General features: G+C 35.2%; 4 protein-coding genes across 4 annotated transcripts in view; 3 read left to right on the top strand and 1 right to left on the bottom strand.

Annotated features, from left to right (window-relative positions):
• The window catches only part of LOC109244145 (cellulose synthase-like protein G3), a 5,926-nt gene extending 4,441 nt beyond the window's left edge, over positions 1-1,485 (bottom strand). The window contains exon 1 of the mRNA XM_019411182.1: positions 815-1,485. Coding sequence (XP_019266727.1) covers positions 815-1,423 — 609 coding nt within the window. The 5' untranslated portion in view covers positions 1,424-1,485. The remainder of the gene's footprint in view (positions 1-814) is intronic.
• Positions 1,486-14,363: 12,878 nt separating this feature from the next.
• Positions 14,364-15,635, top strand: LOC109244139 (branched-chain-amino-acid aminotransferase 3, chloroplastic-like). The gene is made up of 2 exons (XM_019411176.1): positions 14,364-14,421; positions 15,355-15,635. The coding sequence occupies exons 1-2, from the start codon at positions 14,364-14,366 to the stop codon at positions 15,633-15,635; spliced, it is 339 nt and encodes a 112-aa protein (XP_019266721.1).
• A 742-nt stretch (positions 15,636-16,377) lies between these two features.
• On the top strand, positions 16,378-27,209 carry LOC109244143 (probable flavin-containing monooxygenase 1). Its single transcript, XM_019411181.1, has 7 exons — positions 16,378-16,468; positions 20,081-20,141; positions 22,219-22,682; positions 24,257-24,494; positions 25,018-25,196; positions 25,834-26,195; positions 26,701-27,209. Exons 3-7 carry the CDS (start codon positions 22,242-22,244, stop codon positions 27,050-27,052), a joined length of 1,572 nt encoding a protein of 523 aa, XP_019266726.1. The 5' UTR covers positions 16,378-16,468; positions 20,081-20,141; positions 22,219-22,241; the 3' UTR covers positions 27,053-27,209.
• A 6,812-nt stretch (positions 27,210-34,021) lies between these two features.
• On the top strand, positions 34,022-52,377 carry LOC109244142 (uncharacterized methyltransferase At2g41040, chloroplastic). Its single transcript, XM_019411180.1, has 8 exons — positions 34,022-34,348; positions 35,150-35,250; positions 35,334-35,474; positions 38,488-38,569; positions 48,784-48,977; positions 49,125-49,236; positions 50,742-50,846; positions 51,987-52,377. Exons 1-8 carry the CDS (start codon positions 34,172-34,174, stop codon positions 52,113-52,115), a joined length of 1,041 nt encoding a protein of 346 aa, XP_019266725.1. The 5' UTR covers positions 34,022-34,171; the 3' UTR covers positions 52,116-52,377.
• The last annotated feature ends 18,477 nt before the right edge of the window (positions 52,378-70,854 follow it).

The raw sequence follows: 70,854 nt of genomic DNA, 5'->3' as shown, positions 1-70,854 counted from the left end.
ATATATATATATATATATATATATATATATATATATATATATATATATATATATATATATATATATATATATATATATATATATTCCGTTTAATGTACATGTGCATGCTTAGGTTAATGAGGACTATATTTTGAGTTTAACGGTGTTAAAGAAGAATCATGATTAGACATCGATATGCTAAGAGTTTTATATTTGTTTCAATATTTTAGATATTTTATCTCAAAGACTGATCGAAATAAATAAAAGACAAACAAAACGATAAACATATAAATGAGCATTTTGCAGGCAAACAAGCATATTTTGTTAAAATCAAACTTAATCTAATACCCTATAAAAGAATAGTGCATATACATGTCTCAAAACTCTAATCAGCTGGAAAAGACAGTATTTTTGGTATGGTTTAACTTATCTGTGATCACGAAATATTTATGCTAGCGTTTGGCCACAGTAATATTTTGGGCCAAAACCAGTTCTTGGGAATTTGTTAAAATATAGGTAAAATTTATGAACGAACATGTATTTACTCAAAAAAGAAAACCAAAATAAATTTTGACAAAATTTATAGCCAAACGGGTCCTACATATCATGTTAAGATAATTCGTAAAGGTAATATATTGATTGTAGGATTAATTTATACTAGGAGTGTAAATTATTCTGAATAGCAAATTATATGTTTTACTTTTAAGACATGTAATTCCACTTATTATCCACAGTTCAAACATAAAAACATACTGAAACAGCTGAAAATAAAACTTAAAATGGACTTTTTTTTTAAATTAAAAAAAAAAGAGAGAGAGAAAAACGAAATACATACCTTAATTTTCTGTGTCTCAGAATTTTCAGAATAATTAGCACTAAAATATGCATCTGGACACCTTTCAATTATTTTATTTTCCCTACAAAATGGCAACCAAAATACAGCAAATTTTGCAGCTTCCATAAAAGCAAACAACGTAAGCTCAGAACCTCCATCATCAGAAACATAAACTGAAACTTTCTCAACCGGATAATCATACGCCATAACTGATAACGCCGTATTCACGACGTTTAACGGCGGCTCCTTATAAGGATCCGCCGTACAAATAAATATATCAAGTGCCGGAAATTTTCCGGCACTAAATTTTTTGAGTTTTTCGGGATATTCAGTACGTGTTAGTGGACACATACGAAAAGATTGAATTGTTAACCACATAAAAGCTAGTATTATATCGGAAATTAATATTAAAAATAATATGAAGAAAGAGATAAAGGAAGTGGAGTTTAAGAGTTTGAGTGAGTGGTTATAGAAAAGAGCTAGGATGGCAAAAAGGTAAATAAGTGCAAATGCACGGTTGAGGATAAGCTGTAGAGGTTTCACTTTGAAGGAGTGAAGACCGCCGTTGACGGTGGTGGTTGTGGCGGCGTCGGTGGCTGTGGTTTCCATTTTTGGGAGGCGCTGATGCCTAAAGTTTGTTACTAGGGTCGATGGACTGATAGTGGTGAGCAGTCCTGCTATTTATAGCAAATTATGTACGTGTTTAGAAAATACTTTAGTTTTAATTGGTAAAAATAAAGGAAAAACGATACTGTATAGCTGCTGTAAAAATAATAGTCGAAAAACGTATAAAATTTTTATATATATGCATTCTGTATATTATATACAAAAATTATATAAATTTTATATACTTTTTCGGCTAGAAGATGTAAATAATTTCTGGCACGGGTTAAAAGTGATAATACCCCAAAAATAAAAAGGTATTTGAAAGGAAAAAAAGGAAAGAGAAAGTTCAAAGTAATTGAAGTTGTGCTTGCATATAAATTTTTTAAAACCTCCCTTTGCTTGCATATAACTGTTTGAAATTTGATCAACATGTTGAAATGTATTTTTTTTTTATCATATTGACGTGAGAAGAATTGCACCTTATAGTATTTTTCATATAATTTTTAAATATCTAAATTTTAATTTTAATGAGTTGAATTAATCTAATTTAGCTTCAAATATTAATTAAACTGACTCTCCATAGATAAAATATATTTATTAAATGAAATAGGAGCAATAAGTTTTCGAATAACGAGATATCTTATTTGGTTTTTGAATAGATTATAAAGGAAAGAAAGTAAAATAGAACAAATGATATGTTGGACCATATCTCGATAAGAAAAATCATGTTTTGTCACGTATATTACGTAGAAGGAATCCAATAATTCAAGCCGTTAATATATTCACTACTAGAAACTCGGCAAAAACTGACCAAGAAAAACCAATCAACTTTGGTCGGTAAAGAAACCGGCCAAAATATTTTAATTTTTAATCTTTTTTATGAAACCGACCAATTTTGGTTGGTTTTCTTTGGCGCAAAAATGCGAGAAACTATTTTTGAGTCTCGCAAAATTTATTTTTCAAGAAACCGACCAACTTTGGTCGGTTTTTGCAATTAAAATAAAAATAATTAATATTAAAAAAATCGACCAACTTTGGTTGGTAAATTCGGCCGATCATTTTAAAAAGGCAGAATAGTCTAAGAGGCACTCGTACTTACACCGTTTTGACATCCCGGTCCCCATACTTCATAAGTTTTCATCTAGACACCTCAATTTAGTCAAAACTTATATTTTAAGCACCTCCGACCATGAGTGTTGCTCACTCGCTTAACGTGGATGACACATCAGATCCACATCATTTGCCATATCATTTTTTATATGCTATCTATTAAAAAATCTTTATTATTTTCTCTTTCCCCATCATTAACTTTATATGCCATCAAGCTTAGACCCAACAGCTCCCATGGGTGTCCACTCTATAAGCAATAAGTCCCATCACAAAATGCACAAAATGGTGACAATCTTTAACAAAACGGGACAGCCATTCAAGGCTATCCAAGTCATTCACCCATAGAAAAAACCCTCCTTTGTTCTTCAATTTCAAGAACTTACGTTTTGTGAACAACGTTATCTTCTCCCTGTTGTTATTTTTCTTTTTTGCTTTTCTTTGCTTTTTTTCCGACGAAATCATTAGAGAAGCCAACTCCAGTAATTAAACTGCCCCCACTTAAAAAGGAAGAAGAATCATCACTTCAACAATCACCATCGGCGCCACTCGAAGCTTTCTTCGGATTCCTTCTCATCGTTGCGGCACAATTCGCTTTAACGTTAATCTCAATATCTGGTTTGTGAGTTCCTAACTGTAGCACGACGGTTTACATTTGTGATTCTGGCGCATCACTGTTTAGTGGTGGGAAGGTGATAAAAATGAATGATGAGGGAATAAAAATGAGATGGCTAGAAAGGGAGTCACAATGGGAAAGGAAAGGGATGAAGAAGATTGGAAAAGGGGAAGGCTACTGAAGGGGAGGGCAAAGAATATTGGCGGGAAAAGGGGTTGAGGGAGGAACAAAAGCCGAATTGGGCGTTGGGGAGGGGGATAGTTTAATCCTTTTCTTTCTTTTTTATGTTATATTTTTCTTTTGATTTTATTATTATTTATACAAAAATAATCGTTCTTCACTCGCTTTTAGAAGCGTGTATTCACACACTTTATTATACTCATTAAAATAAATGCCACATAAGCTTGGTCAACGGTCAGAAGTGCTTAAAATATAAGTTTTGACTAAGTTGAGGTGTCTAGATGAAAACTTATGAAGTATAGGGACCGGGATGTCAAAACGGTATAAGTATAAGTGCCTCTTAGGCTATTCTGCCTTTTAAAAAACCGACCAACTTTGGTCGGTAATTTTATTTTTTAATAAAACCGACCAACTTTGGTCGATTATTTTCATACGAAAATACAATTAAAGAGTACAAATAAAAAAAAGAAGACGATCTTAAAACAAAATGCACCAATGGTCTAGTGGTAGAATAATATTCTGCCACAGTATACATCCCGGTTCAATTCCCAGACGGTGAATCTTTTGATTACATAATTAAAATACCGACCAACTTTGATCGGTTTTTTCCGCAATTTTTTTTTTTAATTTAATTTACCGACCAACGTTGGTCGGTAATTTCCGACCAACTTTGGTCGGTATATTAAAACGACCATCAAAATACTGTCCAAGCGTATTTGATCGTATTTGCTCGGTAATTGGCCATAACTGACCAAAGTTGATCGGTTTTTTTGATTGATATTTACCTGATTTCTAGTAGCGATTGAATGTCTTTTCTATTTTTGGGGAAAACACATTACATGGACCATGATGATTGTCGAATTCATTTATGCAAATTAGACTTAATTCCTAGCTAGAACACTAAGTCTATGGATCTAGTCTAAGGGTGTTAAACGGGTAGGCCGGGCCGGACTGGGTTGGGATTTTTTATACCCGTACGGGTTATGGTCTGGGCCGGTTACGGGTTGGGGCTTACCGGATTTAACGGGTTCGGGTTCATCCAGGTAAAAATTGAACCGTAAGGGTTACGGGTTGAGGGAGCAGGGTCGGGCCGGGCCGAGTTTAGTATTTTTTTTTTTTTTTTTTGTATTTTGTATAACTATTGTAAGTTATATTAATACTTTGTATTAATATAAAGAATACGAGGAAGATGGAAAAAAAATTGCACTTATAAATTGCAAGTGCTACATATATTTATTTCAAAATTACAAAATTAAAATTTGCATTTAAAAAGTAAATTAACAAAAAAATAGTAAAACTAAATTTTCATGCATAATAATTAATAATACTTCAAATTAATCTAAATAAACTAAAACATTAAGCATAAATATGTCTAATAATTTTAAAATAACACAAATTGTCTTAAAATCTTAAATACGAATTCCGGAGGACACTCAAGACAATACTTTATATGCCTCCTTAAACTGCCTGTGCCAGATGTTGAACGAAGATTTAAGACTTGACCACAGTTCTTGCACTTTACTTCTGACCTTCTTCATTTTCTTCTACCACCTCAAAGTGTTGCCAAACATATGAGCGCACTCTAGAAGTACGAGGCATGATTTAACTTGAATTGTGATTTGAGAATTGAGATTGAGAAATGAGACCACAGTTGTTGCACTTTACTTCTGACCTTCTTCATTTTCTTCTACCACCTCAAAGTGTTGCCAAACATATGAGCGCACTCTAGAAGTACGAGGCATGATTTAACTTGAATTGTGATTTGAGAATTGAGATTGAGAAATGAGAATTGAGAGATGGGTGAAGAAATGAGGAAGAGGGGGGGGGGGGTATTTATAGTTTTTCAAAGGGGGTTTAATTTTTAAAAAAAAATAAAATTGGGCTAATTGTGCCATTCAGCCGTTGGGCAACGGCCATTTTCTGAAATGGACCGTTGCCAACGGTCAGATCTGGGCCCAGTTAAAAAAATAAAAAATAAAAATTTACCATTAAACCGGTCTGGGCCGGGCCGGTTAACCTGTTTAACGGCACTGTTCATCTAACGGGTTGTACCGGTCCGGTAACCGGTATTTAAAATGCGAACGGTGCAACGCGTGTGTCCCCCCTAACCCAGCCCAATCCAGCCCCCTTTAACCGGTCCAGGCCGGTTCTGGTTTTAACCGGTCTGGGCCGGTCCGTAACCGGGCTGACCCGACCCGTTTAACACCTATAATCTAGTCTTTTTTTTTAAAAAAAAGCTTGTGTTGGTGATGTTCGGAGCAACATGCAAGTAGTCGACTACTTTATCGGAAAACCTATTATTTGGAATCGTTTCTTATGACTTTTATTTATGATATTAAGTTATTTTGGCTAGATTTGAGCTGTCCGGAGGTTGATTCACGTGGGAAGGGATTATTAGTGGATTGATTTAGCTTCTTTGAGAGGTATTTTGCCTAACTTTGTGGAGGGAAAACTACCCTGTAGGATTTGGTCTAATTGCATTATTTGAATTATGTGAAAGACGTGTGCACGAGGTGTCGCGTGTGTGCCCGGGCTTATATGTAAAAAAAATTATCGGTTCCATTGGGTATTTTTAGTTTAAACGGTTGCATGGGAGGCTATTTGAGTAATTCTTCCATATTTATATTGATTCAATTAGCACTCAATTTCAAGGGGTAGAAACTTTAGATTAAAAATAATTGAGCACTCGACTTAAAAAGTTCTGAATTCGCCAGTGGTTCATCCCACCAGCATAAGTTGTCATTGTAATCCTGCCCATTGACATTGCAGTTTATTGATCTAGTCAATTAATTAATTAAACATTATCTCAGAGTTTACAACTTAAACCCAACACGAAATGTCCTAACAAAGAATATATATTTGTCAAAATTTGATATGATTAATAGCCATAAAATATAAGTGATTGTGATCAACAAAGAAACTACAACTAGATGCTGTTCAAAGTCGAATACTAGATGCTTTCAGGTCATTATTCATGTCTAAAATATTATTACTAAAAATATATCATTAATCTTCATTAAACGGAAAAGAACATCTCACCTTGTTTTGAGGGGCTTTATCGGCTAATTGTAATTAACGCAAAAGATATAAAGGTCACGTGCATGTCAAAGAATTTTGTGATTATTCTCCCAACCACGTGGATTGACTAGAATTGGTCATCAACTTCTTATTATTACGAGCCGAGCGTCTATTTAAAACAATATTTCTACCTTCACTAGGTAGGAGTAAGGCTTGCGTACACGCTACCCCTCCCTAGACCCCAGGGGCGTACGTAAAATTTGTTGTAAGCGGTATCGACATCTACATAAGGGTGTAATGTTAAATATCACATTTCTAAACGAGTAATAATTTTAATGCATTAGTTCTGTGGAGTGTTAAGTTAGAAGAGGTCTTAAGTTCAATTATACTTGACCACAATTTTTAACAGATGCTCTTCAAATATTTGCAAAAAATATGTTCTAGTTCAAATTCGAACCTCTGAGCTCTTAAAGCAAAACCAAGAAGCTAACCAGCATGCCAGACGAGAATACATGTCAAATGGTGTCATTTTATATTTATTACTCGTTTTGACACAATATAAATACATATGCTTAGTAAAATTATCCGACGAAGCGGAGTCGCGTGACACCGCTTCGTCCAAGGTTTGTCCGCCCCTGCGAGATCCCATATGTGGGAATATACTGGATATGTTATTGACTTGTTGTTGTTTGAACTTAAAATTTAAACTTAATAAATTTGGCCTTTGATTCTTAACACTAAATTTATTATATCATGAATTTAGATTTGTTGAAATTTTTGTGGATTTTCACATAAAATTTAAAGTCATTATCTAAAATACTAGATTCAAGTGAACCCGAGTCCCGATACGAAAGTCTCGATCCACAATAATGTCTATTTAAAAAAGCATTATGTTTACTTCGTTATAAGCAAATGAACTTTATTAGTTCGTTTTGCAATATTTAAAATAACAGGCGCTTATCTTTGCATATACCGACTCTTAGCAGTTATATTATTATGAAATTATATATTGTCTTCTTTTTATATATTAGTTTCCTTTTGCAACATTTAAAATAACAGGCGCTTATGTTGTATATACCGACTCTTAGTAGATCTGCATACACACTATCCTCCCCAAACTCTACTAGTAAAATTTTACTGGATCGTTATTATTGTCGTCGTCTTTCTTGTATCATTAATCTGGTCAATGAGTAACATCGTACCGCTTGAGATGTTATAGAAAATTACTAGGTTGATGCCTATAAAGAATTAATAATAGTATTGTGATTTTGTAGACCAATATGTTAAGGTTATTACATGAATGGATAACTAAAATCAAGCAAGTTGTTAGTATCTAGAGGAGATTTTCTTAAAAAAAGAATTTATGATTGTTCCAAGAAGTCAAAGTTGGTGTGCCTTGTGCTACTTAATCACAACAAATTATCTTAAGTTTATGTCACCTCGCGGATGGAGAGGGATTTGAATCCCCGGCATCTCTATAAATACTTCGATTTTCAATGGTACATCAGATATTGATCAGTCAGACCTCTCTATAACAATATTCTTAAAAATAATTATTCATTATAAAAATTATATTTTTCTTGGAATCGATTGTCATATTATGTAATTATAATATATATATAACAACACTTCACTATAACAGCCAAAAGATATCAGAAAGGCTGTTATAAAGAGTTCATCTATTATGTGGACAAGTCCTCACCTTTATGTAGTCACATTCCACATATAAAAAACTAGGAGTACTTGGACCTAAAACGCATCAGTCTTCTTGTATTTAACAGGAAATGTAACTTAATTAGACGGCGTTTTGGACATAATTTATATCATATAATAATAAATGACAATATTATTTTTCTTTGTTTCGGTTTCCCATCTGGTGTCCAGGGCTTCGACTAATTCAGATATACGTCGTATATAAAGCCATGGCTTATTGTAGGGGAAAACAGTATTCCCTACCAAAATTTTCTTATTCTCATAGCCCAAACTTGAGAACTCTGACTAAGGTAAATCGATCTTATTCATCCCATTGTAACACTTGTAGCGCAAATGACAATGTTTAAGTCCAGTCCAGTAGTGTAAATTGAGTAGGAATAAAGACCAAGTGGTTGTTCTATTAAAACTAAATGCTATAGTGGTCCTAAAAAGATTGGCTTGATAACTGACACATTCGTCTCTTCTACAAAACATGGATTTATTATCAAGATTGACAGATATTTTGGCACCTACGTGGAGTCGAAATTTATGGAAGAACGGGAATAATAACGTTAACTTTTATATTTCTTGACAAGAAATAATCTTAGCCTGTTTATTTTGTTGAGTATTAAACAGAAAATGTCATGAGTTCAATTTTATTTCATCACAATTTTTAACAGCTAAGGCTCTCTCAAATATTTGTAAAAATAATGTGCTAGTTGAGGTTCGGACCTTCAACCTCTCGGAGGAAAATCAAGAACATAACCAACGTACCAAAAGACAATTTATGTAAGTGATGTCATTTTTCCTACTTATCCGTTTCCTCACAGTATTAAAACATCTAATTTTAGTAAAAAAATTCGACGAAGCAGTGTCGCTGTATGTGCCAAAATCCATTCTAAGAAGTCCAGTATAAAAAGACTATCATGAATACCATAACTTACCATGGGTGCCTCGGCCGAGTACGACTAGGGCGAACCTTTGGGGAGTTCGTTAAGGACGAGATCGAGGACAAGCATAACAGGCCATGCTTGAGAGTCGATTAGGCCGAGGTCATGCTTCTGAAGCAACGTTAACGAGCCGAGCAGCCAAGGTCGGAGTCGAGCCCGAATTGGCCAGAAACGACTAGTTAGTAACAGGATATTTTTGAGGAATATTCTGTAGAATATTCCCTGTACTTGTACTTTTAGTAGACAATGTCCTAAGGCAGGATATCTAGGTGAATATGCAGAAGACAAACAACCTCTTTTAGACTCAGAAGTTATAACCCTAGCAGTTGTCTATGGATTTTTTAAAGCCTGTTAGGATCAGAAAACATTAAGCAATAGAAACAGTTTTAGAGATGCAGTTTTGAAGACGCCCTAAGGGCTTGCCTATACGCGGAGTACTGATTAGCACATTTGTATAGAAACAAAGCAGGTTTTGAAACAGACTTCTTTAATACTGATCACGCCCAACTATGCCTTATAAAAAGGACTCTGCGGACGTTGCAAATATAACCCGAGTATTACGCCCAGGGTCGAATTCACAGAGAGTTAACCTATCAACCGCTATCTTCAGACCCACTAAGTCTTCAGAACCAGCTTCCCAAATATTCAAATGCTCAGTTGAGTGTTCTTTAATAACTAGCTTGCAAGTAACTAAATGGTTGTAACTAAATTAAAAGGGTTGTAAACAATTATGAGAAAAAGCTAAGGCAATGATTTTCCCTATTGATGGAATTCCTTCTGTTTATGCTCATACAAATTTACCCACACCTCTCTATCAATCATGAACGCTAATCTTACCGCAAATCTCTCCCGAGTAATTACAGTAATCTACTATTGCACTCTCCCGAGATACACTAGCTTGCTTTATTTAGCACAATTCAATTTAGATTGCACCCAAGGCTTCGTTATTCCTAATCCCGCCTTTAAACTCGCAATTATAGATTCCTCTAATAATCTAGGAGTGGTGTTGTTCAACAACCCTAAATATGCACTCTTTTCCAAGTTATGCACACTAAATAGGCACAGCTAATTGAGGATCCTGTCAATTAACTACAACGAACACGAAGTTGAACAAATAAAGATTAAACTAGCAATTTGTATTCACATAAACAAGAAGTTCATCACCCAATAGGTTCCATCAAAGCCTTAGACAAGGAATTTAGCTACTCATGGCTATGGGAAAGTAAACTAAGCTTGGATTCATCATAAAATCAAAAGGAAAGAAGAAAGATGTTTAGAGTATATTCTCACAATGGTTTTTGCTTGCTAAGAAACCTTAAAAATCAATACATGCCTCTCTTGGGCGAAGTCTAATGTTTTAAATAGGGTTTAGGTCTAAAAATCCCGTAATTGACACTTTGGTCCTTGAAGTTTACTGGCCTGCCGCCGTTCTGTCGCGGTCGCGGTAGAACCGCGACCAAACACCCTCGCGGAATCTCCAATCTTCAGCAGCTGCTTCCCACCGCGGTTCTGCCGCGGTCGCGGTGGAACCGCGGTAGGCCCAGTTCTCTGAATCTTCTGCCTGTTTTTTTTTTGCACGCGTCACTTGGGAAATTTCACAGTTGGCCTCTTTTTCATCACTTTTGACTCCAAAACTGCTCCTTAGCCTTCTTTATACATATATCACCTACAAATCATGAAAATCACTAATAAGAGCATTTTGTCATCACTTTTAGCATTAAAAACTACACAAGAAGGTGATTATTTAAGGCGTGATTATAGTCAAATTCACCTATTATCAACATTGCATATTAATCTGCCACTATTATGAAACATTCGGGAGTACTAATTTTGTTCAAATTTAACATGCAGTTTTCAATTATATGAAAAACCCCAATTCGTTAAAAGAAACTCCAGCAGAACATGTTTTTAACTATACGAATTTGACCTTTAAAAAAGACAGAATAGTCTAAACGACACTTATATTCGTGTCACTTTGTCATATCGGTCCCCAAACTTATTTTTTTGCTAATTGAACACTTACACTCGTTCAAAACTAATTTTCTAAACCCCTCTGATCATTGATCGAGCTTATGTGGAGTGACATAGCTGAGGTGGACAAATTATGTGTAACACGCGCATGTAAAGAGAGTGATACTAGTGATTTTTATTAAAAATGAATTAAACTAAAAAAAAGTAAAGTTAATAAGTTAATCGAAATTACCACCCTCCCCCTCCCAATTTCCTTCTCTTTCTCAGCTTCTCCCACCTTTTTTATCGCCCCCAATCCCTCTTTCCCCATCCTTCTTTTCCCCTCCACACTACTGTAAACAATGGATGAGCCTTCAAAAAACCATAATCAGCAGAAATATACTATTTTTTCTATTTCTTTAACAAAAGAATCTTTTACGTTTCTTATTTCTTTTTCTGTTTAATCAAAACCTAACTGATTAGGGTTCTGGCGAGTTTCGTTCCTCCTACGACGCTGCTCTAGTCTCCTAGCCGTGGTAGTAGCGTCACTGTTTCCGACGACTCTTTAGGTTGACGAACGGATCTATTTTGGTTATTGCTGTTGTGTTTCGCTATTTGGATCTTTATTCGGATTTTGGAGAGGAGATTCAAAGGCTTGTTTGTTGAGAATTTTCGAAATTTCATTGTTGGTCTTGCGAAGAACGAATCTAATGGTTTGAAACCTCAAGTTGTTGCTTACCTAGTACTAAAACTCAGCTGGGTATTCAAATTTAGACTTGAAAATGCGATAAACATTTGTGTTGGAGGATCAAAACCGTAGGGACAAGTAGAGACGCCATTAAAGCTCACTTGAAGCTTCTAGGTATATTCAGGTTTAGAATTATTTTTTTGTGAAATCGGATGGGTGTGGTTCCTAATAAACAAAAGAAGAAAGAACCTACTGCATCTCTTTTCTATGGGTTCGGTATTTGTGTAGGGTGGCTAGTCCTATTTTTCAATAGTTTATTTTCCTATATGGAACTAGTAATGACGTGGTGTTTTACGTGTAGGAGATTGTATTACACGCACTAGTAATCTACTGTCATAAGTATTTATTATACACGATTTAAACAATTATAAGTGTTCAATCGACAAAATAATAAGTTTGGGAACCGGCATAACAAAGTGGCACAAGTATAGATATCATTTAAGCTATTCTACCTTTAAAAAATATCTCAACGGGATTTATTCTTTGAATGATGTGACAATACATAATTTCTTTACGTACGTGAATATGCAGTGGGGTCCTTGTCCTTTATTTTATTTTAATTTAAAAGTTGTAGTACTAATTTCAACTGAATTCAAAGAATGTCCTCTGCACATAAGTAAAGAATCACATGGGTTCTCTTTTAGTACCAAAACAAAGTACTTTTGTTGCAATTTTCTTTGTAAGTATCTTAAAAGAAACTATACAAAACTACGTGGGATTGTCAGACATTATTGGTTTTACGGAAAAATATAATTAAAAGCAAACATCAGTATAGTACCGGCCCGTTTGGCCATATATTTTTTTATTTTTTATTTCTTTATCGGAATTAATATTTGACCATAAAAATTTTAAGTTTAACTCGAAATTAAATTTCGAAATTTTGAAAAACATCAAAATACTATTTTTCTAAATTTTCATTTCAAATCACCCATAAAAATTCAAAACCAGCTTCAAATTTAATAAAGTCCAAATACAACTCTGATTATCAAATACTATTTTTACATAAAAAATAAATTCACTTTTTTTTTCAAATTTTCACAATTCTAATGTCCAAATGCCCACTACATATACTCAAGAACCAGCGGGAGAATCAAACACAGAGAGGCTAAACTTAGTCTAATTTCTTTCTTTCTATTTTTTTTAATACTTTTTATTATTACTAGTTTTAGGATACTCGCGTTGCGCGTCCATTTTAGTTCCAATGAATAAATTATTTTAAAATTTTCATAAGGTAAAATCTTAATTGATATTAGAGTATTAAATATTAGGACTTCCTGCGTAGTTCAAATAATAAAAAAATTATAACTAAAATTTTAGTTAATTGCAAAATCTTAAAATTTTAAGAAATAATTTAATATGGTTTTGTCCAATATAAGAACTATTAAAAGCTGCTAAAAATTTGAGAAAAAGGTCCATCAAGAGCACGAAAAAATAGTAGAAGAAATAACTTGGCAAAAGGTTAAAGCATACAGTCTAATACAAAAAGGATACTATTCAACCAAGCTTTACAATCAAGAACATCAAAATAAGATGTATTGGTTAAATACGTGCATGTAAAATTCAACTACTAATATAAATACATGAATGCAAAATTCAACTGCTAATTAAAAAAATTGCTCCAAGAAAGAGAACTCGAAACCCTTAATTTTGTAGTTATTGCTCAAAGAATGCAAATTTATGATGATGAAAAGGTGACATTGTAACTTCTTTTATAGAATTATATGCGTATATAAAATTGTGTAAAACTTTTATTAGAAAAAAGACTCTAATAAGTTCTCAAAGAGCTCGTCTTCGTCTAATATAGTTATAAAAATTGTCAAAAATCTGTATCAAAACTTTCCTAGTGTGTGCATGAATTAGTCAAAATTTAAGAACTTTCCAAGTGTGAAATTTTAATACTCCTAAATTTAAATATAATTAAAAGTATCAAAATTTTCCTAGTATGTGAATTAGTTAAAATTTTATTAACTAAAGAAAAACTAAAACCTTCCTATTGTGTGTAACTTAGACAAATTTTATTAACTAAAAAAGATCTTCCCAAATTTAGAAAGAAAAATTTAATAATACTCCTAAATATGGAGTTGGACGAAAACTTCCTATTTTGTAGAGAACGAAAATGTTTCCTAGTATGTGTGTCAATATTATTATAAGTATTAAAAGAGTAATTAAATAATAATTCCTAAATAGTAGGGAATTAATTAAATGACTATTTTTAAATATTAGAAAAATAATCAAATGATTATTTCTCTAATGTGAATTCTATTTTAAAAAGGGTAAAAAAAGGCGAACGATATTTCGCTAAGGGCCTTCGTATTTTTAATATAGTATAGATAGATCCCATTTTCAAAACAAAAGAATATGATTAGGCAGCAATAGTCAAGCACTTGATACCATTATAAAATGATTACTCCCTCTTTCTTTTTAACTGCATGGCAGTTTCTATTTTAAATTAATAACTTCTCTGAGGAAGTTAACTCCATCATTATCTTTAGTGGATCGGGGCAGTTCGCATGGAGCGATACAATATCTCCGTATTACTAAAAATATGCATTTTTTCGACAGACTTCTGTTAGAAATATGCTCATCGAAACTATTTTCGATGGAAACTGTGTATGGTAGAAATCGGGGCTACCCGATTTCGTGGACTCGAGGGTTACTTCAGGAGAAAAATCGAAATAGACCATGAGTGAGCACGATGGGAGGCTTCGAAGATCGAAATACTCGATGACACCTAGGCCAAGTATGACCGACCTCGAGATAATACCGTTATGAACCCATAATAGAGAGAGCAAGATTCCCACAGTGACCCTGGGATCACGACGTAAAATCGGGAACGAATCCGTACTAGGCGGTTAGACAGCTATCCCAATAAGATTCCTACTGTAAATAGAAATGTACCTTATATTAGGGTTCCCCATTATGTAAAGGGGACCCCAATCATTTGTAAAGATAATCTAATCATTGGCAAAGAATACACTATCTTACTTTTCTGACTCATTGCTCATCAGACTTGTCTTTTCTCTCTACTGTTCTTACTTTATTGCTCTTAGTTCTTCTCGAGGTCACTAAGCTCAAGGTCAAAACTGCTTGAGTAACACTGGTTTGATTCACTTGTTTCTTTCATTTATACCGCACATTTCTTGATTATTAATTGGTATTGAACTAAATCACATATCTTTAAAACCACAAATCAAATTGGCGAAATACATAAACAGCCCCTTCAAGTTGTCCTCAACGACCAGCTGAACACCTCAAGTGAGCCTATTTTCAATTAGACCCTTTATTTATTCACAATAGAAGATCAACTAAACACCCGACCATGTTAGCTCCCATTGCGTGAAATCCACTCTCTAGGACGCGAGTTGCCAACCTAAAATTAGGTTTTTTCTTTCTTTTTTTTACTAAAATAATGTGGACCCCACTTAATTTTCATACCCCCTTCTCCTCCAATTATCTCCTCCACCATTCAATACCCTCCTCTAACCCTAAATCACCTTTGCCTCCATTATAAAAGAACAAAATTACCAAATATATCATCACATCAAATTCAACAAATTTAAAGTTAGTGAAGAAATAATTGTCAAATGAACGATTGATCGAGCAAGAAAATCAGCAAAATATGTGAAGGGTAATCTGATAGTAACTCCTGCAATTAAAGGGACAATTCTGCCAGGTATTACACGAAAGAGCATAATCGATGTAGCTCTTAGTCAAGGATTCCAGGTTGAGGAACGACTGGTGTCCGTGGATGAATTGCTTGATGCTGATGAAGCTTTTTGTACGGGAACAGCAGTGGTTGTATCTCCTGTGGGTAGCATTACTCATCAAGGGAAAAGGGTAACATATGGAAATAACAGGGTTGATCTTGTGTCGCAGCAATTATACTCTACACTTACTAGTCTACAAATGGGACTCGCAGAGGATAAGATGGGTTGGATTGTCAAGCTTAAGTGAGCTTCCAATCAAGAGTAGTATTTTCTGTTGCTGCAAAAAAATTTAACTTGGAAGTTTTCAAACACTTGTGATCCAGAGTGTACCTTGATTATTCAAAAAAAAAAATGGGAGCATTGCTTCAATATGTCTGTCGGCAAGATCCAGCTGTTTTTCTAGCTCTAAACTTAGTGGCTCAAATAGCAATACCCCTTTGAATTTCCCGGAAATTTTGATAAATGGGTCATTTGAATTTCCACAACTTTTATAAATGAGGAAGATGAGTTTGAGGAAGATGAAGTTGGAGGTGGAGGGGGGGAGGGGGAGGGTGGGGAGGGAGGAAAAGAAGACGCTGGGAAGGGTTTTTTTATTTTAAATTTATTTTGTTTTTTTTTTTGGTTAATTTGTGTTAAGTTTTAATTACAAATTACACGTGTCGTTCATTGATTGGCTCATCTAGCAAATGTAACTCACGCATCTGGTATGCTGTACCGGGGTGTCTATTTGATTTACTTAACAGACACTTGAAGTGTCTACTTGATAAATAGGTATGTTGAGGTGTTCAAATGACCGTTGTGGATAACTTGAAGGGGTCATTTATGTATTTCACCAATCAAATTTAATTGTTACTTATATTTTCGAGATAAACAGAAACGTCGTCCAACAGATAAAACATGTTTATTTAGTATGTAGTATCTTATCATGTTGAAGATATTTGAAAAAAAATATCACCGATCATTACTCATGTTTACACTGGAAAATTTTCTTGCGTCTGAAATTGATAGGTGAAAATTATCCAACCATATTTTCAGCATTTGTTATTTGGATGAGCAACACTACCATGAAGTAAATTTGCGGTAAGCCCAATTTATATATTAGCTTTACCAATAATCATGTTTAAATGAAGCTATTTCTCTTGATAGTATTCTCACTTCAACTTTATTGCAACAAATTAAGTCTATAATCTATATGTTAAGTGGTTCTTGTAATACCACCAAAACATATACGAGAAATGCTAAAAATATATCCTACTAGTGAATTTATGATTGAAAAGACCATATAATTAGCTTATCATTACTAATTTAGATCTGTTATCGTATCATAATTTAAAAGGATTTTATCCTGAATTTAACCTATTGTATAAGGTTACTTGCATAATTTCCCGGTTAGTAATTTTTCTGATTATGAATAGTTACTTTTCTTTTTGGTTTCCCATCCGATATTCGGTATCCGCATTGGAGCCCGACTATATCCGGATTCACGTCGCATAATTAAGCTCATTTAAGGGGGAAGCACTCCCTATTAATGTTTTTTCAGGTATGAGGTCGAACCCGAGACTTCTGGTTAATGATAGAACTCTGGATCCTATCCATCCCACCACAACCCATGTTGGTACTTCTAATTATTTTTAAGGTGAACTGCACATAGTGTAAAAAAACAATAAATAGAAGTCAATTAAGCTCGTTTAACAATATATATAATTAAGCACCTAGACATATTGGATTTCTTCTTTAATTTTGTGATCTTCGGCTAACATGTATCGAACGATGCTGAAGGTATTGACTACTTCTAGTTCTTATAAAATATAACTACTAGCTTTAATATGCTGATAAACTAAGAAAATGTCTTCTTCCTCTGTTCACCTCTTAGGAGAAGTACCCTAGGGCCGGCATCATGTGGTTTACATTTGACATAATTCACTTGTTATCATAAGGACTTGCGGTGGGATCGATAGGATCTCTCCATCTTTAATCAGAGGTCTAAAATAGAGAAAATTCTGGTAAGAAATGCTTTCTCCTTTAATGGGCCTTAAATGAGAATTCAGATTAATCGGAGGTCCAAAACATGTACCGGGCACTCGAGCACTAGTTTATTTCCTTTCATATGATTGATTATAGAGAAATAGCATGGGCTAGCCAGTTTTCGGATTGGTAATTGAAAAATAGCCAGCGTTTGCAAAGTCATTGAAAAATAGCCACTATTTTGCTGCAATACGAAAAATTCTTGCATAATATACTAGAGATTGGTGCACTTGTGTATGAACTTTCAGCATATTATGCTGGAACTCCAGCACACGGAAAGTTCCAGTATAATATATTAGAGATTGGAGCACCTGTTTATGAACTTCTAGCATATTATGCTGGAACTCCAGTATTTTATGCTGGGTCTGAAGATTTTTCGCGTATAAAAATGGTAGGTGGAGCGATCAATTCTGCAGATACTTCCAATGCATTAACTAATTATAAAAAACAATAGTAAGATTCCATATTTTAATGGAACTTGTCGTTAGCGTTATGGAGAACGTTTCAAGACAAATAAATAATGGAACAGGGACGAAGGAAAAACATTTTATTTTTTTATCGAGAAAACACGTTTTTTTTTCCATCGAGAAAAACACGTTGATGTTATAAAATAAAGACCGTAACGTAAAGATAAGTATAGAGAGAAATTGATATATTATTCGAATTCAAACTGATGTACATAATGAACTGAAATCTCTTCTATTTATAGAAGAAAGGAAGCTGCTGTGTAAGCTGCTACTGCAAGCTACTGTGTAAGCTGCTACTGCAAGCTACTGTGTAAGCTGCTACTATACCAGATATGGATAATCTTCTACTGAGAGTAATGTTTATCCATAACGGAGTACTGAAAGGATAAACTCACTGTACCAGATATAGATAATCTTCTACTAGGGGTAATATTTATCCATAACGGAGTACTGAAAGAATAAGCTCATTGTACTCGGTATGGATAATCTTCTACCGGGGGTAATGTTTATCCATAACCGGGTACCGAAGTGATAAGCTTCTTCATGTCACGACTCGGATTTCCCACCCTCGGGGGTCGTGATGGCGCCTACTAGTAGGAGCTAGGCAAGCCAATTATCAATTACCTCTTTTAGCAAACATCGTCAATATTAGAAACAATGAAGCATTTAATAATGAAGCGGAAGTCTCAAATATATTTAACTGAAAGAAATGCGGAAGTTTAACAAAATCCTCTACCCAAGACTGGTGTCACAATACTCACGAACGTCTAGAGAATACTAAATACAAGGTTCGAATGAAACATAAAACTGTCTGCTTCGGTACAAATGATAACAAACTGAATAAAATAGAAAGGGACTCCGGGCATGCGGACGTCAGCAAGGCTACCTCGAATGTCCCTGGACTGAAGTCAGCTCCCGAATCCTCTACTGCTGTCCAAAGGCTGCTGCTCCGGCGCTGTGATCTGTGCAAAAAGATGCACAGAGTGTAGCATCAGCACAACCGACCCCATGTGCTGGTAAGTGGCTAGCCTAACCTCGGCGAAGTAGTGACGAGGCTAGACCAGACTACCAGTTAAACCTGTGCAGTTACGATATATATATATATATATATATATATATATATATATATATATATATATATATATATATATATATATATATATATATATATATATATATTGCAGAAAAATAAACAGGAAATAAGCAGTTTATAAGGGAGGGGGAGCATGCTGTGGGGAGGCAACAGTTATAAACAAGGAGTCTAAATTCTAAGGTTATAACAGCCAACAGAAACTTAAATCCGGAATAAACACACTTAAGTTATAACTTGTTGCGGCGCGCAACCCGATCCTCAATCATCACTGTTGTGGCGTGCAACCCGATCCATAATCATCACTGTTGCAGCGTGCAACCCGATCCATAATCATCACTGTTGCGGCGTGCAACCCGATCCATAATCATCACTGTTGCGGCGTGCAACCCGATCCATATCATTTAGTATTGTTACGGGGAGCCTTAGCCCAACTGGTAAAGTTGCTTCCATGTGACCAGGAGGTTACGGGTTCAAGCCGTGGAAACAGCCTCTTGCAGAAATGTAAGGTAAGGCTGCGTGTAGTAGACTTTTTGTAGTCCGGCCCTTCCTCGAACACCCCGCATAGCGGGAGCTTAGTACATCGGGCTGCCCAACACTTTAAAGTATTGGCTACATGGGAATTAATAAGAGTTATCCTCAAAATTAAGCTAGTTCAACCATATTGGTAGTGTAAAACGTTAAGTTTCATTAGTTTTTAAGTGACCTGATTGCGTAAATATTTTTGTTCTTTATTGAATAATATCTAAAACTCTTAATGTATTATTAGCGGATTCTTTAATTAATTACTTACCGCAAATTGATGATTAATGGTGGATTCTTTAATTAATTACTTACCCCAATCAAGTTTGGATTATATTCTTATGATAAGTAAGTTTTGATTACATTTAATGAGCATCAACTTTTAAAGATTAACTTTAATCTAAACAACTATTTCAATTTTGTATTCAAGTGGGGCTTATTTGTCCCACATTGATTTGTAACTCATAATATTAAAATTTTGTAAACTTATATAAAGGCCTTGAAGTCTTAATGCAATTTATCATATAGGATTTGAGTGAACATTTGATATAACGCTTTCTCTTTTAATTTGCTTTTGTTTTTTCCCAGAGAGGGAGTTCATAACCTCATATGTTTTGACGTCAGCTTGTTATTAGAGCCTCTTGTTCAGGTAATCTTATACTCTATCTGTCTCAATTTATGTGATACATTTTACTATTTATGTGATACATTTTACTTATCGAAATTCAAACTTTTTAGTGGGTTCGGATATAAGAATTTTGAAATTCCGAAAAAAAAGTATGAAAAAATCAAGTGAAATGGTATGTAGTTGAAAATTAGAGTTGTGTTTGGACATAAATACAATTTGGAGTTATTTTTTAATTGATTTGAAGTGAAATTTTTCAAAAAAATAGCTTTTTGAAGTTTTTCAAATTTCCAAAAATTTCGAGATTCAACTTCAAGTGAAATTTAAAATTTTCATGGCCAAACACTGATTCCAGAAAAAAAAAGTAAAAAAAATTCGAAAAAACGTAAAAAGAAATCTATGGCCAAACGGATCTTTAATTTAATCGTGAATTTGAAGATAGAGTCTTTAGATTTTTTGAGATAAAATTTACAAATGTAGAAACTACATAAAAAAATATTAAGAATTGTTTGATTCTCAAAATCCAAATACCTTCACGTAAATTGGAATATAAAGAGTATCATTATTTGCGTTTATTTCCATATCTGCCCTTTAATTTTTTTAAAGTTTTATTCATCCTTCGGTTTTTTATTTATATCATTTTTTATTCCTTTTATCTTTGCACCTAAGTGATTAACCTAGAAACAAATAATTTAATATTAATTATGTAGATGAAATTATAACTGTAGGTGTTTGGACAATATTTTGATGGAGTTAATAAAATAAAAAAAATATTTGAAGTTGAATATCAGAAAGATATTTCTTATGTTTGACACATTTGAACATTAATTTGACTTTGGAAAGAAAGTTTGAAGTTTTGTAAGTAAAAAATTTGAATTTCACTTGTAAATACTATTCAAATTAGTTTGTCAACTTCAATTTTCTCTTTTACGTTGGAGTTGAAATAATAAAATAAATTTTATAACAAACATTGTTTTATATTTTAAGTTGAACTTAAAGTAATGAAATAATTTTAATGACCAAATTGAGCGCTATTATATATAAAAATTTTAAAGAGCACAAGAAATATTCCTATCGCGTGCAGTTCTTTGGGAGAAGCCTCGAAAGGCATACGAGTGTGCCTTTTGTAGACGAATACCGACTCAGTCCGCTCCTACTGTCCAAATACAATAATGAAAGGCTCGTCCATATTGGCCATACATATATAAACAATGGCGTATTGTCGCTGTACATGTCAGAGTCACGGACTCAAAACATATAATTTTTTCAGATATCAAGAAATTATTAACTTCTTTTTCTTCAAAGTTAATTGGAGTAAAGAGTCTAAAAGTATTTGTTATATGTCCAATGACAAATTAACGTTAATATTGTCATTTTTATTGTTAATTAATGCTAAAAATATAAATTCTTTAATACGTGTGAAAATAATTAAAAAATCAATAAAAGTAGATGGGAGGGAGTAATAATTAATTATAAAAAAGCAGCTTCATATGAATTATGATATTACTCCTATTAACATATATATCTTATTGGATTCTTCTTCTGAGATTTGACATACATTAACTAATTTTGTCTTGTACTCAACTAGCCTTTTTAAACGTTATTAGAGATAGAGCTGGACCTCTATGAATTTAAACTAGTACAAATTCATTTAATACAGTTTTCCTTAATTGCATCAAGAGTACAAGAAAATTAAATTAAATATTCTGCGCGTAAAAAGTTACCTAACTTTTCAAAGTCCTTATAAGTTGTAATGCTTTTATTATGATAGATTGTTTACATTAATTTTTTGGAATACAGTCCTTTTTCAAACCAGGGGCGAATACACCTGGCGAGAAATAGTGTTACGTAATACCGATTCGTCGAACTTTTTATTAAATATGTGTATATAGATAGTATATGAAATAAAAATATTATATATAAATATAAAAAATGATACCGCTTGTTATTATAGTGATGTATTTATTCGTTCATTTCTTCAAATGCTGACACCGCTTACAAAAAATCATGCATACGCCACTGCCCCGGACCTTGTGTTAACGCATGGTATCTTGTGCTGCTCTTTTATATATTGTCCTAACACTCTCAGTTTCTTCAATAGAAATTGTATCCTTATTTCATATCATGGAGAATAAGAGAGTAGCTATTATTGGAGCTGGAATCAGTGGACTTCTTGCATGCAAATACACATTAGAAAAAGGCTTTATTCCTATAGTTTTTGAAGCTTCAAATGAAATTGGAGGAGTTTGGACTCAAACAATTGAATCAACTAGGCTACAAAGTCCAAAGAGAACATTTGAATTCACTGATTTTCCTTGGCCTTCTTCAGTTAGAGGAAGATATCCTCATAATACTGATGTTTTGAAGTATATTGAGGCTTATGCTCAACATTTTGAGTTGCTTCCTTATATTCAGTTGAATACAAAAGTCATTGGGATAGATTATGTTGGAGTTTCTGATGAAGAAATGGATTCTTGGAATTTTTGGAGTGGAAATGGGAAACCCTTTGGCTCTAAGGGGAAATGGCATATTTTGGTGCAACATGCTGAGGACTTCACCACTCAGGTATGTATGTTTAAACTGAAAGAAAAAACAAAAACTTTTCTTCTTTCTCGATGTCTTACATTAGTTTAGGATTGATTAATTTGTTGCTGTATAATCACATCTACTACATTACCACCAAAGATTGCGGTGGGATGTATATGATCTCTCCATACTCCAAATCAAGCGTCTTGGGTTTGAATCCTGAGAATGAAAAAAATCCTGATGCAGAACGAATCTGGATTAGTCGGGATCAAATTCGGATACTGAACACTAGAATAACCACACAAAAAAAATCGGCTACATACGGTCCATATTAATGAAATCCGCTAATTACCAACAAGGGTTATGGTGGAATGTGGTAAGTATCTTTCATCCTTGACCAGAAGTTTCAGGTTCGAGCCTTGGGTATGACGTCGCCTTTGTTAGGGAGCGCTTTACCCCCCAAAATATAGGACTTTTTGGCATGAATCCTAATTTAGTCGGGCGTCAATGTAGGTACCAGATACCAGGTTGGAAACAAAAAGACTCCGCTAATTGGGATAGTAAAGATAGATTTGGGACCAGAACAAAAATAGATAGATTTAGGAGATATATTGATAAATAAGTTCTTGATTTTTTAAAGGTCAAATATTCTGAAGTAAATTCATTCGTTAAAACAATTGATATTTGAAACTGAATGGAATATTTGTAAGTTAGAGTTTAAAAAATACTTAAGAGATGTCGCACGTGCCAAACATATAACTTGATTCATACGTACCCTGTAACTCCATTTGACTTAAGTTGCTCCTATTGCTATTCATTTTTAGAGATCCAAAGAGATCTACATTAGCCAAGATTAATTAATTACTCGTTTAAGTGTTTTGAAATTTAAAATTTATAGATAACGTATTTCTGATTTAGTTACAAAATCTGTGAAAATAAATCTTTTAAAACTTACTCGTTCAACCTTCTTCCACCAATAATAAATAGTACTCCATTCATTCCGGTTTAAATAAACAATTTTGCTCTTTGAGAGAAATGCAACTTATATATTATGTTCGTATAGTTGTTGAATATATAACTTTTAATTTTAAATATTGAGTAATCTAATTTAGCTTCAAAGATAAGTTAAATTAATTCTAGAAAATGGAAAAGGTTTATACAAACAGAAATGGAGGAAGTAGTAATCTATGGAATTAATTATCTTATATATCTTGACATTATAAAGATCTTTACACTTCTACTCACTCTATTTTATTTTTTGTAAAGTGTCTGAATGAGCACGGAGTTTAAAATATTAATTTGGTGACGACGGAAGAGAGTATTAAAGAAAGCAAATATCGCATCAAAGTTAAAATGTGAATAGTCTAAGGTATTGTATAGAGAATAGAATGGTTTTCGAATGTACCAAAATAGTAAGAGCGTCATATACATTGGAACTGATTGACTAGTGTATTTTAACTGGTTATATCATATTACTAATTTATTAATTTGTTTTTAAGTTACCAAATTAGGTTTTCTATAGATCATTCCGCATGTCATCTTAACTTGATAGTGTAAATTTTTTTATATTATTATCGTATGAAAATTTAACTCATTTATGTTCTTAATTCCAGGATTATGAAGTAGAATTTTTGATTCTATGTGTTGGGAGATATAGTGGTCTACCAAATATACCAGAGTTCCCTATAGGTGAAGGGCCTGATGTTTTTTCTGGGACAGTAATACATTCTATGGAGTATTCAGCTATGGACAATGAAAGTGCTAGAGAGTTAATTAAAGGGAAAAGAATTGCAGTTATTGGCTCTCAGAAATCAGCTATAGATATTGCTGCTGAATGTGCTGCTGCTAATGGTAAGAAACTGCTTTGATCATAATCCTTTATTTTCATATATATATTTTCTTGGTTTCCTACCTGATATTTTGCACCAGCATATGGGGCCCGACTAATCCGAATCTGCACTGTGTAAGGCCCATTAAAGGGGGAAGCGCTTCCTACACAAACTTCTCGGGGGAAGTACACAAATAGCCATTCTTAGGGTTGCTATTCAGGGATTAGCCGGTTCTTTTGTCCTGAGAATTTTAAACTAAAAATCTTAATTTCAAGATGATTCAGGACATTTGCATCCCGGGAAATAGAACTAAAAAACTGAAATTCAGAACATATGGCTAATTTCTGAATAGTAGCACTTTAAAGTGGCTACCCGATGTCATTTCTACACACCAAAAAAAGAAATCATTTTAGGGCTCGGATCCCTGACTTCTGATTAAGAGTAGAAGGATCCTATTCATCCCTGGTGTTCTGCACCAAATATCAAATAATCTTATTATTGGCCATCATAAACTGAACCAAAATTTGATCATATTTGTAAATTAGGTCCTGGAAATCCTTGTACATTGGTTCAAAGGACAATAGCATGGGCTCTTCCGAATGGTTGCTTTTGGTGGGGAATTAATCTTGGATTTCTATATGGTAGTCGCTTTTCAGAACTCTTGGTTCACAAGCCTGGTCAGAACATCATTTACAGTGCCTTGGCCACCGTGCTTTCCCCTCTGGTAAATTTTCTTGAAATCCATTCCCTTAAGAAAATAAAGTAGGGAAAATGTCTAAATTTCCCCGTGTACGATTCAAAATTGCTCAATTTTATCATCCGGTTTATTTATTCATTCATACCCTTAACGTTAGCAAATCATCTTATATTTGAATTCGCTGTTAGTGGAGCTCCAACATGATATGAGTGGGAGGAAAAAAGTTCAAATTTATCCCTCAACTTTTGATTATAATTTAAAATTAGAGAAATGTATAACTTTTAGCTGCTGCAAAAATAATAGCCGATAATTTATATATATATGTGTGTGTTTGTGTGTTTGTGTGTGTGCATTATATAAATATAATATACATATTTTATACACTTTTTGATTGGCAAATACAATTAGTTTCGACCAACCAGCCAATTTTGTATTTTGTCCTTAAAATAACCCGAGTGATGGTGCTTCATAAGGGGTAAAAATGAGATTTTTTCCTATTGATTAGGGTAATATTAGATAAATATTTCAAGGATGATTAAGTTGCCCAATTTCAGATAATATATGAACAAATTTGACCCTTTTTTCATATATAATTTTTTTTCCTTTATATATATAATCTTATTTGTTAATGCTTTTATTTTTACTGAACAATACAATTTTTCAGAGATGGGGTTTTTCAAAATTTGTGGAGAGCTATCTTAGGTGGAATCTTCCATTGAAGAAGTACAACATGGTACCAAAACAAAGCTTTCTTCAGGATATGTCTTCTTGCAAAGCATTCTTATTACCTGATAATTTCTATGGAAAAGTGGAAGAAGGAAGCATTATTCTTAAGCAAACACAGTGTTTCTCTTTTTGCAAACAAGGATTGATTATTGATGGAGAAGTTGATGAGCCTATAAAAGCTGACCTTGTTATATTTGCTACTGGATATAAAGGTCAAGAGAAGCTGAAGAATATGTTTGCCTCAAAAAGTTTTCAAAACTATATCATGGGCTCACCTAAATCAATTGTTCCTCTTTACAGGTACACACTATTACTTATTTACTACTATCAAACCAACAACAATAATATACCTAATATAATCCTACTAGCGGGGTTTGAAGAAGGTAGTGTGTACGCAGACCTTACCTATATCTTGAACAGATAATGAGGCTGTTTTCAATAGACTCTTGGCCGGAGAAAAGATGCAAAAATATACCCAAAAACATAACGAAGGCTAATATTAAAATACTTTTAATAATAGAAGGGCAAATTTAGACATTTTCTCTAGAATAAGTTACACGTTTATGATATAAAAAAAAGTAGCCCGATGCACAAAGCATTTTGCATTCATGCAAGGTTCAAGGAAGGGCCGCACACCAGGACGTGATGTAGACAGCTTAACCTAATGCAAGCATTAGTGGCTGCTTCCACGGCTCGAATCTGTGACCTATATGTCACATGGAAACAACTTTACCGTTGCTCCAAGGCTCCCTTTCATGTTTCTGATATGATTTGCTATTTTTTTTTCTTTGTAATATTTGGACAGGCACATAATTCATCCAAGAATACCACAACTAGCAATAATAGGATACTCAGGGAGCATTACAAATCTTCACACATCTGAGATGAGGTGTCAATGGCTAGCACATTTTCTTGACCAAAGTTTCAAGTTGCCAAGCATAAAAGAGATGGAAAAAGAGATTGAAATGTGGGAAATTTACATGAAAAAATATGCAGGGAAAGAGTATAAAAGAGCTTGCATTGCAGCTTTACATATTTGGTACAATGATCAATTGTGCAAAGACATTCGGTGCAACAATAGAAGAAAGAAGAGTTTCTATGATGAGTGGTTTCAGCCATATGTGCAGTCTGATTATGTTGGATTAAGTCCTAATTAATCAGTCTTATTTGGAGAATTGGAGATTCTTTTATATGTATAATTGCCCAATATGTTTGGACGGTGTTATTTTCTTTCTTTTTTACCCAGTATTGGTCTTTCAGATTGGATTGTTTTCTTGTCATATTATGAAATAGAAAAGTTTACAGCTTATCTTATTTTAATGAGTTTGACAAGTCAAGGTTTGATTGTCAGGACCAACTTAACACGTTGCGATGATTTTACAGCTTGTTTGGCTAAGTTTCTAATAGCCTGTTTGGCCAAGCTTCTTTTTGGCCAAAAGTGTTTTTTTGTTGTCAAAAGCACTTTTGGCCAAAAATTGAGGTGTTTGGCCAAGCTTTTAGAAGAAAAAAAAAGTACTTTTGAGGAGAAGCAGAAGCAGTTTTGGAGAAGCAGAAAAAAGTAGCTTCTCTCCAAAAGCACTTTTTTGAGAAGCACTTTTGAGAAAAATACACTTAGAAGCAGTTTTTTAAAGCTTGGCCAAACACTAATTGCTGCTCAGAAGTGCTTTTCAAACTAATTAGCCAAACGCAAACTGCTTCTCACCAAAAGTACTTTTGAGAAAAGCGCTTTTAAAAAAAAAGCACTTCTCAAAATAAGCTGATTTTTGCAGCTTGGCCAAACGGGGCTATNTCTGGGTAGAGTTGTATTTTGGATTATCGTACTAGTATTTAGTTAAACTATTAGATTTCGTCTTCCGCAATTTCTATTTATTATGATTATTCCGCTGTTGATCACATGTTAATTCGTAAATGCATAAAGGTTAAGGAAAAAGGGTAATAAAATCTGTAATACTCAGCTTGCCTAGCTTTCATGAGTAGGCGCCATCCCGACTCCCGAGGATGGGAAGTCCGGGTCGTGATAATAGGTCCTGAACTTAGACTTACAAGTTCAAAAGTTAAGGAAAAGTAGCCCTTAACTTAGACTTACAAGCACTGAACTTAAGGACAGGTGGTCATGAACTTCGAGTTCCAATATCAAAAGTTAAGGACATGTAGTCGTGAAGTCCTGAACTTAAAGTTGCAAGTTCAAAAGTTAAGGACATGTAATCCTGAAGTCCTGAACTTAGAGTTGCAAGTTCAAAAATTAAGGACACTTGGTCCTGAACTTTTATGAGAAGAAGGGTGTTTTCGTCCGGGCAGGTAAAGTTTATTAAAGCAATGGCTAAAGACTAAAGACATTTTAAACAGTGACTTAAAAGTAAATACATGTGTTATTAGTGGCTAAACCGTGAACTTCCCCCTTTAAGTTTTCTGTATTGTCCAAACACTAATTGCTGCTCAGAAGTGTTTTTTAATAATTAGTCAAATACAAAATTGACTTCTCACTAAAAAGTACTTTTTAGAAAAAGCGCCTTTAAAAAAAAGCACTTCTCAAAATAAGCTGATTTTTGCAGCTTGGCCAAACGGGCTATAAAATCAACTTATTTTAAAACGTGATTTTTTTAAAGGTGTTTTGTTAAAAAAATTACTTTTGGTAAGAAATAGTTTGTGTTTGTCTAATTAATTTAAAAAAAGATTTTTGAGCAGCAATTAGTGTTTGACCGAGCTTGTAAAAGTACTTCTATAGTATTTTCTAAAAAATACTTTTCAAAAAAGTGCTTTTGGGAAGAAGCTAGTTTTTTCTGCTTCTCAAAGACTGCTACTGCTTCTGCTTTAGTCAAAAACACGTTTTTTCTTCTAAAAGCTTGGCCAAATACCTCAACTTTAAAAAAGATACTTTTGGAAAAAGGCATTTTTGGCCAAAAAAAAAAGCTCCGCCGAACAGGCTATTAGTGGTCTTACTCCGCCAAGCTAACCAACTTCCTTAACAACAAGCCTTAACTTCCCTAGGGGCCGTTTCACTATTGGGATTAATTCTGGTATAAAATTTAAGATTATATTTATTCTGTGTTTGGTTATTGGTATAGTTAAAACTGGTATACATTTAATACTAAAATCTTAATATATATTATCTATCTCATAATGATAATCTTGGAATTATAATCCTAAGATATCCTTGTTCTGAACGACCCCTACATCATCAAGCAACTCACAACTAACTTAAAGAAAAACATAGAGGCATAACATTCATTCTAAAGTTTTCTCACATCAACAATAATACATAATAATAGTCCTTAGGATCAGCTCTTAGTCTCGTAGTTAGCCCCGTAATAGTCCTCTTTTATTTGAGTTTGGGACTGACAATATGAGTACGCTCATATACACAGAGTAATGATAACATGAGTTGACCAAATGGAGAAGGTGATATTCATATAACATCTTAATTGTTTTGGGACCAAAGTGATCACGCCCAACTTTGCCTTATAAAAAGAACTAAGCGGTCGTTGCAAATATAATCCGGTTTACAAGTCCAGAGTCGAGTCCCACAGAGAACTAAGGCTTAGCTATAGTTGTTCAATATCGCTAAGAAACACAAGTCCAAACAATTTCCTAATTATAAAGATTATAATATTTATTTTTATCTAATTAACTAAATACTAGAAAGCAGTAAAACTATCAATTAACAAGGATAAGGATTGAGACAAAATTAAGAAGCTCTAGAGTTATGATTTCCCCTATTGTCGGAATCCTTTCCGCTACGTTTTCTATAAATTTGCCTAAGTTTTCTCTACCGACATGAGTGCTCTGAGTGTTGTAATTCTCTCCCGAGTAACTACCACAATTTACTAGACATATTCTCCCGAATTACGCTAGCTGGCATTAAGTACGGCTCACTCGGATCGCACCAAGGTTTTGTTATCCCTAATCCCACCTTTAGACCCTCCGTATTGATCCCTCATATACGTTAGGAGTGATGTTGTTCAACAACTACCTAAATATGCACTCTCTCCCGAGTAATACACACTAAATAGCACAGTCGATTGAGAGCTTTTCAACCAACCACAATATAAACGTAGTTGAACAAATAGAGAAAAAGCTACAACAAATCTATATTAACGTAACAGGAAAATCATCCACCAATAGGTTCCATCAAAATTCTAGATAACAAATTAGCTATTCATAATAGTATGCATAACTACAATACTAGAATTCATAACCAATAATGGAAATAGGAAGAAGGAAGTGAAAAACTCGTAGAAGAATTCTCCGCCTTGCTCCTAGTGTGTTCTTGCCTCCGTAGGTCTCAATTCCCTGTCCAATCTCCACGGCGGCTCCGTGCTCTGCCTAGGTCTAAATTCTGTCAAAAGTGACGTTTAGGTCTATTTATTTGTGTAGAAAAAGACCTAAACATGTAGGCCAAGTCCTAGTCAAACCAGGAGACGAAATAAGTCTTCAAAATTCGGAATGTGCACGCCCCAGGCCTGGCGTCGCCAGGCTAACGCCTGGTTAAGCTGGCCTTTGGCTGGCCTCGCTACGCTAACACTTGGTTAAGCTGGCCTTTGGCTGGCCTTGCCAGACTAAAGCCTGGTTAAGCTGGCATTTGCCTAGCCTCGCCAGGTCCCTCCTTTTCACTGTTCTCGAGTACACTTTCAACGTTTAAGTATTCCTTTTGCTCTACTTTCACCTCCAATACACCTACACATAAAATAGACTCCATTACGCGCAAATAAAATATAATTTATCGTTAAAGCATATAAAATGCAAGGCACATAATGTACGAAACTATGGAATCATAGTCACACATCACAAAGCTTAGTCATTGTTATAGTGTTGGTAAAATTTTACTCACTTCAATCTATAATAAGTGACTTTTTATGCATTTGGCATACCCCATTAGAAAATTTTAACTCCGAGAGAAAAAAGATACTTCATTAAATTGCTCTTAATTAACATTTATATATTGTTAACTTGGAGAGGCACAGATGCACCGGTGAGGAGGAGTGAGAGGCTGGCATTGGAGGGCCAATGGAGAGGTTGAAGTAGGCCGAAAAGGTATTGGGGAGAGGTTATTAGGCGAGATATGACGTTGTTCCAGCTTACTAAGGACATGATCATGGATAGGAAGGGGTGGAGGTTGAGTATAAAGGTCAAGAGTTACGTAGTCGAGCATTGTCCGTATTAGGTTTGATACATCACTTCGTGTCTTTTGTGTATCCATAGACTTCTGTTATTCCTTGTTACTGCCTTTATTTCGGTTTTCTGTTTGCGTTCTTTAGTGTTAGTTTTGTTAGTATTTTCGCTTTGGTATCCCATCTGGTTTGCTTGTTATTTTCTTCCATTTGTCTTTTCTGAGCCGATGGTCTATCGGAAACAACCTCCATGCTTTCTTAAACATAGGAGTAAGGACTGCGTACACTCTACTCTCCTACACCTTACTTGTGGGACTATACTGAGTATGTTGTTATTGTCCTCTATTATTAACTTGATATATTGGAATGTGTAAATAAGAATAAATTTTGAAAAAATAACGTTAATTCCTTCTCGATTATTTATTATGAACCGGATGGAGTACCAAATAAAAGAGGGCATGGGACATGTGGACAGCAGTCACAGCACCCAACATTCTGAATTATATATAATCTATATCTATATATTATTAAAAGGAGAGGATAAAGCCCTCTCCTTAAGCCAAGTGGCAGCATAAAAAAAAGCCACATGGCATAATTAGTTACTATTTAGTTTTTTAGTTAATAATTAGTTATTAGTTATTATATTTGAATTTAATTATCTATAAAAAATGAAAAAAATAAAAAATAAAAAACTACCATATATATATATATATATATATATATATATATATATATTATTAAAAGGAGAGGATAAAGCCCTCTCCTTAAGCCAAGTGGTAGCATCAAAAAAAGCCACATGGCATAATTAGTTACTATTTAGTTTTTTAGTTAATATTAGTTATTAGTTATTATATTTGAATTTATTATCTATAAAAAAGGAAAATAATAAAAAAATAAAAACTACCATATATATATATAATATATATTAATTGGTTACTTTATTTTAATTAAATAAATATAGATATCTTATAATTAATTATAATAAAAATGAAAATCGGAAAATATAAATATATAAAAAATAACTACCCATTCAAATTGGGTGGGAGTAGTTTCAAGTTGGAGTTTTAAAATTATTTTAAAATAAAAAAAATTAACTATAATAAAAAAACGAAAAAAGAAGAAGAAAAACTACTCATTCAAATCAGGGAGTAGTTTCAAGTTGGAGTTTTAAAATAAAAAATTACAATTTCAAATTGGGGAGCAGTTTCAAGTTGGAGTTTTATAATTATTTTAAAATAAAAAAACAAAAATAAAGCAATAAAAAACTTTTGATTCAAATTGTGGAGTAGTTTCTTTCTAATATTCTATATTCTATATATCTTCTATATATTATTAAAAAGAGAGGATAAAGCCCTCTCCTTAAGCCAAGTGGTAGCCTAGAAAAAAACCTTATGGAATAATTAGTTAACAACAAAGAAATTATCTATTGAAAATTAACAAAGAAATTAACTACCTAAATTAACTACTAAAACATGGGTGAGGGTTGGTTTAGGTTAGTTAATTTCTTTATTTCGTTTTTAAAATCATTTTCTTTTTTATTTTTTGAAATAAAAAGTATATCTATTCATTAAAATTCAAATAATATTATTGAGAAAAATATAATAAAATTTAAAATGAAAAATATATATTTTCAAGAGTAATAAAATATATATCTTCTATTATATTACAAATAGCAGACAAAAATATTAAACAAGTAATATGCTAATAATCTATATATATATTATTAAAAGCCAAAGAAATAGGCACCACATTAATCCAAGTGGTAGCCTAGAAAAAGCCACATGGCATAATTACTTAATAATAAAAAAATTATTTATTAAAAATTAACAAAGAAATTAACTACTCAAACATCGGTGAGGTTGGGTATATCGTGTTGACAAATAAGATGACAATTGAAATTTATTAAAGTAATACGGTCTAATAGGATCAAACAAGCCCGATTATAATTTAATTAATATTTTTTAGTTAATAATTAGTCATTAGTTATTATATTTGAATTTAAATATCTATAAAAAACGAAATAATAAAAAATAAAAAACTACCATATATATATATATATATTAATTGGTTACTTTATTTTAATTAATAAATATAGATATCTTATAATTAATTATAATAAAAAATCGAAAATATAAATATATTAAAAATAACTACCCATTAATATTGGGTGGGAGTAGTTTCAACTTGCAGTTTTAAAATTATTTTAAAATATAAAAAATTAACTATAATAAAAAAAAAAAGAAGAAGAAAAACTACTCATTTAAATCAAGGAGTAGTTTCAAGTTGGAGTTTTAAAAGGAGAGGATAAAGCCCTCTCCTTAAGCCAAGTGGTAGCCTAGAAAAAATCTTATGGAATAATTAGTTAACAACAAAGAAATTATCTATTGAAAATTAACAAAGAAATTAAGTACCTAAATTAACTACTAAAACATGGGTGATGGTTGGTTTAAGTTAGTTAATTTCTTTATTTCATTTTTAAAATCATTTTCTTTTTTATTTTTTGAAATAAAAGTATATCTATTCATTAAAATTCAAATAATATTATTGAGAAAAATATAAATAAAATTTAAAATAAAAAATATATTTTCAAGAGTAATAAAATATATATCTTCTATTATATTACAAAAGAATAGCAGATAAAAATATTAAACAAGTAATATGATAATAATCTATTTATATATTATTAAAAGCCAAAAAAATAGGCACCACACTAATCCAAGTTGTAGCCTAGAAAAAGCCACATGGCATAATTAGTTAATAACAAAAAAATTATTTATTGAAAATTAACAAAGAAATTAACTACTCAAACATCGGTGAGGGTTGGGTATATCGTATTGACAAATAAGATGACAATTGAAATTTATTAAAGTAATATGGTCCAATAGGATCAAACAAGCCAGATTATAATTTAATTAATATTTTTTTAATATTGAACCATTACTAGTGGTTTATAAGAACAAAACCAATAAATCAAAGTGATGTGGCCAATATTCATCCTCAAACAAAATACCTACTTCATAAAATATGAATCAAAATCATCAAAAATTTCCTCCCCATCTTCTCTCCCTTGTGAAAACACCCATTTACATAGGCTTATTTGTATATCTCTATACTCAAAGAAAGTCAAATCGTAAGAAAACACAAGGAAACTCTCACTGAATTTCATTAATGGCCACTGCTGCTGCTGCTGCTGTTTCCCCTTCACTTTCTTTAAATCATCATAGTTCTTTGATTCCCAAATATCATGGGGTTTCTTTGAATTCAGGAATTAGTATTCCTACAAGGTCTTCCTCTCGTGGGTTCACTTCAAGAATCAGAGCTAGCTCTGCTGTTGCTGTTGAACCGGTAATTATTGGAATTGCAAAAGTCTCTAAATTTTTTTACTGACATAAATGGTCACTCAACATTTACTATTTTCATATGCTAAAATTACTTAACTGTTCAATTTTGATTAAGTTGTAGGATCATAGACTAATGATGTACCATATGATTGTTGCTGCTCTATGTATGCTAATTGTGACCATATTTTGAATTAGGGAGCTAAGTTTTTATGATGAGCGTGTTGAATGCAATTGGATGCTGAGTTTTTTTTTTTTTTTTTGGGTGGTGGTTTCCCATTTGACCCCGACTAATTGGGATTTGCCCAGTGTAAGACCCAGTAGAGGGGGAAGCGCTCCCTTCCAGAATGCGGAGTTATGTTAAATTGACACGTCCATACACAATTAAATTTGAATATTTGTCTTGTTATCTGTCTCTTATGCGAATCTAGGCGCACCATTAAAGAAAGGAGAAAAAAAGTATTAAGTGAGAATTGATCCCTGTTCCTCCAGCTAAATAACTTAGCTTTGAACCAGGTAACCTTTTTGGAGCATGGGTGCCAATAGATAATAGTACATCAATTCTAGAGAAATAGACCATGGGTTCACGTGCCCAAATTTTAGGCCTAAATCCGCCCCTGATCTTGCTGAACTATTATCACATCAAGATAACTGGACAGAACTATATTTCTTAGCTCTTCCTCACTGGTTGATACGTAAACATTATGATTAGATGGTCATGAGTTTTTTTTTGACCGGATAATTTCCTTTTTCATTCTTTTAAAGTTTTAAACTTAATGTGGTTAATCTTTTCTCCTGTCTTGTTCAGGAATTGAGAACTCCAGCTCAAGATGCTACAGAAGCTGAATTGTTTGCTTGCCCAATTTGTTATGAACCGCTTATGAGAAAAGGTCCTCCAGGTTTTAACTTGTAAGTTCAGATGGAAAATGCATAATAACAGTGCTTCGATTTGTGGCCTAGTTGTTGTTTGACTTTGGATTTAAAACTTGCAGACCTGCAATCTACCGATCGGGCTTCAAATGCAGAAAGTGTAACAAGTCATATTCAAGCAAAAATATCTACCTTGATCTCACTGTTACTTCTGGAATGAAAGAATATAATGAATCTAAACCAGCTCGGACTGAGCTATTCAGGTATCTTATCAAGTTTCATGTTATTGCTTGATTAAATCATTTCCAGCTCTAGTACTGATTGTTAATTTCTGATTTGCTTTTGGGTTTGAAACTATTTGCCTAAAGATGTTGACTGTGGTTTGAATTCGTTAGCTTTTCATCCCTCTTCTCTTGCATTGTCCTGTTTAGGGGCGTGCATTCGATTTATCGGTTCGATTTTGACCCTTATCGATAATTACTTATCGATTATCGATTTGTACATATGCTTATTGTTATCGTTTCAATAAGGTTTCGATTTCGATTTATTGATTTTTGGGGCTTATCGATTCGGTTATCGATTAAGAAAATTTGCGGGATTCTACGGAAAGTATATCGCTATAAACACGCCTAACTAAACACTCCAACCGTATAAAAAAAAAAAAACAAAACAAAATACATCATCACGGCTAATTCTGTTTTCCATTAATTTGAACTTCATTCCCTTGAGCTTTAAATATGATCATTCTTTAAATGTGGTAGAGGAAATAATAGGGTTAGGGACTTAGGGTACAGGAAAGGGTATTATAGAATAAGGGTAAAAAAAAAAAATTATCTTTAGTATATCCTATCGGTTTATTGATAAACCGATAACCGAAGAGGACAAAATCGAAATCGAAATCGATAACTCGATAAGGAAAATTTCGAAATCGAAATCGATAAATCGATAAACCGATATCGATAAACCGATAACAAATAATCGATTCGATTTATCGATAAACCGATTCGAATGCACACCCCTAGTCCTGTTCTTGCGGACATGACACAAGATATGCAAAAGTATTTGTGTTTGAACTGTAGCTTATTTCTTTACAAAGTTAGCAATCCAAGGCATGGACCTTAGACATTTACATTTAATGGCTTGGAGTCAAAATCCTGCGATCTTTAAACTAATTACAGAAGTGGGAAAAAAACAACATTGATGTCCATTTAACTGTATGGATGGGGTTGTGAGTATTTATCAGTGGTATGTATTAGGCACCTGTACTTCCTATTTTAGCAAGTTTAAATAGTTTCAAAAGCTTCTTATCTAGTATTGAGATGTGTGTCCACCCCATTTGGAATGTGCGTGTTGACGAAAATGAAGAGTCCAGAAACATAGTAGTTTGCTGCGCAAGACTTAGCCCTCTCCCTCACACACTTAAGTAAAATCCACAAAAATCGAAAAGTTGCAGCAAGATTCACTTTGAAAGAAAATGTTCCATACTAACGAATCCGGGTCCATAACCATGGGTTCCAATGCAGATATTTTTATTTTTTCGAAATTCTTCTCTCATTATTTCTACTTAAATTGGAAGTGTTATGTAATAACAAGTAAGAGACTGCGGAATCAGTTTTTGAGAAAGTTACAGAATTCAGCTTTTGATAAACTTGCAGATGTTCAACTGTTATCTCATCCTTAAATCTGTATTCTTGTCTTGTTACTATAAAAAATCGTTAATTGAAACCTATAAACTGTGCCCCAATCCTAAGCTAGTTACGGTTGACTATATGAATCTTCTGAATCTATTTTGCTCTATTTGAGCTCATTTTGTTCTTAATACAAAATCTCTTTTAACACAATTAGGAGGTTCTTTAAAATTAGAGTATATCTCACTCCCTACACTGAATTCACGTCTTTAATAGGACAAACCTTGGACTTACAAGTGTTACAACAACTAAGCCTTAATTCCATCTAATTAGCATCACCATTGCTTCAATTACATCTTTTCTTGGCTAAGTCTGCATTGATCCCGAGAGACTTTGTCTTTTGGTACAATTTTCCTTTTGTGTGACTTTTGGTCTACCTCGTCCCCTTTTCAATCGTCATATTGTTGCCTATAGACAGGTGCATTTGGAGGTCTATATAGGATATGGCCAAACGATCTAAGGCGACTTCTTTTATTTTATCCTCTATCTATGCCACCTTTTGTCGGATGTGATCATTTCAAATCTTGTTAATCTCGTGTAACCACATAGCCATCTTAACTTCCTCATTTGGGACACAATTATCTTTGGATATGTTAGGCCGTAGAGGACCAACATTCATTCCCATATAACAATTTTGCTCTATTGATCTTGACTTTCACTTTGTTTGTTATCTTCCTATTTTATAATTTCCATAGCATTCCTCCATGTCACCTGTCCTATTTTAATTTTATGTGCTACATATTCATCTATCAAACTAAGATTTCGGAAGATGGGGCTGATATACTGAATTGTCAGTTCTTAGGACTACAGGTCCATCTAATCTCTCATCACAATTTTTCTTTCTAAGGGGGTTAAATTTGCAGTGGATATATTCTTTCTTCTAAGATCTTAATGCCCTTATCTTCTAGAGTCTTTTCCACAGGTCCACCGCCACAGTTCTTGTGTTGAGATCATAGCCTTTTGATACCCCTATAACTTGCCACTTTCTTGATGCAACTTATCATTTCCTTCCAGTTCGGTGTCAGTTTCTAAGCCCTATGCTCTCTACTTTAATTGGTTGTCCGCAAATGCTATTTAATTTGTGGCAAGTAATTTTTTAGCTATTTGTTAATGGCCTTTTATCTTCTCATTTTTTGGGTTGTTTTTGTAAAGTTAAGCTATTCTTCTCTATTACTGGAAGCGCCTTACTGGTTAGAATGTTGAGAATATTTGCCTTAATTTAACTTCTACCCCATTTTTCTATTACAATTATTAGATCCCAATTAGTGCAGTCAAATATGTTGATTTGTAAAGAATGGTTTATTTAGTTTTAGTATACCTCTTTATTCATGCTTTTAGTTTGTGACCTTTGTTTCTTTTGTTAGATTAAGCTTTTCTTTGTTATTCCCGCAAGTGGTTTTCCAGATGAAATGCCAATCATTCTCCTGATCTATTTCATGATGACCCCCCCCCCCCCCCCCCCCCCCCCTTTTCCCTTTTTCGTTGGACTCCTGATGCATCTAGTAAAAGCTTGCAATTAAGAGTTCGAGACTTCGTTTGATTCTTTGTAGATGTTCATTTCTAGTTGCTGTTGTTCTTATCTTTCCAGGAGTCCAATTGTTTCATTCTTGTATGAGAGAGGATGGCGTCAAAATTTTAACCTAAGTGGTTTTCCTGGTCCTGATGAAGAGGTAATTTTTTTTTGATTGCTCAGATTAAATGCATCTTAGTAGCTTTATGGTTGGTTAACTGAATATTAATCTAGAAATAACCGCATATAAGTTGTTTGACCTTCCTACATAGGAAAAAGGTTGTCACTTATCCATTCACTTTTCCATGTTGGAGTAAATCAGTGGCTTCGCTAAACAAAGCATGATGCAATAAAAAGCCATTTCATTGGGTAAATGTTGGACATGGGAGGTTGAAGGTATTGGCCTCTAGATGAAACGCTTTTCTCTCACAATGATTACAGATTATGTCATGTCTATAGACAAAACTATTAAAGTTATTACTAACTTTTGTCCCAATTTAGTTATTTGACTAAGTTAGAGATAAAGAAGATAAAGTTAATAATGTAGCACTCACAAAGTAAAAGGATTTAAGGGTATAATTTCAGAGACCTCCCCTTAGGTTTTGCTCCGTAACACTAACCTCCCCTGTAGTTTATGATATTACACTTACCTCCCTTATTTTGATTTTTCTTGTAAGAATTCTTGTAACATATTTATCATTAGTGTAAAAAAATTTAAACTGACTGATTTGCCCTTTTTAACATCAACGTCCTCTAATTAAAATAATTAGTTTAATTAATCTCCTTTAACAAAAATTTTAAGAGAAAAACCTAATTTCCTTGATTTGGAAGTCCTCCCTAATATTTGCGTTCATCGTCCATGTTCTTCTTCCTTTTCACTTTTACATAAACCTCTTTTCGGGTAACTGATTTGATCAATCACAAAGTCAAAATACTACTCCATGAAGTTTAATTTTGACAGACTAGGACTAATTAAGAGAAGAAACCATATTGATTCCCGTGGAAATTATAATTTTATAAAACTAAAATCTAACCCCATCCACAACCATAAAGAAAAAAGAAACAAAACGAAAAGAAAAGATTAGATATTCTCCCATTAGATTGCATGACATGATCCCCACTGGTTAATTTTCATAGAATTGATCTTGTTGAGTGACATTCTTGGGTTTGCAGTATGTCTGTTCAATAAACATGATTTTAACATAGGCGACTTCTTCAATGAGTTTGTTGAGGTTTGGAACTACATAGTTTTGATGTAAGTATGCTCCAAATGCAGTGCCCATGAGTATGAAAGTCTTCCCTGTTAAAATCCATCCTCCTCCTCTGGCAATTGAATTGTTGAAAGGATTGAGAGAATATATAGACGATTCTTTGTTTTTGAATTGGGATACTCAGACTTCGAAAAAAAAAATACTTAAAATAACACTTGTTGAAGTTTAAGAATCTTTTAAAGATATGTTTAGAAGATTAATTAAATAAAAGTCTATTAGAAGGGTAAAGAAGTCAGTTTGCACTTCTTATATTAGCGATAAATAGGTTAAAAGAATTGTTACAAGAAAAATCAAAATAAGGGAGGTAAGCATGATATCGTAAACCATAAGGGAGCTTAGTGTTATGCAGCATAATTTGAGGGGAGGTCTTTGAAATTATTCAAAAGTTTAGTGATAGTGCAAAATTTTGGAAATGGGATTAATTTGCCCCGAAAATTTATGATAATTTTGAGATCGCGAGTTTTTTGTTTTTGTTTTTTGATATTCTTCTTAAGTTTTTTTGGTTAACTTTTACTTATGATAATTGTTTAAGAAATCTGGAATGATTTAAACTAGAGAAATATGTACCGTATGTAAGGACTGTAAGGTCATACCACAAGAAGCACTAACCACAATATAAGTTGGTGGTCTAGGATATAAAGCGTAAAAGTAGAGAGAAAGAAAGGAGATGGTGGGCATTAAAGAATTTAACCAGTTAGCATTTCATGAAAAAATTATTGGAGGAAGGAGCACAAGGCTTGGGTTGGGGGGGGGGGGGAGGGGGATATCCCGTGGAAGGAAAAGTCAGTTGCATTTAAGGGCTTCATATTATCTACAATTCACATAAAATATTAGTAAGTTAAATATTAGCAAATAACTAAATAAAAATAATATATATAAACCTTGATAGAAAATATTACCAGTAATAGGTTGGGTAAAGCCATGCAACCAATTTTGTGTAATAACAATAGTTTCACATTTTCATGATGGATACAACTTCTATACTTTGTGGAAACACGACCACCGGTGCTAGATGTCGATTCTGATGCTACGGTGGTAATTGGAACATTGGGTACTTCACATGCTATCATTGGAAGGTCAGAATACTTTTATTCCTTTCTATACTCTACAACATCCATCTCTAAAAGCTTCTCATAATTAAACTTTGGTTCCTCGATTCCGGCTTTCTAGCATAACGAGCAAATTTACTCTCAAATATTTTAATTTCCTATTACTTAAAAATATGAATGCAAATAATAAGAAAAATAGGAAATAATATTGCTTAATTGAATTGTATCAATCTACAACAGGTTGAACATTAATTTTTCGATCAAGAGTGAAGTAAAATTACTTACATCGCATAATTTGGATCCCTTCCGTTTAGATTGACTTCTTTCACTTGATGTACACAAAATAGTAGAAGTAGTTATTCCATTTCGATTGTTTGCATAATCATCATAGAGCTTGTACATGTTATTCCTCATTATTCTTTTTGCTCTTATGCAGAAGTAGGATCCACCTTAGTGTAACTAAACTTTAGAGGATCAAGGATTGGTCTAAATGTATGTACTACACCATACATACTTTAGTATTATCAAACCTCCTAGCGCATTCTTGAAGTCATTCCTTAATAACTACATCTTCATTACGCGACTTCTTCTTTGGCATGCATTTAATTCTCTAAACTTACATAAAAAAGATATTGGAGGTTGGATAACTCGAACCAGAAATCAAGTTAGTTGTCTCGTGAAAAGGCTCCAAGAATTCACATATTTTCTTTGACTTTCTCCATTGATTGGATCTCGAACGTTAATCATAAATTCTATCAATCAAATTTAGACTAGCAAAAGCCTTTTCATACTGAAGTGCACTCTTAAACATCAAGTAAGTTGAGTTCCATCTAGTCGATACATCCAACCTTATACAAATTTGTATCAATTTCCAACTTGCTCAACAAAAGAAATGCTTAATGATAATCTCAACAAGCTTTTTACCGGAAGTCAATTGGTCTATTTTTCTAGTTTGCAGTTGCCTTGTTGATATATAAACATTTAAACCAAATCAACAACAACAACAACAACGACCCAGTAAAATCCCACAAAGTGGGATCTGAGGAGGGTAGTGTGTACGCAGACCTTACCCCTACCCCGGTGGGGCAGAGAGGTTGTTTCCGATAGACCCTCGGCTCAGGAAGACGGAAATAAAACAAGAAGAGACAATTCATCAGCAATGTTGGGAGAAACCATAGAAATAGTTATAGAAGCATAAAAATCATAAAATAGATGACATGCAATAACAATACCCAGTAATTAAGGCCCGGGGCTATGATAAACAGAAAGGATAGTGTGGACTCAACATTAACCCCTAACCATCTAAGATCAACCCTATCAAACCCACCTCACCCCCAGTATGAAGTAGAAAAAGCTCGACTACCCCCTAGCCTACAACCCTAATGCTTGACCTCTAGACCTTCCTATCAAGGGTCATATCCTCGAAAATCTGCAGTCGTGCCATGTCCTGCCTGATCACCTCACCCCAATACTTCTTAGGTCGCCCTCTACCTTTTCTCGTACCCACCAAAGCCAACCGCTCACACCTCCTCATCGGGGCATCAAGGCTTCTCCTCCGCACGTGCCCGAACCATCTGAGCCTCGCTTCCCGCATCTTGTCATCCACAGGGGCCACGCCCACCTTCTCCTGAATATCCTAATCTTATCCGTCCTAGTGTGCCCGCACATCGACCTCAACATCCTCATCTCTGCTACCTTCATCTTCTGGATATGAGAGTTCTTGATCGGCCTACACTCTGCCCCATACAACATGGCCGGTCTAGTCACAGCTTTATAAAACTTACCTTTGAGTATCGGTGTCACTTTTTTGTCACACATAACTCCAGATGCTAGCCTCCATTTCATCCAGCCTGCCCCTATACGGTGAGTGACGTCCTCGTCGATCTCACCGTCCCCTTGAATAACCGACCCAAGGTGCTTGAAACTACCTCTCTTGGGGATGACCTGTGATCCAAGCCTCACATCCCTGCCTACTTCCCTTGACTCAGCGCTGAACTTACACTCCAGGTATTCTGTCTTAGTCCTACTCAACTTGAAACCCTTAGACTCGACAGCCTGCCTCCAAGCCTCCAACCTCTCGTTAACACCGTCTCGCGTCTCATCAATTAGGACTATGTCATCAGCGAATAACATGCACCATGGCACATCCCCTTGAATATGGTTTGTCAATGCATCCATCACCAATGCAAATAAAACGGGCTAAACGCAGAGCCTTGGTGTAATCCCATAACAACCGGGAAATGCTCCGAGTCGCTTCCTACAGTCCTAACCTTAGTCTTAGCTCCATCATACATGTCCTTGATCGCGCTGATGTAGGCTACCGGCACACCCTCTGCCTCAAGACATCTCCAGAGCACCTCCCTAGGGACCTTGTCATATGCTTTCTCCAAGTCGATGAACACCATGTGTAGATCCTTCTTCTTATCCCTGTACTGTTTCACCAACCTCCTATTAAGGTGGATAGCTTCCGTAGTCGAGCGACCAGGCATGAACCCAAATTTGTTGTCGGATATAGACACCTTCTTCCTCACCCTCACCTCTACCACCCTCTCCCAAACTTTCATGGTATGACTCAGTAACTTGATACCCCTATAATTGATACAACACTGAATATCACCTTTGTTCTTGTACAACGGTACCAGTGTACTCCACCCCCACTCATCCGGCATCCTCTTCGTCCTAAAAATTTCATTGAACAGCGTGGTCAGCCACTCCAAGCCTGCTCTACCCACACACTTCCAAAACTAAACCGGGATTTCATCTGGCCCGGGCGCTCTACCCCTACTCATCTTACGCAAAGCCCACGCGACCTCCTCCACCCTAATGCGCCTGCAATACCTAAAGTCTCTGAAACTCTCAGAATGCCCCAAATCCCCTAGCACTACATCCCGGCCCCCCTCCTCATTTAGAAGGCCATGAAAATACGTCTGCCATCTTTGCTTAATCTGGGACTCCCCCATAGTTATTATCTGTGGGTCCGTAGTTGAACCAACCTTATATTCTTCATGACACCCATTACATACCATCTTCACCTTTGCATATCTTTGTGAATTAACCTAAGCACTCGATGTTAATTGTTTTTGTTTTTCTCTTCAGATTCTCCATGCTTGTTCATCCCTAAACAAGGCATGATCATCCATTGATCTTCCTGTAATGAAATAAACAAGAAAACTGTAAATCCATGTTCTTCATTCTCAAACAGACATAGGCAGAAAGAAAGTTAAAAGAAACTTGTTCATATCCCATTTAACTAAAATAAATCTACTAATTAAACAGAATGGACACCGTATTCACATTCACCGGAATGAATACAAATAAAACTGACATCCCAAAATCAGCTATTTGAAATGAAGAAGGAGAAACTAACAAAAGAATTCTAAATCCAACAAGAAACTAACACATAAGATGGTAAAGAGCAGTATAGCATGAATTTGCACGAAATAGATATAAAATCCATAATACAATGAAGAAGTATGAAAAAAAAGAGATATGAGATGTAAACTGAGAAATGTTTGTCCGAAGAGTAATTAGCAAGTGAACTATTATCTTAGTGGTTAAAGGAGCATCGGTAACCAACAACTAAGAGGTCATCTGACTACTAGGACTCGAGGAGATGAGGAAAAATGGAGAACAGGGGCAGGGAGGCTAGAAGAAAACAAATTATGAATATGATTTCTAAAAGACTAAATCACCAATACTCTAGTTTCTTCCTTTTTTGTTTAATTCACTTTTGGGCTGCCTTTTTGTCTAATCCATTGAATCACTTTTGGACTTTCTATTTAATTGATTTTGGATTTTTTTTTTGGCCTCACAGGACGGGATCGGCCCAGCCTTTGAGGCTGGCAGAACAAATGAGGCTAGGCTTAATAACCTCACTTCTAAAGGGAACTAAGAAACCTTAGCCTAACCCTACTTAAATAAAGGGCTTAGTTGGGCCAGCTTCACGAGCCAAGCCCATTTTGACGACTCCACTTGAGATGAGCTTAAATGTAAAAATATGGTTAGTGAGGGTTCATATAGTTGATGCCAACTTGCTTGGGATTGAGGCTTAGTTAACTAGGAAATAGGTGAACAACTTAGATGGAGCAAATTTCTTGCTGGTTTAGGGGCATAAATCCTAATTTCTAAGTTTCAGTTATGGGTAGAGCCGTCAAAATGGATTTGGCTCGTGAATGACCCTACTCAGTCCTTTATTTTATCATGCAAATAGTACACATGAACCTACTTTAGAGGTGAACACAAACAAGCAGAATCTGAACAGAAAAAACCCAAGTAGTTAACATCGAATGTTTGGTTTATTTCGGAAAAATTGGCCGAGGTGAAGATCGAGTTGATAGGGCGATATGTAAATGGTGTCATAAGAATATAAGGTTAGTTCAACTCCGTGACCCACGAGTAAAAACTATGAAACGTCACATGTACATCATCATATACCTAATGTAAAAAGATTTCATATCATGATTTTGGGTCAGATGTTTATTGATCAACAAGGTATATTACAGTCTAGAAAATATGCCAATTGGCTTCCTGTGAAAAGCTTGGTGAAGCTTTAATTAAGTATGATTTTCCATATTCAATAATGGAAGTAGAGTTTGGGCAAGTTATGTAAGTTCGAAAGTAATGATGCCTTCTAGGAACACTTATGTTGGGGTTTTTCAATAAGTGTATTTTAGTGAGAAGGAAAAACTAAAATAAGCTTTAGCTAATATTCCTAATAGAGTTTGTTTGATAACTCATTGCTGGACAACAAGTACTTCTGAAAGTTATCTTTGTTTAATGGCCCATTATGTTGATGAAATAGGAGGTTAGTTCATAAAAATTCTGAATTTTGTCATTTGATTCCTCCTCATACAGTTGAACCGCTTGCAGCTATATGTGATTGTTTGATAGAGTTGGGAATGGATAAGAAGTTGTATTCGATCACTTTGGATAATGTCATTAATAATGGTAACATGCAAAATATTTTAAAAGGGCATCTTAGTTTGCAAAAGAGTTGGTTATTTGATGGCGAGTTCTTTCATGTTTATTGCTCTCATATTCTAAAGTCGATTGCACTGTTGTCAAAGCTCATTTAAGGGTTAAGCCTTGAAGCTCAGGGAGGATGTTTCGCCTCGCTTAAGCTATGCTTCAATTAAAGGCAAGGCACTAAGGTGTGCGCCTCGTTGCCCATGAGTTCTATCTTGAATCAATTGACACTAAACCACAAATATCATCGGCAAATAAGTCTATTAGCTGTTAAGGAAAACATTATGAAATATGAATGAATTTGTTACTTTTTTTTTTTGAATTAGCATATATTTTTTTCCGCTTCTTTGTGCAATTTTTTACTAAGCCCACACTTTAGTTGTGCTTTGCACTTAAAATCTCGATAGACTTGGAGAGAGCTTTTCTCCTTTGACAATACCGATCGATTGTTCAAAAGGTGTGAAAGTAGCTAAGGATGCCTATTTTGAATTAAAGAAAGTTATAAGTATGTCAAAGGATTCGATGATAGAATAGAAAATTTGAGATGTGTTAAGCAAGTTGGAATTGATACAATTCTTGGTTTAGGGTTGAATGTGTCAACTAGATAGAACTCAACATACTTGATGTTTGAGAGTGCACTTCAGTATGAATGACTTTTGCTAGTATACAATTGATTGATAGAAATTATGCTTATTGCCCAACATCTGATCAAAGGAGAAAAGTAGAGAAAATATGTGAATTCTTGGAGCATTTTCATGAGATGCCTAACTTGATTCCTAGTTTAAGTTTTCATCTCCAACTTTTTATGCAAGTTTGGAGAATTGAATGTATGTCGAAAGAGAAGTCACATAATGAAGATGCAGTTATTAAAGGAATGAGTTCAAGAATGTTTATGAAGTTTGATAAGTACTATAGTAGTATAGTATGATAGTGTAGTACATGCACTTAGAGCAATTTGTGATCCTCGCTTCAAATTGCAATTCTTTATGATTTTTTACTCTAAGGGGATCCTATTTCTGCACAAGAGAAAGAAAGAATAAACTTTACAAGCTTTATGATCACTATGTAAATAATCAAATTGGAGCAGGATAAAAATGGACTCTTTGTTGTTGTTTTATTTTTGGTGTAAGCAGGATTATACAGAGGATCCAGAAGCTATAATAGATGTTCTAGGATCCTTGTAATAGGATAGAAATTTTAGATGTATATTTTGGTACAACCTCCTGTAATTATGGCCAGCACAGCCTTTGTGCCTTTTGAATATATAAAACTATTATCATCCCCCCCCCCCCCCCCCCCCCAAAAAAAAAAAACAAAAAATCAAATTGGAGCAAGTGCTTTTACTATTATATGTTCATCAAGTGAAGAAAGAAGTCTATCTAAAGAGATCTAAAATATTCGGTGCAACCGTGCAAGTATTTTACGTTGTTCTTGATCAGAAAGTACTCTTTACTTTGTTGTAGATTCGTACTTTTTAATTAAGCAATTATATTTCCTATTTCGTCTTATTATCTGCATTTCATGTTCTTAATTTAATAGGAGTTTGAAATGTTTGAGAGTGAATTTGCTAGAAAGCCAGAATTAAACCTTTATTTGGATGAATGAAAGCTTAGTTTTGGGAAGTTTCTAGAGATGGATGTTGTTAAGTATTGGAAGAAGCATGAAATAAAGCATCATTACCATTTAGCGATTGCGTGTGATGTACTCAAAGTTCCAATTACCACCGTAACATTTATGGTCGTATTCTCACTAAGTATAGAAGCTGTATCCATCTTGAAATTGTCGAAACTCTTTTTGTTACACGAAATTGGTTGCATGACTTTACTCGGTCTATTACCGATAATATCTTCTATCTAGGTTTAAATATTATCATTTTTATTTGGTTATTTGTGAATGTTTAACTTATTAATATCTCCATTTCCATTTGTATGTTGCATAGTTTGACCGAACATGGAGTTTAAGAAAAAAAAAGGAAGACTTTTGAAACTTGTGTTTTGAATATGACATATCATTTGTGTGGCTATAAGAATTTTGGAACATGTGGTCTTAAACACGCCTTAACATTTGTGCGGCTATAAAAATCTTTCATTAAGGGTAGAATGCTTCCATATTTAGAAATGTGCGCGTGGATCGGGATGCTTCATGACCGAGTTGGCTTCTTTTTTTAACCATCTTTTTCGGAACGAACTAATAAGTTAATACCATTCTTTTTTGGAACGAGTTGGAGCAATATTTTATGTGGATTGTAAATGGAGATGAAGCCCTTAAGGCAATTTTATCACAAGTTGATTCTAATGTGCTTGATGGTTTTGGTTATGTTACAAGTGCAAGTTGAAGTGAAATAATCTTAATATAGGTTTATGTAATTTTTAACTCTTGTAAATAGTCTTAATTGACGACTATGAACTGTATCTTTATGAGTATGTTGTTGTTGGTTGTTTTTGGTGATTATGTTTGTTTTGTGATTGCAAATACAAGCTTTTCTTTCCAAACCTTAAAAGCTACGGCTATATGGAAATTTGGTGTACTTGGACATAAAGGCTTTGTGTCATGCTTGAGTTGCAATGGTTTTGGGTGTTGTTGATGTAATTTAGCAGTATGGTTAATCACACTCAAATCAGTTATCGAGTTTCGTGTTCAAAGTTTTGAAGTTCAATGCAGGAATAGGAGAAAGAAACAGAAAAAAGAATGGAGCAATATCTTATGCACCAGGCTGCACTTCAGAATTATGGCCATGACTTCGCTAGTATCATCCAAAAGAATTAACAAACAAAATCGATCCTTAATGCTAGTAAGCAATATGATATGCTAACTTGTTTTGCCCAAATAACAATAAGTTGAAAGGAGAAAAAGTACACATTATCTTTGTTTCGTTTAGTCATTGGTTTTGTAGCAAATTGAAAGTTAACAAAAGGTTGTTCTTATGACAAAGGCTTCCTTCATTACATTGAATACCCCCTTGACTATATACCCATAAATTAAGGAAAAGAGTGAAATTTGTAATTTCTCCTGTATTCAAAGTTTCATGGTTAGCTATAGTCCAATGATGGCTCATTACTGTGCGATTGTCCTTTTGATATTAAATGCAGTTTAAGATGGCTCAGGAGTACTTCAAAGTTGCTGAAGGTGGTGTTCTTGTAGACGTCAGTTGCGGGAGTGGGTTATTTTCCAGGAAATTTGCCAAATCTGGCGCCTATTCAAGAGTCGTCGCACTCGACTTTTCTGAAAACATGCTTCGCCAGTGTTATGATTTCATCAAGAATGATGAGAGTATCTTAAGCTCGTAAGTGATTTTCTGCCTTATATAGATATCATGATATTGAAATTCTCATTACTTAATTACCAAAAGAAAAACCTCTCTAGTTGGGAAATTGAATTGTCTCTTAAAACAAGAAAGAATTATTGATTTATTCTTCAATAAGATTTGCAGCAATCTGGCTCTTGTAAGGGCAGATGTTTCCAGATTACCGTTCTTCTCTGGATCAATTGATGCTGTTCATGCAGGTGCTGCCTTGCATTGCTGGCCATCTCCATCCAATGCTGTAAGTTGTTTAAATTTTAATTTTTCTTGGGCAAAATTGTCCTGTACTTCTCGACTTATTAATGAACTACCTCTCAATCCCAAACTAGTAAGGGTTAGCTATATGAATCCTCTCTATCTATTCCGCACTATCCGGCCATTCCATTCCAATAGTGGTTAATAATTTGTCTTTTAAGGTTAATTAGGTGTTTTCTAAGACTAGAGGTTCACTGAATCACACACTTATCCCTATACTAACGTTTAGGTAGCTAACACTTATCCCCGCACTAACATTTAGGTCTGTAACCACACTAAAAGTTCTGATGCAAACACCAAACTAGTATTAGTGTATCCGAAACTAAGTGTTAATCCCAGCTAGTTAGTATTGCATGTAAGGATCCTTTGCTTCTATTATGTGCTGTTGTTAGTTCTACACTGATTTCAGTAGTTTGTAGGTCCTTGTACTTGTAATTTTGACAATATGAGTCTTACACTTTGGCCCAGTTTTTCCAACTTGAGATTGACTTAACCATGTAAATTGGGAAATATGGTAGATTATAAATTGCCCTTTATCTTCTGATGTTGCTAAATTAATTTCTCAGATGGTCCGGAATTGAATTTCCACTTTCATCTTTTGGGCCTTCCCAATATAATACATATTTTCAGGAAATAAACAGTTGTACAATTTTACCGTAATTATACTCATGGCCTCACTTTTACTCTGCATGAACCAATTTTTCCCTTTTCTGATACGTAAAAACCAGAGAGTTTTTGCCCCCCTATATACACCCTTTTAACACTTGAAACATATTTATGTTTAATTCTCTTATTAATTACGTCAAGTCCAAACAGGAGAACTGATTTTGGTCAAAGAAAATAATCTATGTCTCATTTTATGTGTTGGTGTTTTAAGCAAGAAAGAAGACTTTTGGAATTTGTGGTCTAAAACAAGCAATAAATATTTGTTTGGCTAATAAATTATCTCATTAAGGTAAACTGGAAAGTATAAAGGTAAATTGTTTTTAAATTTAGAAAGGTGTCATTCTTTTTAGACAGAATAAAAAGGAAAGAGTGTCACATAAAATGGGTCAGATGAGTACTAATTTAGGATAGAAAACGCTTGCCGCGAAGTATCTGATAAAGGAAAATTTTGCTAGAAATTGAGGTGGATAAATATTTGGTGACCAAGTCAGTTTCAGGAAACTTGAGCACCTGGAATAAGTGAATCGGGTCTGGGTAAACAGATTAATCATTTCCATGGCTGCCTATAGTGGTAGTGCTGCATCGATATCTGATTGCTGATGAGCTAGTGATTGCAAGCTGCTCTTGGTTGTAGCATTGATATTTGGTAGTGATTAGCTCTGTACTAATTCGTAAACTTCTAATTTGTCTTGCTGTCGCATAGTTTTTTTTTTTTTTTTTTTTTTTTTTTTTTTTTTTAATTCTTTGTTGCTCACTGAAGTTTGATGATCTATTCAATGAATGAAGTTGAGTTTACAGTTGATGATGCTGTTATTTTTCTGCCAGATTGCTGAAATTAACCGGATTTTGCGTAGTGGGGGTGTGTTTGTTGGTACTACATTTCTTCGAGTCAATCCTTCAGCTCCTACGATATTCAGGGCTTTGGAGCAGGTGAATTTCGTTTTCCGCCTTGTGATTATACAACTTATACTCTTTACTTTTCTTCCTTTCATACTTCGCGTGATAGTAATTGGTTATCAGCTTACAATGGGTTACACCATGCAAAAAAATTACCTGATAGTTATCATTTGAAGTTTGAACCCTAGCAATTTATGATTTTCCACAAGTAAATATCGCAAGTCAACTCTAAAAGAACAGCCCAACATCTGTGTTTAAATTTGATTTGGGAGGGTATGGTTGGACAGAGGCGGATCTAGAATTTCTAGTACATGGGTGCGCTACGAAAAAAAAAGGAGACAAAAATGTAGCTAGAGGGAATTGATCCCTATACCTCTTGGTAAATAACTCAACCTTCACCATTCAACCTTCTTGGAGCATGGATGCCAACCGTTAACATTATACCAATTTTAGAAAATATGTACATAAAATATCTAATTTTACGGAGAGACTATGGGTTCACGTGCTCTGTAATTAAGCCTATAAATCCGCCCCTGTGGTTGGGCTTAACCTGCAAACAGAATATTCAAATTTGGTAGTTGGTCTCATTTTGCTTGCTACGATTTATGCTTAAGAGTTACCATCTCACTTTATATTGGTTAAAGAGTACATATTAGTTACCAACAAATAAAGACAACACAATTGTTTGGCTTTCTTCCCACTAGAATACTTACCTATATTAGGAGTTGCTCGAAACTAACCAAAAATGCCAATACGATCATCAAGCCCAAAGGTGGACCTATGTTTTGAGTGTCATTGGACCTCGTTAACCTCGGCAAATTTTTATATATATATATATATATATATATATATATATATATATATATATATATATATATTGTATGTTGAAAACAGTTAGTATATATTTTGCATGCAACCCTTAAGATCAAAAGTCCGATGGGCGCACTGGTTGAGCAATCGGCTCATGTGCCCTTGGTACCTTCAAATCCTGGGTTCGCCTCCGAATTCAATTCAGTCTAATTGTCAACATGACAAGCCGGAATAGTGGAATGAGGCTTGATCTCGCATTGCTTTGTCAGAGCTGGTTCTACGTGATTATAAAAGTAGAACTATATGCATGATAGATGTCATTTTTTGTCAGAGATATGAACATAACTTTCCTTTTGACTGCAGAGTGCTGGAAGAACCTATAGCTATTTTACTCAAGAGGAAATTGAGGACTTGGTGACAACCTGTGGTCTCATCAACTATACCAGTAAAGTTCAGGATTCTTTCATCATGTTTTCTGCACAGAAACCCTAATCTTTGGCCAGTTAAATCTCATTATTTTTCATGTTTTGGTATATTCTTGTATTCACTTAAATGTGCAATATATCTCAACTCTGTAGATAATATAGTAAATAGATAAAGTTGATTCAGGCAGTTAAAGCACATTCTTTACTGTGAATACCACTGCTGGTAAAACAATGTAACTAGACATTAAAATAGCTTATCAGCACATGTAATATGTATCTAGTACTTTCCCTTAATTGCTTTGTTGGAATCACTTGTATATGTTTATTAATTCTGAATTCAGCTTCGTAACTCGACAGTATCTATACATTGACACTATATCATTTTCCTTCAACAAGAACCACAAAAAATAATATAATCTTTGGTTTGTGGATAAGAAATGAATGATTAATATATGATTGGATGCTAAAAAATCTGTATGTCATTGGTTAGTGACAAGTTGGTTTGGGGAATCAGCATACTATAAAATTATAGTACCATAATAAGTCTGCCTAGGTGAACAATTGACCATGGCTGAATGATGAGTGAGCATAACTATACTACAACAACAACAACTCAGTATAATCCCACTAGTGGGGTCTGGGGGGGGGGGGAGGGGGGTGGGGGGAGAATATGTACGTAGACCTTACCTCTACTCCAAGGGAAAGGGAGGCTGTTTCTAGGAGACCCTCGGCTCAAGAAAGCAACAAGAGACGATATATTAGTACTATCAATAGACTCGTACTAAAATAACATAAAATACATAACATAAAATAACAAATAACAGCAATATAAGAAATATAGAAAATACGAAAAAAATGGAAGGTATAGCGCAATTATTGAAGCACCACCGCAAACGCTACAGCGCATCAACCTGCCGAGTATTTAGGCACCACTTTGTTGTACCAGCAGACTACTCTGATTGTCAAGCTATCCTTATCAGACCACTTGCTTGATGTCTAGTTTTCATATGAGTGATTGATAATGCAATTTTTTATATAGAAGTTAAATACTTAGAAAGTATCATATAACACGCTCCCCAACTTATTACTGCAAAAATATAACAATTCCTTCCAATAATTACCATAAGCAAATTGATCACTTATTGTGGACCTGAGGAAGTATAAAGATAAGGTGGTATTAGAATCGATAATTTTCATCTCGTAAAATAAGGTATAAATATTTTTAAAAACATCATATAATATTCTTATAGCACATATTGGAAATGCTCTGAGGATATATCAATAGTCAAATTTGCTATTACAACACTGACCTTGTCAACAATTCAGATTCGAACGCTCCTTCTCAAGGGTGATTTTATTTTCAATGCTCGAATATAAAACTTCTGATTAAGGATGGAGTAGTGCTTACCACCGTCCCATTATCTTTGGTTGTGTTCAGTGTTCATAATTCATATTTCATTTTGATGTGTCTTTTTATTTATTTATTTTTTTTCTTTTTTAAAAAAAAAAATAAACTTGGCTTTCTTACTCATGCTACACCGCTATAGTAGGATTATATATATGAGGAAGGAAGCAGTTAAAAAGATGAAATATTATCGTAGAATAAAGAGCCCCATGTGAAAGAAGGCAATAGAATAAGAATAAGGTTTTTTGAACAGAACAAAGTGAAAACTTTATCTCAGAAAAAAAAAACTTTCAGAAAGAAGTTAACACAGATCTCCCCTCGTGCGGCTAAAACGCTGATTCATCCTGTTTGTTCCTCTACCTTCCCTCGTGCACTTCTGGATCTTTGACCTTTGACCAACATTAAAAATACCTTTTTTTCTAAAATTTAATTTTAGTGCAGCGATTGTAAAGACTTTTTATACTATCAGATTAAATTAACATAAATAATATGTAACTTTGTATATCAAATCTAATCTAACTTGTAATAATCGATTAAATTGCACCGCTAATTTAGAATATATTCATACTGTCCGTCTATATGGCTTAATATCAACAAATATATCAAATCTAATACGACTTGTTATAATCGATTAAATTGCACCGATAAATTAGAATATATTTATATTATCCGTGTATATGACTTAAAATCAACAATTTATTATTCAATATATTTTTATTTTTATTTTTTGTTTTGGCTGGTCCGGAAAGCACTATGATTACTACAATTTCTTCTTGTTTGTTTGTGGTTTTGTTGGATGTTGCGGTGATAATGACTAATCTTATCCTAAAGCTTTTTAAAGATTTTTCATCCAAACTTGTAATAATTACTTGTAATTGCTTTTTAAACTAATTTGATAGTAACATTTTGTGATTTCCATAACGGAAGATGACTCGTGTGAAACAGATCTGAATTTTTATTAACTTTTCTTAAAAAAATATTAGACTATTATTCCGACGAAAGCAGTGTGAAAATCGCGGGCCAATTTCTCGCCTTCACTTTCGCGACCGATTCGGTCAGAGAATAAAAAGTCAAAAATATCAGTTGACCAAAAAAGCTACTGCGTCGGTCGCTAAGTTAAAATTAAAATGGTAAAAGAATATGTAAGCGGGTTTGCGACCACGGTAGTCACAAATCTAAATTTAATATTTCAGGCCAAAACCTATTTCCCCAATTTGTGCGCGCCCTATTTCCCCAATTTCCCTCCTCTCTCTTTCGATATCTTCAATTCTATCTCAGCGGCTGACAGAGGCAAACGGGCGGACGAGGCAAAGGCGGACAGAGGCAAACCTAGAAAAAGCAAAGCTTCCACCATACCTGTGCTTGAAATTCGTTTCAACCGAGCAAAAAGTATAGCAGGTGCCTTCTAATCTTCATATGTGCTGCAATCTCCATCCTGTTTGAGTTCTTTGGTCTTATTAAAATATGTCCGTAGGAACTAATAACCAAGAATCCATATGTGAGTGTGTTAATTCATGTTTTCCTGTAGCTCTTTTGTGATTTCCTGGAGAACTAGCAGCCCTCATGTTTAGGACTAAGGGATCGCATTAATATATGCAATACCAACTGATCTATAAGGCTATAGGAATCAGTTGATGAATTATTCCTAAGCGGCTTTAAGCGATATTTTTGTGTCTCTCGATCTTTATTATTTGCACATGTTTGGACATATCACATAGATATCATGTCATTAGGTATATTTTCTAAGTTAAATGAAAGACAATATATGGACACCAATATAGAGGCAATGTGTTATCTGCGTAGAAAATGTGAGATATCTTCACCAGATGAAAATTAAGATTCTACATGCTGCAATAAATTTTTCAGGAGTATGATTAACCCTACTTGGTAGCTCTAAAGGAACCAAACTTGTGAATACTGTATAGATCAACTAATTCCTGGTCCAGCACCATATTTACATGGCAAAAGAAATGGAGACCTAGCTATGAAGCCTTGCCAAGTGGATAACTTGTTAAAGTATAGGTGCTAAGACCAAAAGAGCTCACATTCAAATTGTATCAATGTTTTATGTCCATATTAAATGTACCTCTTCTTCTTACTTCTGTATGCTAAAGAATGCATTTTCATTAGGGATAGTAAAACATCTTTATTGTTGAATAAAAGAACAAAGAAACGGACAACTCCAGAACTCAAGTAGAAATAAAAACAGGTCTAGAATATAATAGTCCATGAAGAGTAGCGTTTTAAACAAACATGGACAGATAGTTTAAGATCTTGAGTAGCGTTTATTGAAGAGCTCTGCTTTTCAATGCACCTAAATCCTCTCTCTCCCACTCTCTTTCTCTCTGTATCGCAATTCTTTCCCAAATATAAGAGTTTGAGTATAAACATTCAGGTAAAGTGATTAAAGGAATTACAGTTATCTGCATGAAATGCCCTCTAGGGGAGTAAGAAGTAGAGTTTTTTCCACATGCCTTTGTTTAATCTAATGATGATTTATCAACTATCCATTAGGCACAACTATTGGCAGGAATATGACAATATAACACCAGAGGAAAGTAGAAAATAATCTTATGCATTGTCTTTCCTTGTACTGTAGTTCTAAGAATGTAATCTTTTGATATCTGCAACAAGTTTTCTTGACTTCACAACGAAAAAAGAAATTCTGGTTTTCCCAATCACAACATATATTTTTATCTAGGTGAACCCTTCTTAAGTAGATTTAGTTCTGTGTTTTAGTATACCAAATTTACCCTGTTTTAGCAAGAGCTTGCATGAGGATGAAGATAAAAATTAGAATGCATATTTTGCTTCTCTTTCTTCAATGCTTTATGCTCTCTTTAGATGTCAAAGTCTGAAGAACAACATGTGGCCGGTTAACTTCTTGGGGTTTAGATACATATAGTAGTCTTTGCAAAGAAAGGATGCTAAGAAAAATAGATGTCAGCCTGATTTGGTGTAAGGGGTTGGGGCTTGTGGGACTTGTTTCAGTAATTTGCGCAATCCTGCAGTGATTGGACTTAGTTTTCCATGTGAACATGTGCACTGTTTCTTTCCTAGTGAGGACCAGTGGTACAAGTAGGATATCTAACAAGAGTAATACATCAAATCCAAGAGATAGGCATGCTGTAACAGATAGGCATGCTGTAGGTCGTTCTACGACATTGTTGTCTGGTGATGCGAGTTATTCGCAAGATCACGAAGAGGTGGAAGCATTACGAAAAGAAGTTGAAGAATTGAAGGAGGAACGAAAAGAAGATCGCGCAAATTTTAACAAATTGCAGAGTCTAGTGGAGAAATTTATGAGCGGACGTCCATTTGCTCCTTCGAATGGCAACGATGGCGTGGATAATGAGTTTTAGTTTGTTATGGTTATTGATGTTTGAGACATTATTATTTGTTGTAGTTGGATGTTTAGACTTGGTAATATTTACACTTGACTATGATTGTAATATTTTAGACTAGATTGAATGGTGCCAGAATGTTTATCTCTTTTTGGATGTTTTAGTTACAAATATTTATATTTTGCATTTTATGGATTTGATTAGTTGCAACGGTGGATTGATTAGTTAGCATGGTAGATTAATTGGTTGTTATATATTTGAATTGGTAGGTGGTATTGCTTTAAAAGAGCTGGAATTTGGTCAAAAATTTCCAGATTTGCGACCACAGTAGTGGAAAAAATCAAATAAAATTAAATATTATTATAATTATATATACCATTTGCGACCGAAGTAGTGGGAAAGTTAATTTAAAATTAAACTTTAAATTAAATGTGTTGCGACAGCGTCAGTCGGAAAGTTTGCGACCGCGACAGTCGGACAATTGGCGTCATTTACTAGTCGTTTTATTTTTTGATTTTGCGACCGCTGTAGTCGCAAATTACCGACCGATTCGGTCGCTAAACATTTCAGACCAGCTATTTTGCGACTACGCTATTTCGGTCGGAATGTAGTCGAAAATTAGCATTTTCTGACCGCATTGCGACCGGTTTGGCAGTTGCAAAACAGCTATTTTCTAGTAGTGACCTTAGTCAAAATCTTACACGTAAAAATGAAAATTAAACTACTTTATTAGAAATATCATAAATTCACATGGTACACTCGATTAATTCTCGCTCGATATGGGACAATGGGTTACTTTCATGGCTTAGGCTACCAAATTAGATATCGTAGCCGAATTCTCATCATGTGAAGAATAGAACAAACCTCAGGGAGCACACTGAGTCACTAAGAGAGGTGCATGAGATGCCATGACCGAGGGCAGGAGCCCGGAGCCAGGAGCCAGGAGCCAGGAGCCAGGAGCCAGGAGAGTAAGGGCGAGTATGGGAGAAGGACTGTTGGGCTTCTAGATTGATGATGAGTTTTCGAAGAAGTGAGACATATGACACTTTAGGCAAATTTTATATCGAAAATTAGAGGAAAGTAAACTGTTATATAAAACAAAGCATATGTTCATGACATTGTAGCATGCTTTTGTGCTTGAAGTGCTATAACATAAAGGACAAATTTTGTGATTTTTGTTCGGTTAAAGGGACAATACGTGTCATAAGCTTGAATTGCGACACACACATTTTTTTGTGTGTGCTGCTAGAGTATAAAATAAACTCAACAATTAAAAATCTAGTAGTAACATGTTTGTATGTCAGCAACAAAGAGTTTGAGAGGGTTAGAGGAATATTTGAAAAGTACGAGGCGAGATGGACAAATGGAACAATTATGGATTGCATATGTGAAAGTCAGTTCATTGGATCCTTTGCATGTGAGATTTTGTGACTACCAAGTATTTTAAAAGACTTACTTATCAGAAACCCTTTTTCATGTGTAATCTATCAGAAACCCATTCTTCACTTTTGTTTCTTGTCATACATGCCATGATTCAGACATTTACTACTGTTCAATTTTGCTAAAACAAAAGAGAATAAGTTACCAGTAGGGGTGGCAAAATGATAAAAGAAAACAGTTACCACTCATATTATCCACCAAAAAGTGGGTTGGATAATGAACTTTTTAAAAACGGATCAAATATGGATAAGAACCATATTATCCATTTAGAAAATGGATAACCAATGGGTAACCAATGGTTCTAATTACATTTGTAAACCCTCAAATTGGGGGTTCCTCAAGTTAGGAAGACTAAGAATTCTCCCAAAAGTGATCATATGCAAGAAGTCATGGACAATATGGTTACTCATATTATCCGCCGGTTAACCCATTTTTTATCCATATTAAATATGGGTCGGGTCTAGTCGGATAATTTATCTATTTTTTCATTACCCGTTTCGACCCGAACTATATCCGACCCGACCCGCCCGTTTGCCACTCCTAGTTACTAGTGAAACTTCTTTCTCTAATTTGTCAAAAATCAGAACAAGTGTCTCTTTGGAGTTTAGCTTATTATACTTCCTCCACTTTCACTTTACGTGAGACGATTCGGAGTATGAAGGTCAACAACAATTACAACATACTCAGTATTATCCCACGTCGTGGGGTCTGGAGAGGTTAGTGTGTACGCAGACCTTATCCCTACCTTGTGAGGATAGAGAGCCTGTTTCCAATAGACCCTCGGAGTATGAAGGTCAAACTATCTATTTTTTTTTTTTTTGTGAAATGTAAATACAGATTCTTTGAAGTTTTTTGAAATAAACAACAACAATAAATCCAATGAAATTCCATATGTAATAGTATATACGCAGTCCTTATCCTACCTAGAGAAAATAAAGATGTTTCCGCTACCCTCGGCTCAGAAAAGATATAAAGGTAAAGTAAAAAAAAGGCTCAGGAAAGGTAAAAAGCAGGAAAAGTATTAAAAGTAACATATTTACATATTTAAAAATAACATAAAAGATAGTACAAGTCACAACAACTAACCGTTCAAATAATATATGAACAAAACGTGATTAAAATATACTCCATCTGTTGCAATCTATGTGAACCTGTTTGACTGGACACGGGGTTTAAGAAAAAATGAAGACTTTTGGAATTTGTGGTCCTAATCAATTTAAAAAGGGGCCCAGAGTATTTATGTGGTTATAAAAGCTTCTCATTAAAGGTAGAATTGTAAGTTTAAGCGAAATTGTTTTCAAATTTACAAAGGGGTCATTCTTTTTGAAACGGACCAAAAAGGAAATAGGTTCACATAAACCGGAACGGAGATAGTATATATTTAACTCTCCAAATAATAAATGTATCACATAAAATGGCCAGAAGAAGTTTTCCCAGTAGACAGGAAAGTGTTGGTAGAGGTCACTATCAACCATTCTGATTTAGTACGTGGTAACTTTGGTAGCTTCCTATGTGTAAATTCAGAAACCGTACATTCTTCTTTTAAGAAAAGGCAAAGGAAAAGAAAAAGGCTTGTCAAAGCTAGAAACGGGAAAGAAACTGTGAGGGTCAAAAAGTTAAACTCGAAGAATTACAAAAAGTTAAAGAAGTTTGACAGTGGGCCATCCTGTTTGCCCGTAAAATGGTACAGTTAGTTTATAACTTAATTTATAGACAAGCGAATCGATTTGATCCTAAAATGACAAATAAATTTAATAAAATGCAAGACTTAGCGTTGAAATTGAGATAAGACAACAAATAGCTTGTTCCGGGAGCAGAGCTTCCGAAGGCAGCAATAAGAATATCAATAGACAAGAAATAAAGTGTTATTGAGCTTTTGGATAGTATGTAGCATAAGTTTGTCAAAAAATTCGTGTCTCTTACAATGGCTGTTGAAGTCAATATTTATAGCTGCACCTAAGGAACAAGGTTCTAGGATTAAGCCCCTCTTAAATGATAATTATGGGGGCTATTGATGAATGTGTAACGGCATGCCATGGATGCCAAAATTCTCTATAACGGATCGTGTATTTAATATTCAAGAATATTCTTCATTGAATGTCATCGGATGACAAACGTTCGTTTGTCTTCATTAGTAATATTCCCTTTAGGGTCTTCCCGGTGCCAACCGAAGCTGCTGTCCCGGATCTTGCTTTCCACTTGCCTCGCTTTCCGTTTGCCTCCGGTTCCACCTGTCGCTTTATTACTCGAGTATTTAATACGAACCGATTTTACCCTATACAGATAGTCTCCTTGCTTTCCGGTGGCACATCTTTGCGCCATCGAGAAGTTGGTGAAGATACCTTTCTTGGCAAAAAATTTTCTGATCCCCTCTGAAAAAGTTTCTGACGCTTGATTAGACGCACGTCTCTCCACATTTAATTCCCCGAATACGCGTCACTCCACAATTTAGCAATACTTTCGCCAGTTTTCGAGGTAATCATGTCCACAATTTTAGCCGCCTATTTCTTTACTTATACGCCTCATTCTTCTTCTTTTACACCTCACAATTTTTTAAAACTCTCTCAACTTTTTTGCACTCAACTCTTTCTTGCTTTTAATATTCTTCTTCAAAGAACTCTTATTACCTTCTGCTAACCATGGCCTCCTCCTCCAAGAACTCAAGTTCTCTAAAAAATAAAGAAAGCACCGATGATGTTGCCCCTCCTACAGTGAGCAAGATCATTCCCAGAAGGTTTAGTATAACCAAGGATTTAGAAGAGAAGTTTCCTTCTACCAACTCTCGTACATGGGCTGTTGGCGTGTATCCTTCTTCCATCCGTCCTTCTAGCTTACTGTTGTGAAGGAGGATTATGGTTGCTATGATCCGAACATCGTCGCTTCCGATCTAGCGGAGCGAGTAACCTTCCTTAAGAAGGGTTTTACGTACATTTATATGTACCCCATCACTTTGGGCCCATTCTCATTGAGCGGGGGGCTTGACCCCGTAATTTTGGAGTATCAAGTTTGCTTGGCACAGGTGTGCCTCTTTCTGTGGCAGACGGTAGCCTGTCTACGATGGCTATGAGAAGAACTCTCATTGGCTCACATGATGAACCTTTACTCCCCCAAGATTTTTCGTGGGGGAGTAATATACTTTAGCAAACATGGCCACCATGCTTTACTCACCAGCATGGATGATGACAACGACCGTGGATGGATGTAGCGGTTCGTTGTAGTTGCCACCAGAGATATCATGCCGGCCATAACTCTATCTTTCCCTGAGTCATGCACTCGTATGCGTCAGTTCAACGTCTGTCTTTTCTCTAATGAAAGGTTGTTTCATGCTGTTACTGATCCTTCTCTTTTTATTATTTCAGCAACTCCATGGATACCACCAAGGGTTGAAGGCTTGGACCAGTGGGTCTAGAAGATTTTGGATATCCCGAGGAGGACGTTTTGGCTAATCCCGCAGAGGCTGCGAGGTTGCTGAAGGAGGCTTTCGCCCAAATAGGAGCCATCAGACCCGCTTCCGTTGAAGGTGCTTTATCTCAGAGTCTCTGGCCAGAGAACAAGCAACCAAAAAGGCGACGTTCCTCTTCGGCCGAGGGCAAAAATAAAAGGGTGAAGTACACTGCACCTGAGCAAGCCACAACCGCTGTGGTGATTAATGATGATGAGGAATCTAGTGATGCAGAGGCTTCCCTATAGAGGAGGAAACGATCTTCACCAGCTCAACAAAATGCTCAATCTGAAGAGCTTAAACGCCAACCGAGGACGACGTCCAAGTGCTCTGGGGAGAGTTTGATTTAGTGGAGAATACCAGTTCTCGCTTTCGAGTCCCACCCGCTGCTCCCGGTATTATGAGGCTGAGTACCAGGCCTCTTTCGTCTTCGGTTAATGAGCAAACAACAACCAACACTGCTTTTGCCGCATCTGCTTCTGTACCCACAATGCTATCAACTTCATCTCCTTCTACGCCAGTCATACCTTCATCACGAGCAACTGCTACATAATCCCCACCGGCCGCAGACACCCGAGAGGAGGATGTCTCCCCTCCCTAGTCCCAGACCATGGGAATTTGGGGTATAACTATTCGCCCCCCTCTGCAAATCCCCAGAGGAGGATGAGCGTCTCCCAAGTGTAATCTGCTGTTCCGGCTAGTGGAACTCGCTAATTACTTGAAGCCACTGGCTTCAGAGAAAGATAAGAAGAAAATACACTCTCTTTCGGGGGAATATATGATAAACAATGTCATGCACAGCGCAGCAGCGATATGATATTTGTTCCTTAATTTCTTTTTGATTTGTTATGACAGGATTTCTGATTTGGGTTTTGCTTTGCAGGCTAACTTCATTGCCTCCGAGGACCTTCAAAAGTTGATCCTCGATAAAGAAAGACTCACATCTGAGGGGGATCAACTGTTGGCCGAGCGGGACCAAATTGCTGCTCGCCTCCCGGCACTGGAAGTACAAGCTGCCAAAACTGGTGAGTTAGAGGCTCGCTTGCAGCAGAGTGAACAAGAAGTGATGGCCCTTAGCCAAGAAGCCTCCCAGTTGAATACACAATTTCAAGACGCCAAAGCTAAGTGGTCTGAGGTCCAACATGCTATACTTGCTACCGAACACGAGGCTGTCTCTACTAAGAGATTGAATAATTTGGAAGTAGCTTTGAACTCCAAAGCCGAAGAGGCTACTGCCACTGAGGAGAAGCGTTCCCCGATGGAGGAGAAGTATAAGAAGGTCATGGAATACAATAAGGTTCATATCTCCATTATCTGTGACCTTGATCTTAGCCTTAAGGCCACAAGATCCGAGTGGAATAGCCTTTCGAGCGAGGTTGGCCAGCTTAAGTTAGAACTCAGCGCCAAGCATATTCCCTCACTATTGAGAAAACATATTCAATGTATAGAATTGTCACGACCCAAACTGATGGGCCGCGACAAGCACCCGATGCCATACTCGGCACGAGCGTACCACTCTGTAACTGTGAAGTCTAGAGGGGTAACCCTTAACTTAGGCCGATGAGGCCATAATCTGAATCATCTTAAAATATCATCTTCTCACTGAGGGGTAAACATACCCAAAAGCTCATATATATATATAAGTATGCAGGCTGATGAGGCCGCCATGAACGTCTACTGATAGATAAAAATATACAAGACTCGTCTACAAGCCTCTAGAGATAACCGAACTGTATCATGATCGGGACATGGCCTTGACCTACCCATCAAACCTTTATATATAAAAAAGTCTCCAAGGTATAGACCTGGTAACTCCGAGAAAGTGGAGCGTACCAACCAAGCTGATGTTTGACTCTGTCTATTGGTAAGATCTATCCAGTTGTTTATCAGGACCTGCAGGCATGAAATGCAAAGTCCCCCTAGCAAAAGGGACGTCAGTACGAAATAATGTATCGAGTATGTAAGGCAACATAATAACTGAAAAGCTGAAAAATGAACGGATAATATAATAACTGAAAGGAAACTGAGAGTCAAATATAAATCTGAAGATATGCTTACCTGCTGATACTGACTCACCTCTCTCAACTATAGTAAGTAAAAATAGGTAGTCCGGCCCTATAAGGCTCGGTATATATATAACTGATCTGCCATAGTAGGCTCGCTCATAGGCGCTCGGCCATACNTGATATGTTGGTTGAGGTCCCGGGGGCTCGGGTGTGTTCCGGATGCTCAACGAGTTGTTTTTGGACATGAAATATTTCAAAAATTGCTGGTGTTTTCAGTTACTGGTTTTCTCTTATGCGATCGCGAAGCCTTGAATTAGGCAGTTCCCCCACAACTTGACAAGCATCACAATGTATATCAACATAAATCTCAATACTACATGTATTATATTATCAAAATTGATACATGGGCATGGGTTGCACCTATTCGAATCATAACACATAGAAGATACCTTTCGATCCTCCATTATTGGGATATTCAACCGAGTAAGAGCATATTCTCTCCTTAATGTTTTCGACCTTCACGGTGTGCTCCTCGACATAGATTTCGTCATAATACATTTACAGAAGCGATCTTAGCTCCCAGACTTATCTAACTAGTATAACAAATTGTTTCCCCTCATAAGCCAATTACCCATTAGCTTTACCTTTAGTTCATATTTTTGTATACCTTCCACTGTCATACACACTACACAGTACCAACATACTCATTACGTAGCTATCCAGCAGCCATTCCCACAATTTGGGACAATACTAAACATATAATATATATATATAAGTATGCAGGCTGATGAGGCCGCCATGAACGTCTACTGATAGATAAAAATATACAAGACTCGTCTACAAGCCTCTAGAGATAACCGAACTGTATCATGATCGGGACATGGCCTTGACCTACCCATCAAACCTTTATATATAAAAAAGTCTCCAAGGTATAGACCTGGTAACTCCGAGAAAGTGGAGCGTACCAACCAAGCTGATGTTTGACTCTGTCTATTGGTAAGATCTATCCAGTTGTTTATCAGGACCTGCAGGCATGAAATGCAAAGTCCCCCTAGCAAAAGGGACGTCAGTACGAAATAATGTATCGAGTATGTAAGGCAACATAATAACTGAAAGCTGAAAATGAACGGATAATATAATAACTGAAAGGAACTGAGAGTCAAATATAATCTGAAGATATGCTTACCTGCTGATACTGACTCACCTCTCTCAATATAGTAAGTAAAATAGGTGTCCGGCCCTATAAGGCTCGGTATATATATAACTGATCTGCCATAGTAGGCTCGCTCATAGGCGCTCGGCCATACTAGGCTCTGTATCTCGGCCATGCTGGGCTCGCTCATAGACGCTCGACCACAGTAGGCTCGGCATATAACTTACCATCTGATGAGAGGTTGCCTAATAGGGGCCTGCCCATCGATTATAGCTCGATGGTAATGAAAATACTGTAATACTGTATATATAGGCTCTCTGCTCTCTTGACTGGAAGAAGACAATACTCAATTAAATATGATAAGGGAGAATACTGTAACTTATGAGACTAGAAAAATGTACATAAATTTAGGAATATGATTTTCTCTTTATGCCTCGTTATCAAACTTGTGTAATTACAAGATCATGCCAAAATGAAGGAAGGGCTTAGCCTTAACATACCTGTAAGATCTCTTCCTTATTACTCAACCAAGCTCAACATAACTTCTTACATTTACAACAAGTGAAATGATATTGCTGTTAACATATAATGTCGTACCATCGTATTTGGCTAGTCGCATGACTTAAGAAAAATCGGGTTGCAACTCCCCTATTTTTAATACATCCCAAATACCACTAAGGTTCATCTACAACCCAACAACAACAACTATAACCAACACTAGCAACAACAACAATATAATCCAATATGAGTTTCTCCGATTATCTTAACAATCATATTGAGCGGCGAGCTCGTTTCTCTTACTCATAACAAGATATAAATTGAATACAACTCTTATTCCATAAATTTGGTTACAACCTTCAGAGCATCATACTTATATGTACCATATTATTTCTAGTTTAAAACCTCCACAAAATGCCTTCACAAACAGCATCATACGTCTAGCATCTTAATTTTTATCGTCAATCACTTGTTTTTCATATTTTCTTCTTCAATAAACTTAATTAACACCTAGGAAAGCTTAACAACAGCAGTCACAACATTATCAAATTATTTCTCACAATTTTCAGCCAACAAAAACCTTATTTTTAACCACAAAATAGTCCAACCAAAAAGACAACCGTATCCCATGTTCCTTCAAGTGCATCTTATGGTTTTCACTCAAACAACACAACCAATACAAGATTAACCTTAGGCACAATCAAGAAGATGTTATACATACCTTGGACAGCAGCTACAACTCAAAACTCCATCTCTACTTAGCTCACAATAGCCCTCAATCACACCACAACATCATAGAAGTATTCTCTTGTAGTCTTTAACACCTTTGATGAGGATTTGCGTTGATTTCTCTTGAGTTTGGCTCTTGGAACCTTGGACAAGTTCTTGGAGGGTTTGAGAGTGTTTTGCAGTAATTGATCTGTGGATATTGACGAAATATAATGGATAAATGCAACTTATAAGCCCACCGCCTCAATTCTCCAAGCAGGTGGGTGAGCTTGGTAGCTTGAGCAGTACCACTTCAGACACTTGTATCTCTCTACTCCGATATCGTATTGAAAAACAGTTTGCAGCATTGGAAACTAGACACATAAAGATTTACTTCCATATAAAGATCTCCATGTAACTCTCAATATATATAGATTAAACTGCGCCGCAAATTGGCCTATAAACCTGCCAGTTTCTCCGAAGTGCGGCAACGTGACTTGGTGACCCTAGTTTAAAAATCCATATTTCTATACGCTGATGTCGTATGAATAAATTGTTTGGACCATTGAAAACTAGGTTCCAAGACCTTCATTTTGGTATGATATATGTGCCAAAATGACACCATAAAGCGTACGAATTTAATTTCTCAAAACGGCTCGTTATAAGACAAATCTTAACTCGATTTTTCCGTAAGTTAAATCCAATTTTTCCCAATCTTTATATTTACGTCTAAAAATCTTATATAGTCATATTTTGAATTTACACTCCTTAAATCATGATTAACAAGTCTCATATTCATTATACCTCACCTTAGGACGCACAGGGTGTAACACCAAACTTGTCGACTTTCGACAAAACTTATCTTCTTCAATTCGTTTAGCTTCTAAGCCTTCCAACCATCTTGTTCTTGTTATTAATGATCTTAAATATTATTAACTTCCACGGTAACATGAATAACTTACTTTATAAATTTTTCAAAGATGATTTTATTTCTGAGCTTACATCAATTGACTTACGACGTACTCTTAAGTACGAAAACATGGGGTGTAACATCATTTCCCCCTTTGGAACATTCGAGGACGAATGTTGACTGATGCGCTTATCAGTCTCATACCCCATAGCTCTTACGAATATTTAAATATTTTCCTTGCCATCTAGCCAACTTCTTTGTGAACAAATCTAAAGGCCAGGGCATTCCTCCTTTAGGCCTCTTTCTCAAACCACGACTTGTAGTCGGAATCCTTCATCATGCATCCTGTACCACCTTTTTCCTTGTATGTGCGCCTATACGACTCTTCCCTCCAGCTTTTTCCTCAAGTTCTTAAACATATACAGAGCTTGACAAGATGTCTCTCTGGGCATCTATAGGTATACTGAAGTTCTTTGCTCGGTACTTTGATGAACTTACGAATATTGCTATACCTTACTTCATGGACCTGGTTATCCATCCATATGACTTTACCGCATCTTGGTAGGTCATACTGTAATTACTGAGGCCTTCCATGAAACTCCAGGTTATTCTCGTGGCTTATCGTATATGCATAAATCTAAATCCTTTAATGCTTCCTCATTACTGTTCATCTTAAGAACGACGGCCTAATCTCATCTTATACTTTGTGACTTTTGTCCATTCATTGTTGATTCACCTCAATATTGATCTATAATTTACCATAGATAACTTGAAACTTCTTACGTAATCACTATGGCCCATGTTGCAACGAGGAACATCTAGAGTAATATCCATAACCGTTTTTCATAGCATCCCAATGTGATTCACCTTACGTGGGTGTGTCAATCCTGTACAATTCATGAAATCTCCCTCTTTTTTTTCAAATAATTACTCAATCAAAGGCCCAAACGTTATCCCTTATTTATCACAAGTACATCCTCATTCTATTACCAGGGCAGCATTCCCTCTTTTCTAAGTGCTACTAGTCTTAGACTCCTTTGAGTTCTTTCAGGCTATACTGAGCTTTCTATAACTTACAGAAACCATCAGCTCTTTTATTTTCCTGGGCTTAATTCCGAGGACTTATCCATTTCTTGTCGCTTCAGCATAATTTAGTTTGCGACCTATACATGTCTATTTATACTACTCGCAACCTTCCTTCAACTTGCTTGCACCATAGATTTCCTTGTGTTATTCTGGATCATCAAGCGAGACATCACATCGTCTCTAACTCTTTTTTACTCTCTTAATCAGGCTTACCGATACCTAGAACCCATAGGTTGGAAGGCATGCCACCGCTATCTTTCCTGGATACTGAATCCCAACGCTTCTAGCCTTCTATCCGAAGTAAGGACTATTCACAACCTTCTGCACTTGAGTGTCTCGTACGTTGTTCACCTTTACTTTACTTCCTTTAAAATCTCGCATCACGTCTTCTATCTATTTGATAACTTCCCTTCTACATAGGTATGATTTACATCCACAACTTGAAGCTCTATTGTAATACGTACCCCCTGGTGCATACACAATCCGGTGGGAGCTTCATACTAACTTCTTATGAGGCCGGTACTCTTCTAACTGGCTTTCCCGTAGAGCCGTTATATAATATGGTTGTCGTACTATCTCTCTTGTACCTCTGATATTAAGGGTGATCCTACAATGTTCTCAATCGCGATTTCTATTATTTTTTGGGTCCAATAATCAGACTCCTGATTTACTTGGTTGGTGTAACTCTTTAGTTTCCTCTTCGTTCTGATCAACCTTTATGTAGGCTTAAGCCATCTTCCGGTCTGCGGCTCATGGTATTAGTTATTACTTTAGCCTTTCATGGACGCTATGGAATACCCGTGACACCATCATCTAACAATTCAATCCTTTGTCTATGACCTGGACTCAATTATTTCTTTTATTTTATACCGGAGTCTTCTACGACTGTATGATTGTCAACATATATGCTGCATGGATAATACTCCGAACTCTTAAGTGCGTTCATAACGTAACTAATTCTGGATCATTTTTCGAATAATTCCTTTCGTTTCTTCTCAACTTTCTTTAAACGTAGTCTATTACTTTTCCTAGTCTTTCTGTCCCCTTGTAGTGTGCATACTTAGCTTTTCTTAGTTCCCACGCATGACGGAATTTCCGTGCAACTCACATGATCTCGAATCCTACTTTCTTATAGAGTGAATACAATGTTATAGTGAGACTGTTGTTACATGACCATTTCTTCTTTAGGTCACTATGCTTAGGTTGAAGCCTTCTTCCTTATTTCCTTAGCTAGTCTTTTATTGTAGTACTTAGGGAGGACCCTCTGATTCTTGCAAGGCTGCGATCTTATTACATCATTTACCCAGCGGATTTTTTGATGTTCTTTCTTACTTGTGATTATCCTTACTTACTTACCATCATGCCATTTTGCTCGTAGGGTAGCTTCTAAGATGATATTTTGATTGACTTCCTAGTGGCACTTTCTTTTATCTCCATAACACTCATACGGTACCTTTTACTACCCAAACTCCTATCTTAATATTTCTCAAGGTTACGATGTCATATCGGCGAGACTGAATTCCCCATGTTGGGATTTACTATGTTTATCTTGCACGATCTATTGATTTATCTGTATCCCCTTGTTTAGTCGTAACTAGGCTCTTTCTGAATCAGTTGCTAACTACTCGTTGGTCCATTCTCATATCAATATTCTGCGTAATCTTTCTTGGGTTACTTCCTTTATCTTAACTTACCTCTCGCACTGGCCCCTTATTTATCAATAACATCCCGGGCAGGAACCCTTACTTCCTCTCCTTAACGTCGCGTTTGCATAATGTTCTGGAATCGTAGCATATCAGTAGGATTTGGATAAGTGCAATCTCATCCCTTTTCTCATTTTTTTATCGCATTCTTCCTTCACCATTCCAAAATTACTAAAACCACTTAATTCTGACTTAATGCCACATCATTCAATATTCACCCCTTTTGGGAAGTACTAAGATTTAGCGTTACGATGATCTACCTATAGATATTTTACCTCTTCATCTTTGGCGTCTTCTCACATCATCGATGAACCTTCAAGGCTTCCTGTGCCTATCTTTGTAGTAATCATATCTAGCTGTACTATTCTAGAGTGCACCATCTGGGTGTCTCACAAGGAGATCTATTAGCACATTTGCAATATCCTTTGGAAATGTCAACTAATGCAAACAATCCATCCATCATTTTGGGTTACTCTAACCCCAGCCGGGTCCTGATACCCCGTCCTTCTCTTATACCATATATGTTAGCTCCCATAGGGCATAACTAAGATCGATGTGGCCAATTGTACATACCTCTATTACTGTTGAAGGTAACTCAAATGCTTATATCTCTCTTCCTGAATTGTAGATAATGTTCATCTTTACTAACTGGGTACCTTGTACCCTTCTTCACCTTGCTTCTTTTACTTGTTGACACTTGTACCTTCTGATTCTCTCGTTGCTTTTCACCATATGGGTGGATAAATATTCATGTCTTAGGGCTCCTCAACAAGAAACTTACATGTCTTAGTACACACATGATCTGCTGAAGACCTTACATTCACTCATTATAAGCATCATGCAGAATCAAGTTCCTCTGAATCAACTCGTCCATAACAACGTGCAATCCCTTACCAACTGTCTTTCTAAATATAGGTATCATTGTATTATGAATAAGTTAGGTATTAGGAAATTGAGTTCTTACAACTGAGCTCTACCACACGATCTAAAGTAAGAAGAAAGAGTGACAGTCCTAAATGCCATGTAGCCTCCTGCTTATAAGTGTGATGCACAACACACCCATAAACAAGACTCTACTAGACACGGCTTGTAGACTCCCTAGGACAGAACT

The sequence above is a fragment of the Nicotiana attenuata genome, unplaced genomic scaffold (assembly GCF_001879085.1).
Source record: "Nicotiana attenuata strain UT unplaced genomic scaffold, NIATTr2, whole genome shotgun sequence".
NCBI classification, from domain to species: Eukaryota; Viridiplantae; Streptophyta; class Magnoliopsida; order Solanales; family Solanaceae; genus Nicotiana; species Nicotiana attenuata.
This window is presented reverse-complemented; position numbering and strand designations above follow the sequence as displayed.

Excerpts from the sequence above, each read along its gene's own strand:
- LOC109244139 (XM_019411176.1), top strand. The coding sequence starts at position 14,364 with ATGAGTGAGCACGATGGGAGGCTTCGAAGATCGAAATACTCGATGACA. Across the intron at positions 14,422-15,354 it reads CTCGATGACACCTAGGCCAA|GTATTACACGAAAGAGCATA; the intron begins GTATGACCGACC and ends CAATTCTGCCAG.
- LOC109244142 (XM_019411180.1), top strand. The coding sequence starts at position 34,172 with ATGGCCACTGCTGCTGCTGCTGCTGTTTCCCCTTCACTTTCTTTAAAT. Across the intron at positions 34,349-35,149 it reads CTGCTGTTGCTGTTGAACCG|GAATTGAGAACTCCAGCTCA; the intron begins GTAATTATTGGA and ends TGTCTTGTTCAG. Across the intron at positions 49,237-50,741 it reads GGCCATCTCCATCCAATGCT|ATTGCTGAAATTAACCGGAT; the intron begins GTAAGTTGTTTA and ends TTTTTCTGCCAG.
- LOC109244143 (XM_019411181.1), top strand. The coding sequence starts at position 22,242 with ATGGAGAATAAGAGAGTAGCTATTATTGGAGCTGGAATCAGTGGACTT. Across the intron at positions 25,197-25,833 it reads CCACCGTGCTTTCCCCTCTG|AGATGGGGTTTTTCAAAATT; the intron begins GTAAATTTTCTT and ends ACAATTTTTCAG. Across the intron at positions 26,196-26,700 it reads TCAATTGTTCCTCTTTACAG|GCACATAATTCATCCAAGAA; the intron begins GTACACACTATT and ends ATATTTGGACAG.